The sequence below is a fragment of the Lactuca sativa genome, chromosome 6 (genome assembly GCF_002870075.4).
Source record: "Lactuca sativa cultivar Salinas chromosome 6, Lsat_Salinas_v11, whole genome shotgun sequence".
Taxonomy (NCBI): Eukaryota; Viridiplantae; Streptophyta; class Magnoliopsida; order Asterales; family Asteraceae; genus Lactuca; species Lactuca sativa.
The window spans coordinates 74,237,927-74,310,015 of NC_056628.2; the positions used below are offsets into that span (position 1 = coordinate 74,237,927).

The 72,089-nt window shown below is 34.2% G+C and overlaps 4 protein-coding genes and 2 long non-coding RNA genes across 7 annotated transcripts in view; 1 reads left to right on the forward strand and 5 right to left on the reverse strand.

The window, feature by feature from the left end:
- The first annotated feature begins 26,369 nt into the window (after positions 1-26,369).
- LOC122194590 (uncharacterized) lies at positions 26,370-27,092 on the forward strand. The gene is made up of 3 exons (XR_006183912.2): positions 26,370-26,570; positions 26,714-26,750; positions 26,828-27,092. It is a non-coding gene; the product is annotated as an uncharacterized LOC122194590 (long non-coding RNA).
- A 947-nt stretch (positions 27,093-28,039) lies between these two features.
- Positions 28,040-30,650, reverse strand: LOC111890138 (receptor-like protein EIX2). Its single transcript, XM_023886290.2, has 2 exons — positions 28,675-30,650; positions 28,040-28,388 (listed from the first exon to the last, which is right to left on the reverse strand). Exons 1-2 carry the CDS (start codon positions 30,648-30,650, stop codon positions 28,040-28,042), a joined length of 2,325 nt encoding a protein of 774 aa, XP_023742058.2.
- An 8,434-nt stretch (positions 30,651-39,084) lies between these two features.
- Positions 39,085-45,691, reverse strand: LOC122194412 (uncharacterized). The gene is made up of 3 exons (XR_002849759.3): positions 45,465-45,691; positions 40,420-40,484; positions 39,085-40,233 (listed from the first exon to the last, which is right to left on the reverse strand). It is a non-coding gene; the product is annotated as an uncharacterized LOC122194412 (long non-coding RNA).
- LOC111890179 (receptor-like protein EIX2) lies at positions 40,990-45,458 on the reverse strand. The gene has a single exon (XM_042895787.1). The coding sequence runs from the start codon at positions 44,015-44,017 to the stop codon at positions 41,198-41,200; it is 2,820 nt and encodes a 939-aa protein (XP_042751721.1). The 5' UTR covers positions 44,018-45,458; the 3' UTR covers positions 40,990-41,197.
- Positions 45,692-54,069: 8,378 nt separating the features above from the next.
- On the reverse strand, positions 54,070-56,598 carry LOC111899720 (uncharacterized). Its single transcript, XM_023895573.2, has one exon. It carries the CDS (start codon positions 56,596-56,598, stop codon positions 54,070-54,072), a length of 2,529 nt encoding a protein of 842 aa, XP_023751341.2.
- A 10,356-nt stretch (positions 56,599-66,954) lies between these two features.
- LOC111890257 (receptor-like protein EIX2) overlaps positions 66,955-72,089 on the reverse strand; it is an 8,398-nt gene continuing 3,263 nt past the window's right edge. Inside the window, exons 2-3 of one of the 2 annotated variants that reach the window (XR_008224772.1) lie at positions 67,369-67,438; positions 66,955-67,258 (exon numbers count right to left, since the gene is read on the reverse strand). Coding sequence is in view for 1 of the 2 variants with exons in the window: in XM_023886411.3 (XP_023742179.1) it covers positions 68,128-68,783 (656 nt within the window). In the remaining variant the exon portion in view is untranslated. Of the gene's footprint in view, positions 67,259-67,368; positions 67,439-67,775; positions 68,784-72,089 lie in introns of those variants that run through there. The other variant, XM_023886411.3, reaches the window with a different exon arrangement.

Genomic DNA, 72,089 nt, shown 5'->3' on the forward strand with positions numbered 1-72,089 from the left:
AAATGTTTTGTCAGAGGGTTTTTGGTCCCCTTTGCATTTATAGTTTGTATATCGTATGTGGTTTGATATACTTAGTTCACTATAAACAATGCTCTGATACCAATCTGTCACACCCCCAAACCAGAATGGCGGAAACATTCGGGGGTGGATGACTTCACGTAGTATCACAACCATTGAATATTGTAAAGAAAGTAACACAACCATCACATATATAATGAAAACGTATGTTGTTGCGTTATACATATTAGCAAAAGAATATTACAATGAGATGATAAATGTTCAATAATAAAACATCCTTAGTGTTCCCTTCTCCAAAAGCTGGTGTATCATTCTTGTGTGATACAGGACGTGGTACAGGACGTGGGGTAAAGCCCACCATTTGTGATGCGAAATCCACGAATCTGGTCGGTCCACCTTGACTGATCCTGAACCTATTAAAAATAAAATCTCCACAGCTCCCATCGACCAATGCATCTTGCCAAGTCCCAAGTGCGCCTACATCGTGCCATTTTATGCGTTTGCGGACAGTTAGGCTAGACACCTGTGTAGGCTTGGACAATCTCTTGATCCACTTAAATCCTTTGAAGGCTTATTAAGAGAAAATCATTATAAACCCATTTAATGTTTCTTCCCCACCTATGTGGGATAAATAAAAACTAGCCGACTTGCATTTCCCACTACAATTTTCAACACACCCCCCATCTGTCACACCCCCAAACCAGAATGGCGGAATCATTCGGGGGTGGATGACTTCACGTAGTATCACAACCATTGAATATTGTAAAGAAAGTAACACAACCATCACATATATAATGAAAACGTATGTTGTTGCGTTATACATATTAGCAAAAGAATATTACAATGAGATGATAAATGTTCAATAATAAAACATCCTTAGTGTTCCCTTCTCCAAAAGCTGGTGGTTACCTGTATTACTGATTCCCTGAGAAATACAAGTGGTTTCGAAAAAGTGTCAACAATTAAGTTGGTGAGTTCATAAGTGTTTTGCATTGAAAAGTATGTCCTTTTTTATAGTAAATCGATGAACGAGGTTTTCAGAAAATCCAATATTTTCTATAAATGATTTGAAAAGTTTCCCGCGTTGGAGTGCGTTAGTGTTTTTCATACTTGAGTAATAGTGATAAAATCTGTGTTAACAATAAAATGGAAAACTGAAATGCATATATGAATCTCGTAAATCAAACTTGTTTTTATACCTTTATGTGAGTTTTATAACCATACTATTGACACTGACGTCCTGTAACAACATTCTTCAGGTGTTGTAGTGTTATGACATTTGTCACCCCAGACCTGCCGGTCTAACTATAGCTAATAGTTTAGGTGCGGGATTGTCAATCCCGTATAGATCTATACACAAGTATCACGCTCTCTCTCCAAGAGATTACGGTATATAATACAGGGCTTGAAATGCATACATACGAGTACGTTGAAGTTTAAATGCCTCACATTACTTGGTATAAACAGATTTACGATAAAGACTTTACTTCTTCTGAAAGCATTTCATTTGTCGAAATGTATATGTAAATGTATGAATAACTGAATCCAATGCTCATTATAGTTTCTCAAAAGTATGTTCCCATTTGGTAATAACAACTTGGTGATATAATAGCCCTTTAAACATAAAGTTATTTTTGTATCGAAACCCTATAAGAACGATAATATAATTATGTTTATAAAATGATACTTTGATTCGTAATGTACTTGTATTCCCCCCTAAAACGTGAAACGAATTGAAAAGTAGGGGTATGAACTCACTCGTTAAGTTTGAAGAGAGAGGCTAGGGTTGAGCAGAACTTCGACCGCGGATGGTTGCGTCGTCGGGCTCCTCGGGGATCTCTGCAGCGTAAATCTTTCGTCGGGGGCTCGAGTGCGGAAACCGAGGTGAGGGAATGGTCTCTGGTGCTTGGAAAGGTGTGAGAGTATCTGGAGATTTGAGAATGTGTGCCTAAACTCACAGCTGATGCCATCTATTTATAGTGCTGGGAGAGTGAGTACGCGGGGCGTACTCACGTACGCAGCGCGTACGTCGTTACGCTGGGCGTAAAAATGCGTCATGGCTTACGACTCCTGGCTAGCTAAGCGTAGCTTGGGCGGGCCGATGGGACTCGACTCTGGGTCTAGTACGCGGGGCGTACTCCCAGAGAACGCGGGGCGTAATCCGGCCTGTCCTCTTCTAAATTCCGTAACTTTCGCGTACGAGCTCCATTTTTCGTGTTCTTTATATCCACGCGTAGGTGAGATTATGCTCTACAACTTTCATTTAGACTCCGTCGGCTAGTTTTGAATTTATTTTTAATGATATAATTTTAATAGGCCGGGCCTCCTAAAGTTCGTTAAAAATTCATAGGTTCTTTATTCGACGTCGGTTTTCGTTTGTCTTTTTATCGTTTTATTACTACTAAGGAGATCTTCAACTTCCGTTTAGGTGGCGACAGCTAAATAACACTCGATCTTAAATCCGAGTTTTTAGCTCTCTACTACTGTTGCGAAACTTTGAAAATTCGTAACTTCTTCATACGAGGTCCAATTTGGGCGATCGTTTTATGCACGCTCACCTTTCAACGAGATCTACGACTTTTGTTTAGATACTTAAGGCTAAAATGCATTTTATTGAGATTTTACTTTTTATGTCAAATAATGTTTTAACGTCGTGTCGTAAATATACGAGTGGTTATAATTTCTTCAATATAACCCGGTTTTGAGCGTTCTTTATGTTTTTGGAAACCTTGGCATGATATCTAATATTTGATGCACTCCAACTTAGATACTTGAACACTTTATTTTTCGAGGTTAATTTCGTTGTTTTTGGCTTTCGAGTGTTTACAATGCTTTTGGGAAATATAGGGTTGTCACACCATCAAGTTGTAAAGTTTCATTTTGCTGTTACGGATGATGTCACTTGGGTGTCATAAAGATTAGACACTTGTTTAAGTGGAAAAATAAGAGGATACTGAATATATGGTATCCTTATAAGTTTAAACCAAGAATATTGTAACCTCCTCGGTTTACCCCCAGACATCATTTGCCATCTTTAACTTCTTACAGAGCGCTAATATGGACTTGCATTAAAATCATTATCATGAGCCTTTAGAAGATAACCTACTCCTCTGCACTTGAAGCGGCACCACATCTACATCATATAATCAAAGTTTTACAATATCTTCATTGCTTAATTGTCTCGAAAACTTTTTTAAGAGACTTACTCAACCTCAATCTCAAAAACGACATACTATGCTACCTCAAATGGTGAGACATCCCTAAATTTACGGCCATTTTAAAACCTTTTGTTTATACTTTATTTAAAATAGAGTATTTCTTTTATTGCAAAATTGGTCCCAAAAATATCTTTGACATGATATAATATCAAATAAAGGCATTTCATAAGAAATGTTTTCATTGATTTATAAAAGCTTGTAATGTCATAACTAATACAAAACATAAGCATAAATTAGCCTTACGTTATCTTATACTAACAGTCTACATCTCCTTGAATCTCTCATCATGCATGTAACTTTGTATCACTACCTGTGATACTAGAAGCTGAGTGGTTCAGGTTGGGTAACCGAATGAACACATAGAGTTTTCAATTCAAAATAATACAATTAATATGTTTAATTACCAAACAATTAACCCGATTATCCATCCCCGTTATCTTATTTATTCTTTCTTAAGGGTTTATCCAAACGGTCATCGTTGCTGATAGTATTGTTAGAGGGATTTCCCTACAATACGTGTTAGTAGGTTTCTTTCTATTTTTATTCATAAGGATCTGGCCTAAGGATCATCTTAATCATCATTACTCATAGTATTGTTACAAGGATTTCTCCACAGTATGGGTCAGTAAGGTAGAGTACATCAAATGACCATGAAGTCCATCACTTACAGGTTATAAACCTGCCTATGCTTAACATGATGATCATGAATAGTCTGTTAGTTATCACATGTACTCTGCTAAGTGACTACATCATTGGTACACTCGTACAATTTCTACATTGTTGGCATACTAATACCATTTCTACATCATTGGCATATAAATGCTATTTCTACATGGTAGCATCCTATCTTTTCCTACATAGAAGCTGGTAGAGTCCTTCATTGCTATAGTGGTTTCAACACACACATCGAGGTGAGTTTCGCCTCACTGTACCCATTGGTCAAAGACACCAATGTCGGCCCACTAGTATTGATTATCTGCTAGTAGAGGGATGCTCTAAGGATTGTATATAGTCATGTAGGATAGACTAAGGACTCTTGATCTAAGCTTTCTTACATGTTCCTTGTTTGGTTGTGGTTTTAGAGTAGGATCACCTATATGGGTGACTATCTCACCTCTGAGTATATATCGTTATGCATTCTTTGGATTGTTGATATTTAGTATGTTGTTATGATGTAGTGATCTATTAGATTTGTGTTCTGGTATTGAGTATGCTATTATGCAGTAGTGATGTGCTAGATCTACGTTCTCGTATTGAGTATGCTGATATGTTGTAGTGATCAGTTAGACCTGTCTCCTAGTATGGAGTCTGTTGCTTTGTCGTAATAACATCTAGAACTGTATGTTAGATGTGCTTGTTGGTTATCATTTATGTAGTGCCCTTAGGGACTATCGGTGGTCATGTAGGATAGGCTGAGAACTCTTGGTCTAGGCTCTCTTGTTTGTTCCATGTTTGGTTATGGCTGTAGAGTATGACTATCTATTTCGGTTGGCTACCTCACCTCTTGTTACTTATGGTTACACAAACTATGCGGGTTAGCTGGTAGTGAGACTGTATATTGTGAGAGGATTAGTAGGCAGTAGTGAGCTGTATGATTGTTGTTTGCTTGTATTATATGCCCACTTGATCATGACTGTTTATATGTTGAAATATTGTGTTTGGTTGGGTTGAGGCGGTCCTGCTTTGTGTTGAAGGCTAACAAACCCAAGGCAGACCGGACAGACTGTAGACCCATTAGGGCATATCAGTTAGATCGAAGGCCCAGAGAATCGTTCAGACAGGCTAAAGGCCCAAGAGGGAGGACCAGACATGCTTAAGGTTCTGAGAGTGGGCCAGATAAACTGCAGGCCCGGTGAGGGCGGATCAATCAAACTGTAGAATCTATATGCATGTTGTTTTTTTGTTGGTATATGTTATCTATTGTGTGGTTGTATTTTGGGGGAAACTCACTAAGCTTTACACTTACATTTTAGTTTATTGTTTTAGGTGCTCCTGATGATTTTGGCAAGGCGAAGGCGTGACCGTACACATCATTGGTTTTACAACAGATTGGGTCTTGGGAGACTCTAATTTTCAAATAATGTTTGAGAACACTATTTTTGTAAACATTTTATTAGTAAAAGGATCGCTTTGAAAAGTTTCAATTTGTTAAAATTTTTGGGACGTTACATGTATCTCACACACAACACACTGTTTTTTCTCTGAGATTACTTTACGAAATCATTCAATTGTTCTCACTAAAGTATTCTATGTAACCGTTATTTTACATTAATAAAATCATCATGGCAGGTGACCATTGTCACCTCCCAAGGTTTTGTGCCGAAGATCCTAGCAAGGATCAAGGGATTTCCTTGTAAACCATTGTGTCACTCTCTTTTATCATTTGCTATTGCACAATTCGAACATCACAACCTCTCATTCAATTTGGTTTATTAGTATGTTATTCATTTCTACGACATCCAATGAAGCATTGTAGGGAGTACTTTAATCACATAGCTAGGTTATAGGACTTGCTATAAACATTAACTCTCTCTCTCTCTCTCTCTCTCTCTCTCTCTCTCAACAAACGATGGACTTGGTTTCTCTTACTTCAGAACAGTTATAAGTATGGTTTTACTTATCGAAAAACACCTTTTGGTTTTCAAAGTCATTTAAAGGATCTTCACAAACACTTTTTAAGTATGGTTTTACTTACAAAGAAAATGCTTTTTGAACATTTTAAAAGTATCATTACTGTTGCTAGTAGAAAAAACTTGTAACTCTCACCAACCTTTTGTTGACCTTATAAACTACCTGTATTCTCAGGAAAACTCTAAACCAACATTTCAGATGAAGGAATTGTCATGGATTTCAGGTGACCTAATTTTCTAGTTTTTGTAATATCTGCCTATCTGGTTAAGGCAATCCAGATAGTGTGACATCCTCGGCCGGGGTGTGATAGTGACTTAGTAATGCACGGGCATTGCTTTTGGATTTGTGACGGACCAACGGGTGGGTGTCTACCTTTCGGGTTAGTGATGGGCCTATGTGAGGTAATAATGATAATTAATATTTAATAAATAATAATAAAATGAATAATAAAGGTAGTATGACATCCTCATTTTCACGACCAGAAAATACCGATTTGTTTATGCTTTGTTTGAAAATCAGAGTAACATTTTAAATAAAAGTGTTGCGGACTTTGTTCACAAAATAAAATACGATAAAGATTTATTAAAGCATTTCCGAAGAAATGTGTTTCATTATATTAAAACATCAGGATGTCATATTCGATACAGATCAAAAGCATAAATAGTACAATATAAGCCTTATAACATTTATCCGTATCTACAGGGGTATAATCCCTTATCCCTCATCAAATCATCCAACTATGCTCTCGTTCCACTACCTATAATACATGAAACTGAGTGGGCCAGGCTTGGGAACCTGGTGAGCACACAGGGTTTTCAACCCACAATAAATAAGTTTATTATTTTCATCAACCAAACAAACCTGATTACCCGTTCCCGTTATCCTCACTTTACGTCCCTAAAACATCTAGTACAAGGGACCTAGCCTAAGGATTTTCAGCGGGGTGACAACACTACTTCGGGGGTTCCTCAACAATTTATGTCAAATAAGGCAACCATGTGGGGGTTGGAGTACTGCTGGCGAACACTGAGTTCTAATAAACACCTACAGGTTGCGAGCTTGCCAGCGTTCTATTAGACTGTCTAGAGATGTCCGTAGTCGTCATCTATACTCCGCTGGATGACTGGATCAACAAGAACATCGAGGCCTCTCATTATTTTATTTTATCACACAACAACTATTACATTTACCCATGTTTTACCCAACACATTTTGTAGATATAAAATACATATACAGTTTAAATCATTTAAAACATGTATAAAATTGTTCATCCAACATAGATAGAAAGTATACAGATAATATGCACACATAGCACGTAATTTATATAAAATGTTTCATATCTATGTGTAAGATGAAAGTAACTATGCACTTACCTGTAAAGGTGGTGATTCTAAGGTGGTGATTCTGAACTCAGACAACGCTTCTCTTTCTCAAAAACAATTTTCATTCGACAAAACCTAGTATTATTACCACTAGATTTTAGTATAATGTTCATCGTGACTAATTAATAGTCTTAGTATTATTATTATTATTATATAAGCGTTTAAACAATACTTTTCAACCACTATATACAGACAAGGGCCAGACATGAAACACCGAAGGGCAGGACCATTTTAGCGTTTAAGCTATTCTGAAATCCAACAACCTAGGTGGGCCTTCAAACCGGATTCCCTGTACCGCGAGTAGTTGAAAAGATATTATAACGACACTTATATAAGCCACAATAATAGCCCAAATACTTATTATAAGTTCATAATAACAATACAAATATTAAATATAAGCTATACTTAAAGTAGGGTAAGCATATCTTACCTATGAGGGGGTTTGGCTAGGAACCGGGCTCTGCATGGGTAGAACTTTTGAGCTGAAAGCTCTTAATCTCAGAGCCTTCTTGCTCTCCGGGACTCGCCTCTAGCACCTAGGAGGTGCTAGGGAAAGGAAAAGAGGTATGGGGGTAATGGGAGAGAAAGAATGGTTTTGAGGGTGATTTACGCCTCTATTTTTAGGTTGTCTGGAGCCTCTCATGTCGTGAGAAACGGTGCTCACATTGTGATCCTTGCGTAGGCACTAATGCGAAGCCTAGTGCAAACATGTGGCACATGATGCAAGTAAAACAACCAATCTTGAAAAATTCATAACTTTCGCATACAAACTCTGTTTTTGACGTTCTTTATATCCACGCATAGGTAAAGACAGGATCTACAACTTTCCTTTTGACTCCATTGGCTAATTCTCGACCGATTTTAAATTTAACAGTGTGAGAAATTACACTGTTAAATGACTGCGTCAAATTCATAACTTCTGCATACAGACTCAGTTTTCGTCTGACTTTTTATCGTTGAGCTCCTATTAATGAGATATTAAATCCTCATTTAGGTTGCGTTGGCTAAAAATGGATCGATCTAAAATTCGAATTCTGGGTTGTACGTAGCTATGCCAAATCTTAGGAAATCATAACTTCCTCATACGAAGTCAGATTTGGGCGTTCTTTTTTTGCACGTTCTCGGTTTAATGTATACTACAACTTTCATTTAGATCTCTAAGGCTAAAAAGTAGTTTATCAAAAATTCAGTTTTTACGTTACGCGGTGTCGTGTCAGTTTTGCCGTAAAACTTCGACAGTCCATAACTTCTTCGTTATAACTCGGATTTCGGCGTTCTTTATATGTGCGGAACCCTTGTGACATATTCTATAACTTGGTTAAGATTATTCATTTTAAATAATCTTCCATCAAAAAGTCATATTTTCACATTTAGTATCTGTAAATTGACTAGCCCGAATCTACGGGCATTACAAGTAGGCCATAATGATAGTTCATATGATCAAATTCCGAAGTGTGTGACGATGTGAAATGTGATTTATTGTATTCATGTTATGTGATGATTATTGACCCACCCCGGGATATGCATGTTTGTTAGCATTGTACTTCTAGTCGACTCACTTAGGACCTGCTGACAATATAGTATGAATTAGATTTGATAGTTCGAGCCCTTGGCTTAATGGTTTAAGTCAAAATAAAATTTAGATATAAAGGGAGGTGAACTTATGAAGTTTGTGGAGTGTCTCTGAGTTTTTCTAAATCACGTCAGACTTAAGTTGAAGTTAACTACTTTGTCATTTTGTAAATTATGGCCATCCAAGAAAGCCCCCCCCCCCCCCCCCCCGGGGGGGGGGTGATATTTTCTATTCACTTTTGGGTTGTTGAATTTGACCATTAACGATTGGCTTTTGACCAGCTTGACTTTTGGGTCAAACCTTGATGGACTTAAGTATTTGACTAAGGATTGGTATTAGGTAGTTTTTGCTTGTTACTTCATCTCATAGGATGATGTTGAGTTCCATCTGGGGCTCAAGTGAGTTTACTCAGGATACTATATGCTACATTATGTATCATTTGTATGTTAGGTTGTAGATATGATGTAGTATGTTGTTATGTAAGTCTAGTAACTTAGTCATTTGCCTATTGTTGTTGAATTTTTATCTTTATGTTTGTATATGTTCACATATTATATTTGGAGGTTGAGGGCAGACCAACTATCAGTTGAAGGCCAAGGGGCGGACCAATTATATGTTGAAGGCCAAGGGGTTGACCAACTATATATTGAAGGCCAATTGTGGACCAACCATGTGATAAAGGCCATTACTTGCATGCAATGTATGTGTATTATGACATGAGGTATTTTTGGGAACTCACTATAGTTGTGAATTAAATGTTTTTCAGGTATATACTTTGAAAGGGGGGGCAGGAGGCAAAGACGTGACTGTACCTAAACATCAATAACTTTTATGTTTTGAGACTTCTGCAATGATTTTTATTTATACTCTGATCTTGAATTTTGGATTATGGTTTTATGAACAAGTGGTTTAATCTTGATTATGATTTTCTGAAATGGTATTTATCTTATTAAAAATAAAAAATTTATTGTAAAAATTAGGATGTTACAATTTCTAAGGTGTTGTTTATTTTTTGTAAAAAAAATCTATTCAAACCAATTATTGTTGCGCGGGGCAGTACACACACAACACTTTTCATTTCACACTGTGTTAGGTTTTAAATGTTGTAATAGTCGAAGAGTCAGTTAGATTGTTATAAAGTATATTTTGTCTTCGTAAGAAGGAGTCTTCGGATGTAATGTTATTTGTACTAAGGCATTATAAAGAGTAGTCTTAATGTCTAGTCCTTAGTATTGTTATGCTTTTGTTCTCCTATAAATAGGGGTCTATACTAAGTGATTAAAAAAAGAACTTTTCACTCAGTCTTTACAGTTTATTCATTGTAATCTGTAAACTCAAAAGCATAATACGAGCTGAACAAATATTCTATTTACTCTCGTATTCATCGTTATTACTTTTCCTGAATTCATATTTGAATTTGATTAAAACTCGATTACAAATCTCATTAATTGGTATCAGAGCAGGAATACTTTCTGTGATCTGATTTTCATACGTTCAAAAAGATTTTTGAATCTACTATTTGATTCAAAAAGTTTCCGTTCTTTTTGAGTGTGAAAAATTCTTCTTGATCTAAATCTAGGATTTGATTCTGCGAACATATTTGTGAATCGAGTGTTCGTTGTGTGATTCTGATTTGAAATATACAATTTGATTTTAAAATTCTCAAAGTTTTCGTATCATCTTGAAGTTTTTTTCTGTACAACAATGGCATCATTCAATCTAAATTCCATGACATCATTTTCTCATTTGCTTGGGTCATCCACAAAAATTCCGATGCTTATTCCAGAATATTACGATCAGTGGGCAGATCGTATGCAAGATTACTTGAACGGATTGGATGAAGAATTATGGAAATGCATTTCAGGAGAAATCAATCAACCTGCAATAGTTCAGCCAATCGGTGTGTCTTCAAGCAGTTCAGAATTCGACAATCAATCCAATCGTTTAAAACAATTGGAGAAGAAATGCATGAGGGAATTAAGAGGTGCCTTGCCTCCTGTTGTGTACAATTATGTCAGAACATGCACAACAGCTAAAGAAATCTAGAACAATCTCAAAGACAAATTTCAAGGAAGTGAAAAGACGAAGATCACATCTGTGAAACAATGCCTGGTGGAACTCAAAGATTTCAAACAGAAAGAATCTGAATCCATTGAAGTATACTATGATCGGTTCAACGAGTTAATCTATCGTTGTAATCATTATGGTATTACAAGGTCATCAATGGAGTACAACTTGATATTTGTAATGGGACTTCAAAAGGAGTGGAGGAGTGTGAGTATGATGGTGAAACATCAACAGAGTTTTGATACTTCGACTTTGAATGACTTGTACAATCAATTGAAATCTCATGAAAATGAGGTTAATGAAATAGCTGAGGAAGCGATAGCAAGTCTTGGTGGACCATTGGCACTCGTTTCGAAGGTTTCAGAAAGAGAGAATGAAAAATCGAAGTCTGATGAAGAAGAAGGTTTTCTGATGAATTCTGATGATGAGGCTGTTGCATTTTACTCAAACAATCGAGTAAAGAAATTTTTTAAGAAACCTTTTAATCCAAAGAACAAGTCATCAGATTCGAAGGGTAGTTTTGAGAACAAAAATAGAGTGGATGAAAAGAAGAAAGAAGTGAAGACGGATTCGAAGAGTGAAATGGAGCAAATGAAGAAGATGTTGAAAGGTGATACAGGGATTAATTGCCATTATTGTTATGGAGCAAATCACTTGACAGTAGATTGCTTGTTGAGGAAGAAGGAGGAAAAGAAAAATAAAGCAAAGGATGAAGCGTATTACACTGAGAAACTGGAGGAAGTAAATTCGAAGGCAAAGAATTTGTCGTTGGTGGCTCATGGAGAAACTGAATCGGATGGAACATATCAAATATGGTCTTCAGGTTCTGATGATGAAGAGATGAAAAATCCATCACATGGAGCTATGTATGCAAAGATGGAAGAGGATTCAGATGAAGAACAGACTTACGAAGTGCGTGGGCAATGCTTCGTATCGAAGTCTACCGACAGGCCACCCATGACTACCAAGGTACGTAAACTTCTTGAATCTTTTAATATTCCAGTTTCTGCATATAATTCTGAGTTAGTATCTTTTGATGAAACTGTTACTTACTTTGATTCAATTGTTGTGTCTGCTAGCAATGAAGCGAAAAAGTTAAGTGATCAATTACTAGAGACAAGAAAAAAGTTAGATTCAAAAGTCACTAGGATTGATTACTTAGAATTGCAAGTGTCGAATATTATGAGGATAGGGAGAGTTTAGCAAAGGAAATAAACTTGTTGTTAGCTCAAAGAAATATTTTTTGTAATTCTGCGAAAAGATTGTATGGAAAATTAACTGAATTACATCATTCGAGTGAGATAAGTAAGGAACAACATAGAAAATTACTACCATTTTTAGCTTATGACAAAGCTAAGGTAGATAGTATTTCATATGATTGTGAAAAAGAAATTTCTGATTTTAACAAAGTTCCAGATGATAGGTTTAGATATGGAATTGCTAAAGTCGCAGATTATCTTGATGCTAATGATTTAGTAAAAATTGTAAATGAGATATTATCTAAATCAGAACAACTTTGAATTTTGAAAAAGACTAAGAATTCTACATCTAATTGTCAAACTAATTTTTCTGATATTGAAGATAATTCTGATAATATTAGTGAAATTAGTGATTTAGAGGATGTAGATTGTTCTCAATTGTCTGTCATAAATGTAGCAAATTCTTTTAAAGGGAAAGAAAAATGTAAAGATTTATTCATAAAAATTGACACTGATGAACCCTCAACTTCGAAAGTTTGTGATATGGAGTTTGTGGAAATACATAATAGTCAAACCGATGATAGTGATAATGAGGAAGAAAACACAAACTCGAAGCCAATTCAAAGGTCGAAAGAAATTGAAATTCCTCGAGTGGTTGTTGATCAAGTTTATTTGGATACACAAGAATTTGAGAAAATTCTTAGTTAAAAAGGTGCTCATTATCTTGAATCTAATACTGTTGTTTATCCAATCTTCAAATGCACTGATGATATTGTGTTTCCAAACCAAGTCTTCGTAACAACAGGAAATGTTGAAAATATAAAGCCTGAATTCAAAAAGTTGGTTGAGGAAGACAATAAATAAACTTCAAATGAAGGTTCTTTTCGAATCAAAACACAGTTGAAAACAATCTCACAAAGAATTCATATATATTTCAACGTCAAAAACCAAAAAGAATATGGGTTGAAAAGTCGAAAGTTGAAAAGAAGATAGTTAACACAACTGCAAATGTGTTCACGAAGCAAGAAGATATTAAAACAGAGGTTAAAGCAGTCAACAAAGAAATAAAATTGAATTCAAAAGAGTTTAAAGTTCAAGTTGAAAAATTTTCAAAGGAAAATAATATTTCGAAACGTCAAGCGAGAAAAACAATTTTTTGGCAAACTATTGAGTCATTAAATATGACATCAATAAATTTTTCAAAAGGAAGAAAAGTTTTTAGAGAAAAAACAAAGCCTGAAATTTTTGAAAAGAAAAATGCTTCATTTTCAAATATTAAAACAAACGTTTCAAATGGAACAAAAACAACACTTCCAAGAAAAAGTTTTCAGAAAAAGGTTGAAAAACAGATTTCAAAATCACAAATCAATACGTCTTATCATGAATCATATCTTTCATAACCAAAAGTGGATTATGTTTCAAGTTCAGCAAAATGTTATAATCCTTTGAAGAAACAAGCTGACAAAGTATCATATGCGAAGGGTATAACAACGAAAAGAAATATCGATCATTGGTTGGAAGGAAAGGGAAAAATGTATCAATCAAGTAAGTTTTCGAAAGAACAGATACATGAGGCATATGACAAGTATGCTAATCCTTCAACGAATGGTAGTTCGTCATCCAAAGAATCAAACATTTCAGTTAAAGTTTGGCAGCCAATCACGAAAGTGAAAAGTGAAACATCACAAACTCAAAATGCGAAGGGTATAATCAGTGAAAATTTGAAAATAATAAAAACTCATATATCTGGCCCTTCGAATGAAAATGTTAAATTTATTGACAGTTTCAAAACAAAATTTTGTGATTGGGTTAATGGTTGTACTTTGCAATTGAAAAACAAACCTAATATGAATGGACCCAACAAGTCTTGGGTACCTAAATTTTTTCAATAATCGCAGGTACTTTGTGACGAGCAATATGATAACAAGTGGTATATCGATAGTGGTTGCTCATGTCACATGACTGGGAAGAAGGAAAACTTGCGTGATTTTCGAAGCTTAGAAAATGGAGGAGTGGTTAAGTTTGGCAATAATCACAAATGGAAAGTTAAGGGTTGTGGAAAGATAACGAATGGAACATTCACTGTCAATCAAGTTGCATTTGTCGAAGGCTTAAAACATAATTTGATAAGTGTTTCACAACTTGTTGTGGGCACTGGAAATCAAGTTCTTTTTAATGAAGAAGGTAGTGTCATTTCGAATGTTGAGACAAATGAAGTTTTACTCAAGTCAAAACGAAAAGGTGATATGTTTACATTGGATATTGTTCCTATTGTTGGCAAACCTGCTGTGTGTTTACTTTCGAAGGCTGCTGCCAATGTTAGCTGGTTATGGCACAGGAGATTATCACATCTCAATTTTCGAAACATCAACAAACTTGTCGTACAAGATCTGGTAAGAGGTTTACCCATTCTTAAATATGATAATGACAGTTTGTGTGCAGCTTGCGAAGTAGGAAAACAACACAAACAAGGTCATCCGATCACAATAGATTCGAAGATTGTTGAACCCCTCGAACTCTTGCATATTGATTTATGTGGTCCTTCAACAATTGCTACTCTTAACAAGAGAAGGTACATTCTAGTAATTGTAGATGATTTTTCAAGATTTACGTGGGTTTATTTTCTCAGGTTAAAATCCGAAGTTTCACAAATGATGATTGATTTTATCAAGAAAATGGAAATTTCGTTGAAGACGTCAGTTCGAAAAATTAAAAGTGATCATGGAACTGAATTCAAAAATCGGGTTTTAGATTTGTTTTTGGTGGAAAAAGGTATTTCGCATAATTTTTCATCTCCATATACGCCACAACAAAATGGTGTAGTTGAACGAAGAAATCGATCATTATGCGAAGCAGCAAGAACAATGTTGGCATATTCGAATTTACCTCAATATCTTTGGGTCAAAGTCGTTTCGACTGCTTGCTTTACTCAAAATCGATCATTCATTCATAGACGGTTTAATGTTACTCCTTATGAAATCATCAATAATCGAAAACCTAATGTCAAAATTTTCCATGTTTTTGGATGCAGGTGTTTCATAATGAATCTTAAGGATAATCTTTCGAAGTTTCAAACAAAAGCTGATGAAGGAATTTTCTTGGGATATTCACACAATTCTGTTGCTTATAGAGTGTTAAATAAGCGAAATCGCAAAGTGGAAGAAACTTTTAATTTGACATTTGATGATCATTACATTAAAAAGTCTAATCATCAATTTGCAAATTATCCTATTTTGCAAAATCCTTTGAATGAAAATGAATCAATTGAAATGGATGATGCTAATTATGAATCGATTTTTGGTATTTCAGATCAAGCAATTGAAGTAGAGAATAATGCACTGGATAATCAACAATCAGAAAATTCGAAGCATGACAATGATTCAATTTTGGTTTCGAATCTAAACACAAATGAACTAACTAGTCGTCCAGTGGAGGGGGAGCACTTGGATTCGAACAGTTTTGTTGAGGGGGAGCATTCTTGCGAATTATCGAAGAAGAGCCAAGTATCGAAGAGGAGATAAATATCAAAGCAGAGCCAATACACGAAGAGGAGCCAATACTTGATCAGGATCTCATTCTTGAAGAAGAACATTTCAATGATGTTGAGGATGCATGTTCCATAAATGGATCAGAAAATGATGCTATGTTTGAAGATGCACCTTTGGATTTTGATCCTGATTATCCACCATTAGATAAATGGACAAGAAATCATCCAAAAGAACAAATTCTTGGTGATCCAAAAGCAGGAGTATTAACAAGGGCTCAACTTCATGCAAGAAATGAGGTATTAAATACTCACCAAGAGTTGTGCATGTTTAATGTTTTTATTTCCAAAATCAAACCAAAGACAGTTAAGGTTGCAATGGAACACTCTGATTGGGTTGTTGCTATGCAAGCTGAATTGTCTGAATTTGAAAGAAACAAGGTTTGGAGATTAATTCCAAAACCTGTTGATGTGTCAATTGTTGGACTCAAATGGATTTATAAAAACAAAACTGACAAAGATGGAAACATTATTCGAAATAAGGCTAGACTTGTTGTTAAAGGATATTCTCAACAAGAAGGAATTGATTACGAAGAAACATTTGCCCCTGTCGCAAGACTCGAGGCTGTTCGTATTTTTCTGGCTTATGCAGTTCATAAAGATTTCGACGTTTATCAAATGGATGTAAAATGTGCATTCTTAAATGGAGAACTCGAAGAAACGGTATATATTGAACAACCACCAGGTTTTATAAATACCGAACATCTTGATCATGTTTATATTTTAGATAAAGTTGTATATGGGTTAAAACAAGCACCAAGAGCATGGTATGCAACTTTAACATCATTTTTGAAACAATCTAAATTTAAACAAGGATCAGTTGATCCCACTTTATTTTGAAAGAAAATTGGAAATCACCTGATGCTTGTTCAAATTTATGTTGATGATATAATTTTTGGCTCAACTGACCCTGCTTTATCCAAAGAATTCGAAGACTTGATGAAAAGCAAATTCGAAATGAGTATGATGGGCAAAATTAATAACTTTTTGGGTTTGAATATTCGTCAAAACAGGGAAGGCATCTTCATTAATCAGGAGAAATATACGAAGAATTTGTTAGAAAAGTTTGGAATGACGAATAACACAAGGTTACGAATACCAATGGCAACGGGCATAAAGCTAACTCCTTCGTTAGATAAATCTGCTGTTGATATCACTATGTATCGAAGCATGATTGGGTCTTTATTGTATTTAACTGCAAGTCGACCTGATATTATGTTTTCTGTTTGTAATTGTGCAAGGTATCAATCAAATCCACGTGAACCACATTTAACAGCGGTGAAGAATATTTTTTGATATTTGAAAGGCACTACTTCGTTAGGTTTGTGGTATCCTTCGAAAATAGGGTTCTTTGTACAATCTTATTCGGATGCGGATCTTGGAGGATGCAGTCTTGATCGCAAAAGCACAACTGGTGGGTGTCAATTACTAGATGGAAAATTGGTCAGTTGGCAATCGAAGAAGCAAACATGTGTTTTGATATCTACGGCTGAGGCTGAATATGTTGCTGCAGCTGTGTGTACATCACAAATTATTTGGATTCAAAGTCAATTACGTGATTATGCTATCAATATGAAAAAGATTCCTTTATATTGTGATTCATAAAGTGCAATAAGAATTTGTCATAATCCTGTGCAACATTCGAAGACTAAGCACATTGCTCTCAGATATCATTTCATCAAAGATCATGTCAAAGAAGGAAATATTGAAGTTCATTTTGTGAAAACAACGGAACAATTGGCAGATATTTTCACAAAGGCATTGGATGAAAAATCTTTTCTTCGTATATTGGAAGGATTGGGTATGGTTGATGGAAATTCACTTACATGTGATAAAAGTGAAGGTTGATGGATTCGAATGTTTTGGTGAACTGAAGGACAAATTGCTTACAAAGAGAAGTGTTCAAAGGTTACTGTTCATGGTCAACGCTTCGAATGCTTCGCATTCGGAAGATTTATTCCTTGTTGAAGTACATAATCAGAGATTACTGTTCAAGTCAACGGTTCGAATGCTTCGTGTTCGTATGATTTGAAGATCTTTCTAATTCACTTCTTCGCATTCGTACACATTTCAACTAAGGTTAGAATTTTAGTTTGTTTATTTTTTTTCTTTCGAAAAACCTGAAAAATCAAAAATATTTTCTTTTATTGAAAAATTAAAAATCCAAAAAGATTTTATTTTGGTTTGTTATTATTTTTTTTTGAAAAATTCAAAAATACCAAAAATATTTTTTTGTTCTCTTCGGTTTTAACATGTGTATTATGAGTTTTGTCAAGCTTTAAATGCGAAGGATTCATGTGTATGTCTTCTATGGGAAGGTATGATTTCGATACACTTTGGATTAGTTAGGATGTCCCTAGAAGATGTTGTTGCATGTTGTCTCAAGCCTCATATGACTCTATGTGTGGGAAATGAAAGTCTTGATGAAATTATCTCATGAAAATTTCTTCCCAACAAGGCTTGTATTCGCATAAGTCAACAAGAGCTACCTTACTCTTCTCAAATGAGTTAAGAGTTTTCTGTTTTGTCCATTATAACAGAGGTACATTTCGATTCTTATCCAATCTTTTTATACCAAACAATTCTTTTAATCAAATTTTTTTTTGAAGAGATTTGTCCTTGAGGTCTTTGATCAAACCAATCAAAACTTAGACAAATCACAAGTCTGTGTTGATGATCTAACATCATGAGTCTGTGATGGTGGTGAAACCCAACTATCATAAACCTTAAGGAATTGACAGGGAACTATGTTCCAGAACTTACGAAACATTTGTTTCTGTACCTTCTATACTCAAAATCATATTCATTTTGTTTAGTGGTCTTAATCAAACATTCGAAACCCACGATGTTTGTTCCCAATAAGATCCAGCATAAATTTTTTTTATGAATATGATTTCTGTGTGAGTATATTTCGAAAATCCTAGTCACTTTCAATATCATTCGAAACCAAGTTGTCACTGACTACACTGGTCATACAACTAATTTTGCTTACAATTTATCACCTTATGTTAAGGTCGAAATGTAACGAAATTTTCGAAGCCACCCATTTGACTTATAAAAGAAACCCTCCGAAACATCTCTACAAGTTATCGATTGTAATTCACGGGAAACCAAGCAAGCTGTTAATTATCTCTCTTGATAATTTTCGAAGAAATCTTTGCCCGGGATTAAACTGTTTTTGTGTCAAAATAAATTTTTGACATCACAAGTTTTCAAATTTTTTTTTCATTTGTTTCTCATCTAAATTTTTTTTGGAACACAGCACACACGAAATCCTTGAGGTTTGAGTAAAACCAACTTAAACTGATGATTTCGAAACTCTGGCATATGACTTCGCTTTTTAAACCTCAAAGTGAAAGAGCCTGACCTCTATTCCGAAGGAATCCGACGGTTACAATTCTCTTGGGGAATATCAAACAGTTTTGTCCCTTGGTGACGTATGGTATACGATAAGCGTATAAGGCGTGCTGACAGTTACGTTTGTTACTTTTTGATGAGTGAAGTCCGTATTTCAAGGTGCCATGTCAGCAAGCATTTAATGCAGATTCAAATTACAAATTCTAGGGTTACATATAAAAGGGGAACTCAGGAGTCAATAATACTTTATGCGATCACACATTATTTTTCATACAAAATTCTCTCTGCAACTCATCTCTTCAAATAGCCATCTTCTTCAAACATTCTCTGTTCTTATCTTCAACAATGGCGACTACATCATCACCAACCACAGACGAAGTTGTTAGTGTTCCGAGTCTGAAAATCCAGGGTTCAAACTACCAAGTGGAATCTGATTTGTCAAAATATCCGGAGGAACTCCAAATGCTAGTGGTTGCTTTACAGAATTCAGTTCTGTCTAAAGCAATGTTCGATTCTTTTGCTGCTCCAATGTCTTGGTTATCAAAGGCGGGTTCCACTGCATCATACAACAAGGAGACAGGTTGTGTGGAATTCACTATGGTGAATGATACGCGTATTAGGGTGTCCAAGCGTTTGTTTTGCAAAATTTTGGGGATTCCAAATTCTGGTCCTTATGATGAAGTTTCTTCTTCTCAAGTAGTATTCATGTTCAACGAGATGGGCCATCAACCTCCTTTGACGCGTATCAGTGACTTCAAGAAGTCTGGATTACCTACGGTATGGAATTTTTTATTTGGCATTTTTCTTCGATGTCTTACTGGAAGAACCGTGGGTCTTGATAAGGATGGAGGTATATGCAATGGTTGCTGATTGTATTATGATCTGCAAGTGGATTACTCTAAACAATTGTGGACAGAGTTCTTAACTAGCATTTCAAAGACGAGTGCCAAGCAGGGGATTTCTTGTGCTCGTTATTAGAGTCTGATAGTACAGTATGTTTACAACAAGGAGAAAATCAAAGTTCCGGAGTTCGAAGAAAAGGCGGTGTTTCACATGTATGGTAGTCCGAAGGAGGTAAATGATGATCCGGCTATCTTTACATCAATAGCTCGCATTCCGGATGCGATGCTTAAGAAGGTGGATCCAACGAATGAAGTTTTGGTGTCATATTTGCAATCCATTGACACAACTGTCGTTACAGGGATGTTACATGACGAAGAGAAGAAAAAGCCTAAGAAATCGAAGAAGATAGATGGTGGGTCTTCGGAAAAAGTGGTGAAGGCAGAAAAGAAGAAGAAAATTCCAGTGGTTACAGCTGATACTATCGAAGAGGTATCTCCAATTTTAACCTCAGTGGTTGATACACCAATAATCGAAGCGTCTCCATCGACAGAAACGATTCCTTCGAAGACGGGTGTTTTTCGACGTATCAAAATAAAGAGAAAGTCTCAGCTGGTGAAGAAAACACAAGTCACACATCAAGGGGTCACAGTTCGGGAAATTCCAGCTCCGGTGTCTCCATCATCTAAGAAACGAAGGGCTGAAGATCTTGCAAAGTTTCTAAAGAAGACTCGAAGAATAGAAGATGTAGAGCAAGTTCCTGAAACACCGGAGATTCGAATTCATGAAGAAGCAAAGACCAGTGTGTCTGTTGGTTTTTCGAAGCCTATTCAACAAAGTCCTGTTGTTTCATTACCTCAGGTTACATCGACTACTGATTCTCCTACTTTTCAATCTATCATGGATCAACCATTCACTACCATATTTTCAACACAATCAACTGATCCACCGAACCCATCATCCCCAATTGCTGAAACTATGGCTGCTGATGATGAAACTGATAACGAAGGCTTTGGAGGAACGTTCGAAACTCTTTATTTTGATCAAGCCGAAGAAGATTTTCCTGACCACATGCTGATGACCATGAAGCAGTTTAAGATTTTGAATTTGAAATTGAATTCTATCTTGCAATCCCAAGAAGATGTGGGTAGTGGTGGAGTTACAAGCATGGAGGTTGATTCATTAATGAAGGTGATGGAAGGAAGGGTGATTTCGAAGGCATCAGGGTTGATTAGGGATTCGGAGAGTCGAGTTCTTGAGAAGCTTGATCAGAATGATATTTCTACAGAGAATCGAATCAATTCTTTGAGATCTAATTTTGTGACGGAATTAAAGGATCTAAAGATTGTGATGAAGGAGCGTCATGTGCTCTTCGTACAAGAAGTCAAGAAGGTACGTGAAAATGTTAACTTGTAGATCCGAGAACTTCGTGAAGATATGAAGAAGGAGGTTCAGACTGTTCAACAAGGTTATGAGTCAGCAAATCAGAAGATTGACATTATTTGTGACGTTGTTGTACAATGTGTAAAATTGTTTGAGCAGATGAATCCTCAACTGACCTCTCTTTCTGCCAAAGAAGAACAAAATTTTGGAGAGTTGGTCAGGTTGTTGAAAGAACTCCAAGACTTGTCTTCGAAATCTGTCTCTCCAATTGTTTCTCAAAAATTTCTTTCTCAAAAATTTTCTCATTTCGAAGCCATCCTACACAAAAACTTAGCTCCACTTCTTCGCATTTCCAGCCTTCTGCCGAATGTTACAAATGCCCCACCTGCTTTCACAGGGGTGCAAGGGGGAGAAAAGATTGATCAATCGAAGGTTGGGGAACAAATGAAGACAACTGAAGATGCGAAGGTAGTTGGAAAACTTTACCCTTCGAAAGTGGTAGTAAAGCCAACTGTTGTTTCAGGTGATCCAGTCATTTCGACTGTGACTACAACAGTTCCAATTTCAAAACCTATATCAAAAGGTATTGTAATTGAGAAACAAAGTGATGTCTCTTCTTCAAAGAATATGGCTTCGTCAAACATTAAAGACAAGGGAAAAGGAATTATAATTGAGAAGACAAATAAAGAGAAGAAAGCTGAGGTGGCAGCTGAGGCTGAAAGAATGAGACATGTTCAAAGTATAATGAGACAAAGAGCTTTGCATAATTCGAAAGTTGACAAGGGTGATCCTTCGAAAGTTTACAACTACGAAACAATAGAATCCAGGGTGATGTTTGATCACATGTATTCTTTTGAGAAGGTCCCTAAAAAGAGCTATGTGGTTACAAACACATATTTTGGTCAACTTGATTTTCCTGTCAATGAAATGATGTTTGTTATGCCACAATTCAAAGCTGAAATAAAGTCATTGGAAACTGAAGAGAGAAAGAAGATGAAAATAAGATTTCATGTAGTATTGGCGAAGGCTCAAGAGGAAGTATGGTTTTTGGAGAAAATTAAGAAGGTGATATCTATAAAAAAGGGATGTCATATTTGAAGGGAAGTTTGAAAATTTGAAGTACACTGTAGCAAGAGCAAGTGGGAAGTTACAAGAATTCACAGTGGCAGATTTTCCTTTGATGAACACATATGATCTAATCAACATTGCCTTGATGCTCAAAGACAAATCATTTTCTTTTCTCCAAGACACAGAACCAGAAGTTTTTAGCCTTGGGTGCAAGCACATTAAGATATTTTTGGAGAATTATTTTGAGTGCTTAGCTCAGACTGATGATGAACTAGCAATTGTCAAAGGCATCGACATTACTGCACCAATGGCACCATCGAAGAAGCAGAATGAGTTGAAAAATTACGAAGATGGAGAAATTTGTTTAAAGCCATTAGGAATCGTTTTTGCAGGAAAAGACAAAGCTGGAAGAGCTAAGCGGTTCTTATTTCAAACTTGTGATGTGGAGAGATACACCAACTCACAATATACGAACTTAATTGTTCGTATGAACCACTGCAAGAAGAACTCGGAAGGAGATAAGAAAGAGATAAAGAAAGTTATCTCTTGGTACATGGAGATCTGAAGAGTGCTGATGTATGCCGTTCAATCACTGACAACTTGAAGACTTCGACCTTGATTCCAAAGGGGGAGATTGTTAGGGCTTAAATGTTGTAATAGTCGAAGAGTCAGTTAGATTGTTACGAAGTATATTTTGTCTTCGTAAGAAGGAGTCTTCGGATGTAATGTTATTTGTACTAAGACATTATAAAGAGTAGTCTTAATGTCTAGTCCTTAGTATTGTTATGCTTTTGTTCTCCTATAAATAGGGGTCTGTACTAAGTGATTAAAAAAAAGAACTTTTCACTCAGTCTTTACAGTTTATTCATTGTAATCTGTAAACTCAAAAGCATAATACGAGCTGAACAAATATTCTATTTACTCTCGTATTCATCGTTATTACTTTTCCTGAATTCATATTTGAATTTGATTAAAACTCGATTACAAATCTCATCACACTGTTTGTTTTTTAGAAGTCTTCGGAGTAAAAAACTTTTGCACGTGTTCAGCTTGAGGCATCACTTGTATTGTCTCTTCCAACATCTTCTTTTTTTCTTGTTGAAATCTTGATGGATTTTTATTATATGTTGTTGAAATCTTGTTTCATCTTCTTTTTTTTCGTTTTTTTGTTTATTCTTGCTAACTGATTTTTTTTTGGTTTTTTTATATTGAATAATGATAATTTCCTATTGAAATATCATTATTTTTTTGTTGAAATGTCATTTTTTTTGTTGACATTTCATACATTGTTAAATTTTTGGTATTAAAAAATTATTTTCATTATATAAAATCGATTTATTTTATTTTTTTAATATCTGTAGCAGCATACCGATGTTAAAAAACAAACACGCTTCTTGTTAAAATTTGCAGCCATTTGATCTACCTCTTCTATATAGTTGCAGAGGTAATCCGCAGACTTTATGAATTTTTGCTTAAAAAAACAAAACACCTAAATGAAGTTGTAGAAGTGTTTATCTTTTTTGTGATTTTTTTGGACTTGTGTCCGGCCCATGGAGTATTTTAGGCCGTCTAAATTATTAATTCCTACTAAGGTGGTGATGTTGTAATTTGGATGCTCATTCATCAATTTTATGAAAGTTGACGTTTATTTCCAAATTTTGTGAATCCCAAATCCAAAGTAACTGTTGAATCAACATGACCTTAGAAGAGATTGTCAAGTGTATTATGAGAGCATGAGCTGTACGCTACATCATGATTCGATATCATACTTGTTCAAGAAAATAACAAATGGTCAATATTTGTTCACGAAACTGCTAAAAAGCCTGATAGTCATGAAACATTTCCTTTGTTAGTTTTCATTGTCTCAAATAATATAATTTATATCTCCACTTCAATAAATTAGTAAAGCACTAAAATATAAGATCTAAAGATGTAATACTTTAGTGTGTGTGTGTGTATATATATATATATATATATATATATATATATATATATATATATATATATATAGAGAGAGAGAGAGAGAGAGAGAGGTTCAAATGTGGATTAACAAATATTGTGTGGATACAAGGATTAATTTGGGTCAAGTATTTTTTTTTAATTTTAATAAATAATTAATTAAATCATTTACCCTTTAATTTAGGGAAATTACTTTATTTAAAACCCTACCGTCTGTTTCATCCACACCCACAAAATCGCCTCCCGCTTCCATCGAAGATGTCAAGATCGTCGGAGTGAATGGATTCAAAATCGAAAATCAGAATCAGGAACTAACCCTCCAGAGCTCGTTCAATTGATATGTGTTCGAAGATGACAAGATCGAAGATGACAAGATCGTCGTAAGGAACAACTTCAAAATCGAAATCTAAATCGGGAACCAACCCTCCAGGGCTCGTTGAATTGACGTGTGTCTCCAACAAGGCTTTAGCCTTCATCAGTATCACGAGTTCCTCTGCCATTGTCGATGATATCGATTTTCTTTTTTCTCAAAACATGACTTTACTTTCATAAATTGATTTTCTCCATCTCTGAAATCAATTTCTTTCTTCTTAAAAATTGATTTTTTGAAATCGATTTTATTGCTTTTCTTATCATTTGTGAAATCCGTTTATTATTTGAAATTGACTTTTGTAAGTGATATTCTCTAATCGATTTGAAATGAGTATGTACGATATAAATTTGATACAAGCATTTATCTATTTCTTTTTTTTAGTCATAAGTTCTGAAGGGTTGATTTAGTATTCACAGATGAGAATTCAATAGTGATAATCAATTCAAAATATCTACAAACAAGGTTGGTCCCTTATTCTCTACTTAAACTCTACAAGCATTTCTCTATTTTTTTTAATCCTAAGTTTAATGTATGTGATTTAGTCTTTTTCTGTCTCTTTAATTTTCAAATATCTTAATTCCTTTTGCTTCAACATATTTGGTTTTAAGCACATCATAATATAATAGTCATGTTATTTGTATAATCATATTCTCATGCTTATTTCTGTTTTCTAATACAGGGCTTTGTTTTACTTGTTACTTGAAGATCTAAAGTCAAAGGAAATAAATTCCCTTCTAAGAAGAATGAGAATGAAGAATCTTTCATGAATGATTGTATTCTTATAGAATGAATATTTTTTTAAGAACGACTTACTATATAGCTTGTATTCTTATAGAACGTGGCAAAAATTCAAAAGATGACATTGTATTTTTATAGAATGTAACAATAAAATCTATTTTTTGTTTATTTTTGGACCCTAGATTCTTCAATAATATTAACAATAGATGATTATTCTTTAAGAATGTTGTTATTTTTCAACTCATATTTCAAAATTTTGTAGTCTTCAAAATGTTCATTTAATCAGAATATGTATTCTGTCAGAATTTGTATTCAATCAAAATATGTATTCTATTAGAATGTGTATTTTAAACTCTTGGTCCACATTCATCCCTAAATCCGCACAATACTTACCATCCATATTATAACCTAGCCCTATATATATATATATATATATATATATATATATATATATATATATATATATATATATATATATATATATATATATATATATATATATATATATATATATATATATATGCATGGCACATTTTTAAAACATAATATTGTTTTAATTATATAACCAAAAATATTAGAAATATAATTCATTTAACCAACATAGAACTTTAACTGATGTATGCACAAACAATTCGTTAACATTTCTATATATTAGTTAATAAGATCAGGGCAAGTTGTTCAAGCGAAAGACAAAATGAAAATGAGAAACATGTTTTATATTATCAACAACTCAATACAAAAATTATATTCACCATCAAAGTTACAAACTCTAATTAGCACAAGTAATTAGATAAACAAAGAATACCATATGAAAAATTACAAAGTAAAACTCATAAAGGTAGGCATAGGAATTAATCAAGATTACAAAACCTAGTTAAATGAATTAATGAACAAAAATAGAATTAGGTTAAGTTCGCACTAGCTAAACAAACACCAAACATACACATAGGTCACAATCACACACCCTATTTTATTATTCGTAAATAGTTATTGGTGCTTTAGTCCTTCTAGGCCTAAACTCTTATCAAATTATTTAAAAATGCCTAGCACACACTTCTCTTTGGTTGCTAATAAATTGTTTTTTCAATTATTTAGACGCATTCTGGATTTGTTGCATGATTGGAAACGATTTTACAATGAATGGAAAGGCTGAGGAAATGAAGCTGGATGGATGTTATATATCACCTTACTGCATCCCCAACACAAAGAACCAAAAATGTGTAAGCACTAATAATCTCTATGTCGTTCTTACTTATGGATTGCTTCTTCATTTACCAGTGAGTTATTTATTGCAATTGGTTATTGTTAGTATCACTAATACATGTTGATGCTGCTAGTTCTAACCTTTATAATCTGCTTTTAGGTCGTTTCAAAGAAGTGCCTATTGATTTGGCATGCCGGTAGTTCTTCCTTTTGTTCTTGTTTTCCTCCAAAAGGTTTCAATGTTTCATGTTTAATATTCCTCACACGTTCACAGATGAGAAGTGACTGAGAAGTACACAATCTGTTGCATATTTGCGATTTTAGAAGGTACACAGTCTTTCTTTTTTTCTTTTTTTAAGACAAAATTAACTAAGTAAATATGTTCTCGATACATTTTTGTGGCAATTGTATGAATAACACTTTAGGTCTTGTGGAACTTTGATAAGCATACAATGTGTTTGTAGAAATGCCCGAGTGAAAGTTAGTTAAAATAAATGATTGTATGCTTGATAAGTTGATATGGTGATTTATGTATGTATGTAAGCAAGTGTTAACTAGTGTATATGATTACATTTACATGTCATTGAATTAATAATGGTTATGTTTCTTGAATCAATAGAAGTTTTCGTTTAGTTCCTTTTGATTAGGATGTTGTGGCATGATTTTAGAGTTTTTAATTGACCATGCTGACTATTATCAAGATCTCTATTTGTAGGCATCAAAACTTCTTATGTGTTTCTATTATGCACTATAAATTACTGTGGAAATGAATAAAGATGAAGAGAAAATGAAATTTATTAGCTCTGGCACAACTTAATGGCAGAAAGATGTGGCAACAATAGCCGGTAAGTCACGAAGAACACAATGCCAAATAGGCTTTGCTTTTTTGATTTATCACAAATCAATGTAACTATAAAAACAATCTCCATAAATTTCTAATCTAGAAAACATAAATATTTATGGAAACTATATCTAATCTTAGCTCTTATCTAGGAGATAATTCGTAAAGATCATCTTCAATCAAGACATAATAATCAACTAGATCATAATCCAACTAGCAACCCATTCCAGAAGTTTATTGGGTTAGATTGAAGAGGTAGATTGGTCAAATTATTCCCTTTTAAAGAACTTTAGTCAGCTGTTATTTTGTCACCTTCCCTCTTTATTTTGGCCATTTTTTTATATAACCTACAAACAAAAGCATCATAGTAACAAGTAAAAATGTATGTATCTCTTTTAAGCACTAATTCTGCAAATAATCTACATCGAGAATTGTTATAGAAAAATAGTTTATTAAAAGATACAATATTAACTACATTTTGATCTCGTACTTATATGCTGCATAAATATGAATTATTTCACACAACCCAAAAAAATATCCACCCATTGTGCTGGTGGCAATTTTATTGATATTTGGGATTTAAAAACCCTTGTCAATTGTTCAAGACAGCGTACATACTAGAAAAGAAGAAGCCAAAAAGAAAATTTAAACGAGAAATGCATGTCTAAGCTTTTGCAAATTTGCGATGCACACCACCACCTTCACATAAACCCAATCTTTGAAGCTATCATAAAATTGAAAAAAAGCATGTCTCCCTCGACGGTTTAGAAGTAGAGCACCACATGCTATCCAGAATCCAGTAACAAAACCAGTTCCTCCGCCAATATAGAACCACCCCCAAAGTTCATATGTGTCTTCCCCATCACCATCACTTTCACTTTTGAGGGATTGTACTTCCGATTCTTCATCTCCCAGACATTTTGTGGTAAGGGGAGGTCCACATAGACCTAAGTTTCCATCATATCTTGATGGTGCAAAGGTCTGGAGCTGTGTCCTGAGAAATTATTTTTAGATAAATCCAAAGTTAAAAGTTCTTTCATCTGACCAATATTCCAAGGAATCTCTCCAAGTAGAGCATTCTTTGACAAATTAAGTGTAATCAGTTCAAGAAGATTGGTAATCTCATGTGGGATTTGTCCTGTTAAGTTGTTTCTTGACATGTCAATGCTCCTCAACAAATCCAGATTACTTACAACAAATTCACGTTCAGATCCTTGCCACTGGATCATCACACCTTCCTTATTATATGAATATATCACTGATGAATAGTCTTTATATACACTCTGTACAAGTGGCAATTCTTCCCGACCATGCTTGTAAGATTATTCAAGCATGAGGGAATGTTTCCATGGAGATTGTTCCTTGACAAGTCCAGAATTTGAAGATTTGCTAATTGACATAATTCCAAAGGGATGGTTCCGTAGAAGTTGTTTGATTTCAGGATAAGAACATGCAACCCGGATAAGTTTTCCCCAATCCAAGTAGGCACATTACCAGAAAACTTGTTGGCCCCCAAATTCAATGAGTTTAATCTCGTGCAGGTCTTTAAAGACACAGGCAATTCTCCGGACAAATTGTTCTTGTATAACATCAATGACTCGAGTTTAATCAAAGATCCAACAGAGGTAGGAAGCTCTCCAGCATGATTGTTGTGTTCTAGATTAAGAACAATTAGTTCTTTGAAACGCCACAAACAGTCTGGAAGTTGTCCACTTAGAAAATTATGGGAGAGGTCAAGAACAGCTAAAAACCCATGGACAATTTGGCATAAGAAGGAGATTCCACCATAGAATTTGTTTCTAGAAAGATTGAGTAATGCCACAGTGGAAGAGATCTTTGTTATTGGACCATAAAATCTGTTGGAACTCAAATCTATGCTAGAATTGTTGCCAAAATTTGATGATAAATCTGGTACTTTCCCGCTGATGTTGTTGGAAGAGAGATTGAGATATGTTAATTGAGAAGGCCACATGTCCCAAAACCCCAGAGGAATCGTGTCTGAAATTCCATTGTTGGCAATATCAAGATATGAAAGATTTTTCAGAGTTTGAATCCATCTGGGGAAGTGAGGCCCTAGATTGCAAGATCTCATACCAAGAATGGAGAGATTTTTAAATGTTAGGATCTCATTGGAGAGTGTCCCTATAAATTGGCTTCCATAAGCAGAGAATTCTTTTAATGAAAGCGATGTGCATCCAGACAAGTTGTTGAGAAAATCAGGAAAATTGACAACAGCAGAGTTGTTATCAAATGCAAAATATTCCAAACTACAGAGGTTACCAAGATATTTGGGTATCCCATCTAACATGTTCCCAGAGAGAGAAAGAATATGAAGGCTATTGCTGGTTAATGAGAACATCCAATGATACATGGAAGAGGTGAGATTGTTGTTTCTGAGATTTAGGAAATATAAAGATGAAGAAGAGTTGAGAAATGAAGAAGAATATGGATACATGACCTGCGAGAGCTCACATCCCCCTAAGCTTAAAAATGAGAGATTTGGGAGACTCAGAATCACATCTACCCAATAATTTTGTTTGGCTAGAGAAATCCCATCCATTTCAAGTGACTCCAAATGAGAGAGATGAGATAACCACTGTAGGTTCTCAACTCTACATCTGCCAACAACTCCAAGGTAAAGGTATTGCAAGTTGGTGAGATTTCCAAACTCTGGAGGAATGATTCCATAAAAAGAGTTATAGGAAAGATCAAGGTACATCAATTTGGTCAAGGAACCAATGCATCTGGGAATGGTTCCGTTAAGATCATTATTGCCAAGGTTGAGGTACCTTAATTTGGTCATGGAGCAAATGAACCTGGGAATGGTTCCATTAAAATGATTCCAACCAAGGTCAAGGTGCCTTAAACGAGTCATGGAACCAATGAACGTGGGAATAATTCCATGAAAAGAATTAGAGAGAAGATCAAGATGAGTCAGGTGGGTTAAGTTAAGCAAAGAATTGCTAATCTCACCTTTAAGGCCACCGAATCTAATACTTAGCTCGATGACACGACCTGTTTGGTTGTTGCATGTGACTCCACTCCATTTACAACATTCTTCTTCTTCAGCTCTCCATGTAGAAAGAGTTTCATCAGGGTCTTGGAGGCGAGCTTTGAAATCAAGAAGAGCACGTCCCTCCTTATCAGAACACTTTTTCATAACAACATTGTCATCTCCTCCACCCACTTGGTTGGAAGTTGTAGTCTCAAGGCGTAGCAAGAGAAGTGGGAAAATTATAAAAACACAAGGATTCATTATTATGTATTAATGTTAAGAAAATCTTGATGATTTTTTTTTTCAGTAGTGATGCATACACAAGCTGCCCCTCATGAGGGTTTTATATAGTCTCAATTGTGAAGTTGAAAAATTCAAATGAACAACCTCAAACTGGTGGTCTATTTGTGTGGGGCCTACCATACGTAATTTCTATGAAACATCAATGAAAATGTAAGACAGATTAAAGATGAATTGAAACAGCTTCCCCCAAATTAGACATTTAAAGACTTACAAGTCTTGGGAATTTGTATTTATGATATATATCTTTTCCCATCTTGTGATAGATTTCAATCCTCAAGTTATATGAAACGAGTCCCTAAAAATGAACTGATGGAATCAAATATAGTAGATCTCAATGAGTCCAATGATATGATATCATTTGGGTCCAAGAATTTAATGACTATGAAATGAACTTATCTCGCTTCAATTAATTAAGTCGTAAACTAGTTAGAAACAATCCAAGTTGGTCCGTTTCTTCTTTGATCCATGGTCTCCTACATTGTTAAAAATAACGTCTTTTTTTTTTTTTGTAAAAAGTCCTACACTGGTAGTGACTCTAAAACAAGAGGGTAGCACTAACAAACTTGCATTTTATATATTTTGAAAAACAATCGAACGCAATTCTTTTTATTAATCAGTCTATACTAAAATGTTTTACATCTAAAAAATTAAAGAATGGACAACCACACTTTCTAGACCTCCCTAGCATTGGTACTATGTTAAACAAATTAATTTTTTCTTTTCACACATAAACCAATATAAAAGAGGCAACAGAACTAGTACACCTTTAATTGTTATATATATAAATGAATGAATAGTTAAGAAACATGGGACCATAAAAGATGTTTGGTCATATCATTGTCTTTGCACAATATAATGTAACGTACTTGGTATAAAAAAAATGAAGTGTTTGACTAAATATGTAAAAAGAACAAAATGTTGATTCGACAATATGATGAGAAGAACAAGACTTTTAATGAATTGTGTAGCTGGTTGCCATGCTAGAGTAAAATCTAAGAGAGGCGTTCAGAAAAAACAGCTAGATTAGATACATTCTCTTACAGCTAAATGAACATGATCATGAGATCCATAAGCGCTGTAGAGTGGAATATACAACAATAAATCAAACTAAGAGTCTCACAGTTACCGAATTTTAGGAAAAACATAAAATTTGAGAAAGATAATCCCGGATTTTCGACGAGAAACTTGCTATCAACGCTTAAATTTGGGGCTTTTAGTGTTGATTCCTCTTTGATTGCTTCTGCTTCTGTGAATGTTTCAAAGTTACCGGAACCTGTGTACTATAGTCGGAATTCAGAGCGTTTTTGGAGTAAATTTCGAGGCAGAGCTCAGCTAGACGCCCGACCCACAAAAAGCATAACATGGGCTATTTAGGCAAGCGTCTTGGCCCATCAAAAGCAAGCCGTAAATATACTAGTATACTGTAATAGTATAGGCCTATTTAGAAAACATTTATTTGTGGACAAAAAAAATGGTGTATATCTATTTTCACTTTCATTTTAATTCAGAAATATTTTTATTCATTCAAACGAAGTAACATATGTTGGTGTTTATATAATTTTGTCAAAGTTTCTTATCCCACATAGGAAGGAACATCAAACTTTTGGATGTTTAAAAGGTTTGTTCTCTTAATATTACTATAATGGACTAAGAGCTTAAGATGGGCTAGTGTGAGGTTGTGGGCTTTGAATTCTTAGTAAAATAATTATATATTAAATGGTCAAAAGACGGTCTTGAGCCTAGGGGTCTTATGAGATAAATCCAAAATTATTTTTATTTATTATTATTTGTTTAATTTTGGTTTTATTGGGATAAAATTAGTTTTGAGAAGTTATCAAAACTGAATTTTGACAGTTTCATGTCGATCCTATTATAAGGCGTCAAATCTGATTCGCGGATGAACGACTAAAAAAATCAAACGTTTCCCTCTCTAAATAATTCCATGGACGCATACAGTAAATTCGCCAAAGATCAAGTTCTAGTGCAAGAACTTGATTGAAGATAGTTGTATCCTCTATTCAGGCGTTCATATACTATTGTACTAATAGGGACAAATTTCTATTTTAGGACATTGCTTTGCAAGCCTCTATCTTGTATTCAATATGTAATGTTCATCTGTAAGTTTCTTGTTTATGTTTATTGATAGTGTTTAAATTTGATTTCTGTAATATATATTCATATTTATACTGTTGGTTTACACAAGTTCTAACATAAACAGTAATGAAAAAGTGACTTAAACATAATTATTAGAATTAAATCAAGGTAAAACCAAGAGAAAGGTAATTACATCTCAGCCGTTATTATTTTCTGAGCAAGACATTAAGAAGATGAAATCCATTAGCTAAACAACAATGAAGACAAAGAAATAGAAAATGGGTTTAACGTTTATGAAATTTTGGGGGAATAAACTTGGTTGGTGTATGTGTCTATTAAAAGAAGGAAACATTGGGGGTAATTAAACAAAGTGACAAAATAACTTAGGGATTGTTTGGTAGAAACTTAATGATTCAATGTTAAGAGGTCTAATCATTAAAAGGCCTGAACCACTGTTGTTTAGTATGGTTGGTGAATGGATGTGAGAAAAATTAAACCATATTTTGACTTCTTGTTTATTTTTAAATTATGTAGTAACCTCTATTTATATCAGTAACATTAAAACACACACACACAAAAAAAATTATTAGAACACTACAACTCAAAGCAACAATTTTTTTTTTTATCATTGATTAACTTTTTTTTTTTTTTTTTAATTCTTATATCCATCTATAATGTTATGAAACCCATTTGCAAACTATAGATGTGAGTGGAATGTCAAGATTTTATCCGTGAAATGGCCAATAAAATGCCTAAGAACCTTAAGCCAAACATAACTCATTATCTCCATAAAAATTTAGATAGCAACTTACCAAAATTAAGGGAATTAGAAAGAAGTATTCTAGAAAGCCAAATAATATGTTCTTCCTTTTTCTATTCATATTTTTCATTAAAACTACAGCATATAGGGAATTTTGACTACCCCAACTACACCAAGACATCATTGAGGATTCAAAAACAATTACAATTAGAAACAACACCAAGCCATTAACTATCATCCTGCAAAAGCTTCTAATACAATGAAACAATAAATACCATGAGATTCCAAACTAAAAGTGTAATATAGCCACAAAATCATAGATTGTTATCACAAATACACAAAGGTGATTGTCATATGTATGCATAACTGCAGTTAGTCTTTCAAATGTCACAATGACTGGAATTTGTTTGTTTCTTACTCAGTCTTGTGAGATAAAAAAAAAAAAAAAAAAAAAAAACATTGATTTCATTCAAGCATTATATCAAACACTTCATATGCATGTAAAAGTACAAAACATAACTGAAAAAATTAATCATTTTAAAACATCCTCTTACTTCCTAAATCCAAACATAACATGGATAGCATCAGAAACTTGACATCCTCATATTTTAAATCATAGAAGAATTTGTTAATTTTCAACATCAATCAAGAAATACACAAAAAAGGAAGGAATTTAAGATGAATTAGGATGCAGTAGCCAACGAAAATATCACGAATGCTTGACCTTTTGGTTCACTTTCATGTTTTTTTGCAAGTATTACATCATAAAATCATTCAAAGATAACACGAATGCCTCCCAATATCACTACAATTAAAGCTTAACACAAAATAACACAAATCAAAAATTGATGTCGAAGTCGAATTGGTACCACAGAGATGCAGAGACGAGATGGCAACGAATGAAGAGGCGCTATTCAGAAATACGAGGAGGAAGGGGAGCGATTGTTGTGCCGCCGGAGAGGAACTCCGATGGGAAGGTCGGTGCAGGAGGAGGGGCTCCGATGGAAGGAACAGTCGCCAGGAGATGGGTGTCGCTCAGATGGTAAAAGAAGGAAGCAGGCGTCAAATGTTTCATTCAGCGATCAGCTAAATCTGATCGATTGAAATATTAAAAATAACGAACCAAACGACCTGTTTACAAAATACCAATAATAGCTGTTTTTTTTAGACAAAATTATATAAATGATCCATATAGTTTACCAAGAGTGACAAATTTAGTCATTCTTGATTTTTTTGAAAAATATAGTTCCTCTGGTGTTCCAAAACTTGCATGAATGATCATTTTTACTAATACCATTAGTTTTAATCAGTGAGGGTAATTTGGTCATTCAGTGATTGAGTTTGTGATACATGTAATTTTTTGTGGCTTTTCCATCCTTTACTTTTTTTTAAATGTCACTTTGATGATTTCATTTTGATCTTTATAAAATGTTATTTTGGTTTATTTATTTTTTAAACTTTCGTTTTTACCCTTAAACTTTATATAATTTAATTTTTTTAATAATTTTGGTTCATTAACTTAAAAAAACCTATTTTTTACATGTTTATTTTTATATATGTTTCAGTTTAAATTCATGATGATCTATGTTTCAATGGGAATTTAAACCTTCCGTTTCATTAATTTCTTTTTCAAAAATTTACTTGTTTTTTAATTTACATGTCGTTTAAATTCGAATTTGTCTACGTTTTGATGTATTTTTTTTTTTACATTTTCGTGCTTAAATTTATGTAGATTTCATATATATATATATATATATATATATATATATATATATATATATATATATATATATATATATATATATATATATATATATATATATAAATTAAAAATCACATGGGCACTCTTCATTTCATTTTCCATTTGCACCTCCTAAATTTCACTTCTTAAACATTTTTATCCCTAAACCATTTTTGGTTTAATCGTTTTTATTCTTCATAATTCCAAAGTTAAATTATTGGTACTTTATAAGTTGCAATTTTGATCATTTATTATATTTTAAAGTTAAGCATTTGGTCAGTTATATAATTTGTTTTTTTATAGTTTTCATTTTTATTATTTATTATTATTATAACTTTTTAAATAATTGTCATGTGTGTATCTATTCTTAATAAAAGAGTACTTTGCAAGCCACGTGTCCCTCTTTTGCACCTCCCACTTGCCACGTGTCCTTACCCGGATGTCTTTTTACTCAAATTCCCGCTCAATTGTTGTTTAGGGTAATATATCACATCCCTTAATATCAGCAATTCAGTTTTACATATTATCTGATACCAAAAATAACTCTAATAAACATAATTGAAACGCATTTCCTCACTGTAATTCTGCCATCGATTTTGAGAGTTGATTATCATGAATCTTCCATACAAGAGAAAGGATGCCTATAACCACCCTTCTTCTCTTCTAAATCACTCTTGATTCTTAATTTTCTTTGGTATTTTGAATTTTCTAGGGTTTTTAATCGAACCATAATCCTCACCGTGAATAACATCAAATTGACGACATCATTATTATTGATATGGGGTTAAAGATTTGGATGTAGTTTGCTGGAAAGGGAGGTACATTGTCTTTTTTTTTATCCTTGAGTAAATTGGATTTGATGAAGAACACCAAAAACATCCCAAATTTGAAGTCTCATTTTCATTTTTTTTATGAATTCCAAACCTTCATATTACTCTTATCTTAGGAAAGTTCTACTTTGAACTTTGAAATGTACAAGGTCTGCCATCAAGATTCAAGGTGCGTATTTTCTATACAACTGTCGGTGTATATACTAAACATTATACTAAGACACAAAGTTTGTGGCTTTTTGAGATTGCAATGAGAAAAGCTAAGATGTCGATCATAAGTGTGGTAGATAGCCCACAGTAGGGGAACTTTATGCATTTGTATATGGAAATTTGTGGTAGTTAGAGATGTGCACTTTCAATATCCCTTTCGAGTATATAAAAGCACTGCAAAAAAAAATTAGGAAAAATGGTATTTGAGTTCACAAGGAAAGTTATCTTTTAATCTATGATTGGTATGATTCAAGCACAGAAGCACTTATAGGAGAATTACAACAACTAATGTGATATATGTATATATATATACACAACTAATGTGATATATATATATATATATATATATATATATATATATAAAAGCACTTATAGGAGAATTACAACAACTAATGTGATATATATATATATATATATGTATATATATACACACACACACAAAGATTCTCCAAATGCATCATTATTTCCATGGTGCTTAGGTTTATTCAGTTTCTTAATTGCATCTTATCTTCTCATGTGACTATAATATTATAAACAACCATGCGCATTCGGTTGTGGTTCTCTAAGTGTGGCTTAAGTAAAGATGGTGGGGGCAATAAGGTCTTTTAGTCAATTAGGATATGTCGATGTTGTTTATCTTTAAGTGGGAGTTTAGATTCAGTCGGTCATCCTCTTGGATCTATTTTTGTTAAAGTTAAAGCTCAAGGAGAGAACTAGCCTCTTGAAAGCTAGGATTCCAATTTGTAATCACTCTATATATATATATATATATATATATATATATATATATATATATATATATATATATAAGTGTACAACAGAAGTATACTTTGCTTCTTTACTTTAAAAGTAGATAGTGTTGTAATTGGTGTTATTATTTATATCCCTTTTAATTTGATAATTGAACTTGATTTGTGTGGAATGCAGTGGTGATGGTGATGAGATAGAAAAAGAGGAGATCAATAGACCAAGATTCTCTCTTGGGAGCCTACAACCTTTTTCTATCATAGTTTCTTGGGGGTATGATAAGACCTGTTATTCAAGAAACATGGAACACAATCGGTGAATCAACCTCGATTTGTCGAGGTAATGCAACGCTCATTTGATAATTCTTCAATTTACAAATGTTTTTCCTTACTGCATAAAGTTTAAAGATGATAAAAAAATATAAAGGTGATTTACTATTTCATATAATTTGCTTTCTCCTGTCAATCATTAAGTTGGATTTGGAGTTGTGAAGAAAAAGTAGAAATAATTAGTGATAATTACAAACTTCTACCTATTTATTTAAGGTATGCACAAAGCTTAAATGAGCTCATATTGGGGTATGTGCTAAAGCATCATTACTGAAAAGAATAAGGTAGTGTTTAGTATAATGGATCAGAGAAGGAAGCAATGGAATAAACTACTGCCGAAGGAAGGTGATTCACTCCATTTGTTAATTTCCGTTCCTTTTTTTCTTCATTTATCATGTAATGGAACAGAAAAAATGCATTCTAACCCAATTTTGTTTGTGGAATTTTAACATCACAAAATTATCTTTTTATCACTTAATTGGGTTTTAATGAGCCTCTATTGTCTTTTAATTTTTTTACATGTGAATATAAAAATTCTTAAATTACAATTAAAATGGTGTAAAGAATAAGACTTAGAATTATGCATTGTACATACATTTTTCATATATATGTTTTTATATGTTATCATTTTATTTTCCTACAAAACAGATTCTTCCTGGTGATGTTTTTGGGTAGTAAATGATCAGAAATTTAGAGGTTGAATTACTCTCTTTCAAAGTTGGTATTTACTTATTTAGTTGACCTTTTTGAAGTATAAATATAAATGTCTAATAATTTTTCAGATGTCATTAAGATAAATGCTTAAAATATTGTCAAAAATACATTCAATACTTCAAGCAATCATTACCCTTCTGGACCTAACACACAATTTATTTTTGGCAAAATTAGGAATATGGTCTCATGAAAAGCCTCATCTTGGTAAATTCTGCATCTAAACTTGCAAGATATCCATATTTAGTCAATTGGCATGTCATTTGCTTCCGCATAAACTTGAACAACCTTTAAATTACAGAAATTTAAACAACCTTTAAATTACTTATTACTACTTTTGATTTAATATGTATGTTAATAACCACTTTCTTTCTTTCTTTTTGAATCTAGGAGGGTATAATTGGTAAGTTGACCATTAACTGTACTCAAATTTTATATTGTATCATGCAACTTTGCGATTTTATCAAATATCTAAATATACAAAAAGTAAATCAGATATTCATAATAGTGTATGTATTTATTTTAAAAGACAATTATAAGTAAATTGGATATTTATAACATTGTATATATTAATTTAAAAATAAAATTATAAAATTACTGACAAAGCTTTAATCTTTGTAAATTAATAAATTAATAAATCTTTGTAAATTAATAGTTTTAATCTTACACAACCATAATTTCTATGGGTTTAAACTAACAATTTTATAGTTACGGACAAAACCTTTAAGCTTCTAAAAAATATTTGTTTGCAAATGTATTATTAATTATAACGTCTATTAACTTCTAAAATGATTTTACGTTGGTTCCGTGTAGTACACAGGTTATAACCTAGTTGTACATATTCAAACCTCTCTCTCTCTCTCTCTCTCTCTCTCTCTCTCTCAAACACACACACACATGAAATCAAAACAACCCCTTCATTCACAAACTCACTTGTTATATCCAGATCTGAAGAACCCAAAACAACCCCTTCATTCACAAACTCACTTGTTTAATTTTGATTTTGTTCCTAAAGAGAGGAAAGAGAAGAAAGAGATCTCAGATCCACCCAAGAATACCTTGGCATAAACATGTTCTTGAAATGCAAACCTATATGTTTGTTTTCCATAATCGACTTCACACACCCATACATGTTTAGGGTTTCAGATTCAAACACACACACACACACATGAAATCAGATGAGCACACACACTCTCACGCGCATAAGAAATCATATGGAATACCTCTAGCCTTGGCTTGACTATCTTTCACCTCCATCAAATATATCCTCACAGCTCTCACACCAAACGAGTTTGACTCTGATGGCCGCCGTTCTCCTCGTACGCTGTCGTTAGCCAGCTGATGGGTGCTTCGAGGCTCCCCCTAGCTTGTTTTAGTAGACAAGAACACGACGCCATTGGGTTTGGGTAGCTCAAATGCACCACCACGCTACAATGGACCTGCAGGTTCTCCAGGATCATATGAATCGGATCCTTACGCCAAATCCGTAGTTGGGAAGATTCAAAATTTCTGTTTTGGGGGGTGGATTGATTGATTGATTTTGGAGAGAGAGAGAGAGAGAGAGAGAGAGAGAGAGAGAGAGGATGTGTGTGGGCCCCCTTCTATTGTTTTAACTATTAAAATATTAAAATAGATATTAAAAATATGTAAAAATAAGAATAGAAGGGTATAATAGTCATTTAAATTTTCAGAGGGACCATTTCCACATAAAAACATGGCTAAGAGGACTATGAAGTCAAAAAATTCGAAGTTTGGATGAAAACCAGGAAAAAATGCATACCACAGGATCATTTTTGCAGTTTTGTCACAAATTAATCATAATTTTAAAAGATGGGTGGGGGGTTTTTAATTTATAATACAAATACTATTGCCAAATGGACCAACAACTATGCTCTAGGCTATAATAATAATTCGATATCAAATTCTAACGGGGCCTTTTTTTTCGGGTTTGGACGAAAACCCGGAAAAATGCACACCACAGGACCATGTTAATTTTTTTATAAATAAATGCAAATAAAGCAATTTTTAATTAAAGAGAAACCAAGGAACCTGATTCCATTGGTATGTTGAAGTATACATGCCTCACATTTGCCTAGCAGAGCACCTGATCACTAATCAACTGAGATTAAAAGACAAAAGATAACATCATTTTCAATAAAGAAGGGCTTCGACGAAATAATAACATAATTCCATTAGTCTATGAATGCATAGTATTAAACAGACTGATATAATACAAAGCATGAATGGTCAACCAATCGGTTGTACTCAAAGAAATAAGATTGCACGTACAACTTAAATTTATTACCTTTCGAAATGAAAGTTGCAGCCAAGGCCACAAGCTCAAGAATCGCATACAATATATTTGAAAATCTGCAAAAAAGAAAAAAAAAGATAGGAGTTGATTTTCTGATTTATTCATAATCAGAAAATAGAAGTCACAAACAATATCTACGCTAATGACTATTGCAATTGATCCAAATCGATAAATAGGTCTATGACAGCCTACTATAATTATAAAAGGGTTTTTGTAAGATAGAACAAACAGAGGGCACTACAAACACGTTATCACTCAACTTTTGAACTGTGTTTATATAAATCTAATTTAGAGTCAGGTTATTGTAGTTTGCAGTTTGCGCAAACAGAAATCTCAGTTGAAACCCCCAAATTTAGAGCTCATAGATTGCATCTTATCCTTAGTCTACATAATGTGTCAATGGAAATTCTCCAATTTTGTTGTAAATAACCTATAAAAAGACGCCTGAATATAAGGATTGATTATCTTTCGAGTGCTAATTTTGCGAATAACTTACATTGAGAATCAGTTAAAAGATAAAATAAATTAATAAAATAATAGGTAGATACTGAAATAATGAACTTTACAAAATATCGCATTCCACACAACGGGAAATTGCCACCCATGGTGTTGATGGTAATTTTATTCATAAATGGGACTTAAAAACCCCTGCCAAGTATAAGTGAAACATGGTCTAACATTACTATATACCTCTAGTCCTAAAATAAGAACAGTAATAGGTTTTGTGAAGCAACATACATAACGGGAAAGAAGAATTAAATATAGACAACTACATATGTGCAATCCACCACAATTTTGCAATGAACACCACCACCTTCACATAAACCCAATCTTTGAAGTTATCATAAAACTGAAAAAATGCATGCCTCCCACGACGGTTGAGAAGTAGAGCCCCACATGCTATCCAAAATCCAGTAGCAAAACCAGTTCCCCCTCCAATATAGAACCACCCCCAATCTTCATCTATGTCTTCCTCATCACCCTCACTTTTACCAAATTGTGATTCTTCATCTCCTGGACATTTTCTGGAAAGGGGAGGTCCACAGAGTCCTGCATTTCCATCGTATCTTGAAGGTTGAAAGGATTGGAGTTGAGTGCTGGATGGGATTCTCCCTGACAAGTTATTACACGACACGTCTAGGTAACACAATGACGTCATCTGAGACATGCTGGTTGGTATCCCTCCTGATAAACTATTTCTAGATAAATCCAAAGCTAAAAGATTTTTCATCTCACCAAGTTGCTGTGGAATCTCTCCAAGTAGAGCGTTCTTTGACAAGTTCAAGGCAAGCAGTTCATGAAGATTGGTGAGTTCATGTGGGATGTTTCCTGTTAAATTGTTGCTTGACAGGTCAATGCTCTTCAACAATCCCAGATTACGGGTGAATTCACGCTCGTCTCCTTGCCACTCGATCATCGCATGGTCAACATACTCCTCTTCATCATACTCCTCTCTAGTGCCATTGTACATTTTAGGTGTATATGAAAGATATCGATGTGAATATGATGGAGCTGTATAGGGATGCACGTTTGGTGGCGGTAAGAGTCCTTCTTGAGCCATTCTTGTAAGATTACTCAAACACGAGGGGATGCTTCCATGGAGATTGTTCCTCGAAAAGTCTAAAATTTGAAGGTTCGGTAATTGACATACTTGTAAAGGGATGGTTCCAAAGAAGTTGTTTGATCTTAGGATAAGAGCATACAACCCCGATAAGTTTTCCCCAATCCAAGCAGGCAAGTTGCCAGAGAATCTGTTGGCCCCCAAATCCAAGAAGTTTAAGTTGGTGCAATTCTTTAGAGACAAAGGCAATTGTCCAGAGAAGCTGTTCTTGTATAAATACAACACCTCGAGTTCTATTAAAGATCCAATAGAGGGAGGAAGCCTTCCGGATAGACTGTTGTGACCTAGATTGAGAACTTTTAGTTCTTTGAAATGCCACAAACAGTCTGGAATTTGTCCGATTAGAGAATTATGGGAGAGGTCAAGAAATTGTAAAAGCCCATCGACAAATTGGCATATGAAGGAGATTCCTCCAGAGAATTTGTTTCTTGAAAGATTTAATGATGCCAAACAGGGAGGAAGATGCGGTATTGGACCGTAAAAGCTGTTAGAACTCAAATCTATCGTTTTGGCAAAATCTCTTGATGATAAATCTGATACTTGCCCACTGATGTTGTTGAAAGAGATATTCAAATATCTAAATTGCATGTTCCAAAATTCTGGAGGAACTGTGTCTGAAATTCTAGTATTAGAAATATCAAGACGGGTTAGTTTTTCCAGTTTTTGAATCCATCTGCGGAAGTGAGGCCCTAGGTTGCAAGAGCTCAGATCAAGCTGCTTTACATAAGAAAGGTTTGACATATGATCTGTGGAAGGAACTCCTTGGAGTGGGTTTTTTGAAAGATTTATAATAGAAGCCATCGAGTTTCCAATGTTTTCAAAGATGGCACCACTAAGATGATTTTGAGAAAGGTCAATATGTTTAAGGTTGGATAGTTCCCAAAATTTCTTGCTTATGGTTCCATTTATGTGATTATCTGCTAGGAGCAATCTTATAAGGGAACTAAACTTTTGGATGTCATCAGAGAAAGACCCTGTAAATTGGCTTCTTTCAGCATACAAGCTTTGTAATGTAAGTGATGTGCATCCAGACAAGTTGTACAGAAAAGAAGGAAAGTTGACAACATCAGAGTTATAATTGAAGTACAAACCTTCCAAACTACAGAGGTTACCAAGATATTTGGGTAACCCATCTAACATGTTCCCAGAGAGAGAAAGAAAACGAAGCTTATTACTTGTTAAGGGAAACAACCAACGATACATGGATGAGGTGAGATTATTGTTTCTGAGAGAAAGGGTATGAATAGATGAAGAAGAAGAGTTGAGAAATGAAGAAGAATATGGATGCACGACCAGTGAGAGCTCACATCCATCTAAACTTAAAAATGATAGTTTTGGGAGAGTCGAAATCATATTTACCAACTGGTTTGCTTTGGCAAGGGAAATCCCACCCATAGCAAGTTCCTCCAAATGAGATAGATGGGACAACCATTCTAGGCTTTCACTTCTACATATTCCAACATCTTCAAGGGAAAGCCGCTGCAAGTTGGTGAGGTTTCCAAACTCTGGAGGAATGGTTCCATAAAAGGAGTTGTAGGAAAGGTCAAGGTACCTTAATTCGGTCATGAAACCAATGGACCTGGGAATGGTTCCATGAAAAGAATTGAAGGAAAGATGAAGACGATTCAAGTAGGTTAAGTTAACCAACGAATGGCTAATCTCACCTTCAAGACCAGCGGAGGGAATATGAAGCCCTGTGACATGATGACCTGTTTGGTCGTCACATATGACTCCTTCCCATGCACAGCAGTCATCATCTTCAGGTCTCCACGTAGAGAGACTACCATCAGGGTCTTGAAGGTTTGCTTTGAATTGAAGGAGAGCATCCCTCTCCTTATCCAAACACTTTTTTGCAGCACATTTATCATCTCCTCCTCCTCCTTCCACTGCTAACAATTGGTTGGCAGTTGTATTCTGAAGGCGTAGCAAGACAAGTGAAAAAATTATAAAAACACAAGGATGCATCATGGTAATACAGATTTTTGTTTGTGTTGATGTATGTACCAAGATGTCCCTATGAAGATTAAGGTTTATATAGTGATAACTGTGAATGAATTGTTAAAGTGGATGTACTCAAATTGGTGGCCTATTTGCATGGGGCATACAACACTTACTTTCCATGAAATTTAAATTGGCCCAAAGTAAACCTTCAAAGACTTGCAAGTATTGAAAATTTGTATTTAATATTAATATCTTTTCCAATATTCTGATATTTTTTGGTCATCAAATTATGTGATATAATTCTAAAAAAGAACAAAATGATGGAATCAGATAGAGTAGCCATCCATGAAATACACGGATATGACGATTTGGGTCTAAGAATGTAATGACTATGTAAAGCATTTTGCAACCAACACCAATTTCTCATCCACACCCTCTTTAAGTCATTTGCATTATAACAAAATCAAATCCATCAAAATAACCATCCCGAAAAATACAAATTTGAGAAGAAAATATTTCATCTAAGCCTAATAAATTTATTTTTCGAAACCTCTTTTGTATAATTATAGTTCATGTACATTAATGCTTATGATTACGATCAACACACACACAAACATGTAACTGATGCGATAATAATAAAGAACACAAGGGTTACATGCTTCATACAATCAGGTCGTCTTACATTCAAGGCTCTCCATCCCTCCAAGTCCTTCCATCAACCATCACACCCCAACTCAAGAGCCAGGAAAAAATATTCCACAACTCAACAATTACAATAATTATATTTTACTTACTAACCAAAAATAGAGTTCTATTATTTAATAAAAATATCTGTACAAGGGTTTTTTTTTTTAGTTTCACATTTAGATAGTTCATAAAATTACAACAAAAAAATAACATTTAATTATAATATTATCATTTTAGAATACTGAAATCCCATGGGAAGTGAAGAAGGCATTATGGAGAATTGAAGAGAATGCACTGATTGAAACAATAATGTAAAAAGAAAGCAATGTGACTCATGTAAAAAGAATGCACTGATTGACTCAATAATGTAAAAAGAATTCAATGCTGACTCAATAAGATAAAAAGAAAGACGTCTTTCTTTTTTATAAAGTAAGAAATGCTCTAGACCGATTTAGACAGCAGTACAACTTTTTTTTATGTCATAAGAATCTTCCTTCTCGATTTTTGGATCTGATATCAGAATCTAAGAGAAACATAAGGACAAAACAACAACTACTTTTGATTCATTCATTAATTTATAGCTAACTGAATACTATCAGAAACGATGAGATCTATTAAAATTACACTACGGAAAATAAAATATAAAGAGAAATATTAAACTAAGAGTCTCACATAGCAATTAGCATCAATCAACCAATGTACACAGGCTAAACTTCGTAGAATTTCGGAAAAACGGACTTATAAGCTTACAAGAAAAAAATTAGTGTAAGTTTAAGAAAGAGGTTACCGGATCTCTCGGAGACGGAGTTTGATATCCTCGGCTTGAATTGGGGATTTTTATTGCTGATTTCTTTTTTGCCCTGCTACTGCTTCACCATCACCATCACCGGCTGAATTAATAGTTGTTCAGTCATCTGTGTAGTTTTCATCTTCCGATCGGTTTGCTGGACAGTAAGAAAGTCACCAATGTTTTTGCTATTGGCAAACAGGCTACAGGCCTACGGCCATACAATATAAGGCCCATGCCCCATGCTCCATGTTTGCTCAAAAAAAAAAAAAATGTAGGCCCAATGATACCATGAAACATGGTTTTTTGTTTACCATTTTATTTTCTCAAAATGCATAAGTATTTGTTTATATTATAAAAGAGAACTAAGAGTGCAATAATTCAACTAGCTATAAGTTAGGTTTTTTGTATAAATTATTAGTAAGATCTACATTTTATTTTAAATAAAACAGTAAAAATATATAACAATAGGAAGTGGGCAAGATGCATTATTATATACAAAATAAATTCAAGTACACATTTGAGATATGTCATAAACATATTTAAGAAAAAAATTATAAGATATAAATTATGTAACCAAAAAAATGTGAACGCAATTCATTTAGTCATCATAAAACTTTAATTAAATGATAGATAATGAACTCGTGTTTAACATTTTCATAATAATAACTTGAAATTTTAGCAAATTATAACAAGACGACATGCTATAAGCTCGTCTTTGTTTATAGATTACATATTTCATGATACAGATTTTAATTGATATGTTTGTCGTGTCATTAACTAAGGTAAAATAGGGTTAATCTTGAGGGTTGAAGTTGAGATCATCATAGTGTTGTAGTAGCATTTAGTCGATGTTGTGACAACTTTTAACTCTAGGGTTCTAGTTATTCTATTATTATTTCACTAGTTACTCTATTTTATTAAATATTAAATAACATTTCACTTTCTTCAACTTCAACTATTAAATATACAATGATTATACAATATATTCATGATTTTTATTTGAAAAACCATTGTTGCAAAAACCGCTAATCGTTAGATAGTCGGTGGACTGTTGATTAGGGATTAATTGTTTGGGCGGGAATTAATCAGGGACCATTAATTATTAAGAAAATTATTCAACAATGTATAAATCTAACTTTAATCTTACGAATATAAGTAAATAAGCATAAAAGTTTAATAGTAACTTAATAAGTTTAACAAACACACAAAATCATCATACAACAAGTCCACAATAAGTTTAAATATGTAACGTCCCAAAAATAAGACCCAAAAATATTGTTTTTAATTTAATAAAATCAATATTCCAAAATATCATCAATACAATCCACATAGAATAAGTGTATCAAACAATATATCAGATCAGAGTGAATAACAAAAAGCGGAACGAGGTGGTGTGTACCTTGCAATCATCCCAAACCTTTTCCTTTAGAAGTGGAAATATCTAAAACATAACTGCAAACCGTAAGCACAAAGCTTAGTGAGTTCCCCAAAATAACACATACCATACATAATAAACACATAAGGGGCCCCGTCCATCATCAGGCCCCGCCCGATAAGCATACAAGAACATAACATATGCAAGAGTGACGCAGACAACTAGCATACTAACATAGCATAATCATGGTTGCATTGGTGTCTTCGACCTGCTAAACCCAGTGAGGAAACTCACCTCGCACTGTTGAATCACACTCATAAATCCCTGGCTGCTAGTCCGACAAATCCCCGAGCTATCAATATCAAATAACACCTAATTAACAATTGGATTCCAATCTATAACTATCAGTCCATACTTAGGGTAAAAAGACCATTTTACCCCTTACATAGTTTGGTCTAAGACTAAGACCCAAACTTACAATCCAAAAGGCCCAAAAACCAACTAACCATCCAAGGCCCAAAATTCTTGCATGAGCCTTATCCCAAGGCCCACCATTTTTTTTAGTCCAAAACACTTGCACTCAGATGACCCAACAAAACCCCAAGCATCTAGGCCCAAAAGATTGGCCCAAACCCAAAGCCGAAAATATGAAGCCCATCAGACTAAGTACACGGGGCGTACTGAGCTGTACGCTAAGCGTACACACTAAATGGCTTGTACACGGCGTATACAGACTTGTACGCCCATCGTACGTACATATTCAACGAAAACTCACTTTTAACCCTTAATCGATTAAGACATTGCTCCAAAACATAGATATGACATCCTTGAGCTAGATTATCATGTAAAGTTGCTAACTTTACATTCATGAATGTCTAAATGAAGCTCTTAAGCATAAAAAAGGACTTAATGCGTAACTTAATGCATGCATGAGACTCAATACCTCATGTTGGCATCTTTATGCTCAAAGAACTCCTAATAAGCTTAGATCTAAAAGAATAAGTCCTTCAAATGTCTTAGCTCAACAACCAACTCAAAAGGGACCAAAAACATAACAAATCAAGCCATAAATAGATCTAAACATCTACAAGCCAAGGTATGAACTTCATACCTCAAAAGTCTTGTAAAGAGAGTGATGATTCTAGATCTATAGACTCCTCACCAGGCAAAGCACATTCAGTCTTCTTTACTTCCTTCACAAAGGCAAAAATAACCACCAAAAATTTCTCAAGAGCTCAAGAATACCACCAAGAAGGTTTAAGGGTCGATTTAGGGTTTTAGGAGGTTTAGGGGCTGGTAAAAAGGCTAGCCCTAGGGACTTAAGGTCCTTAAATAGGGTGCAATACCCTAAAATTAGGGTTTCATATCCTCTTCGTACACTAAGTGTAACCGTCGTACGCCCAACATACGAGGCCTCGCAATCCCATCTGCATCTGCTTAATACACTAAGTGTACCATGTGGTACGCCTCGCGTACTACCCCAAAGGATAAAATGTAACTTTTAAATAATAAAGGACAATAATGAAACATACCAGGATCCATGTGTTACAATTCTCCTCCACTTGAATCAGACATCGTCCTCGAAGTTCGCTGCCCCGAAAAACTCCGGATAGTGCTCCCTCATATCATCCTCAGGCTCGTAAGTCCACTCCGAACCCTTGTGTGTGCTGCCGTTGCACCTTCACCAGCCCGACAACCTTGTTCCTTGTTTGGTTGTCAAACCAACAAGTGATGGGATAAAATAATATTAATATAACTCAAATCACTGTTATTTCTAATACTAAAGATAGTATAGAGTAAGCAGGGTCGATCCACAGAGATACGGGACTTTTTATCTTGCCATATTTTCACACATAATACAAGTAATATTAAAATGGGGGTTTGTATTTAAACTTGAATTAAACTTCATAAATAAGAAAGATTGAAAACAAACGTAGTAAAAGAAGTACATTTCCGATTCTGACTCTTATATATGTATTATGTTGAAAGATGTAATATGATTATAACTCATGTTCAATCTAGGTTGGTAAGTTGGATATTAATAAACTCTAATATCCAAATTAGCAAAAGTATTTTATTCAAAATAAGCTCTTTAAATAAAACTTCATTTAATTGATTCAACCCAAATAAGCTCTTGCATTAAATCATTAAATGACATTAAGTTCTTGCACTAATTACCAACAATGTTTAACATTCCTCTTAAGCTTGGGAATATAAACATTTAATCTTTGATTGCACTAATTTTGATCTAATTACAACCAAGTAAGTGAGTGTTACTAACATCAAATCATAAAACATATACGAATTTCATGATTTGATTAACTAGATTGAATAGAACCCTAGTTCATTGATCAAGTGAAAAAGAGAACTAACCAAACACATGATTAAGATCAAATCAAAGATTACTAGATGTTAAACATAAGTCAAATTCAAGTTACAACCTAACAACACATACTTAAGAGTTCAGATTCGGAAATGATAATAAAATCAACCATACATATCTAGGTTGGACTACAAATCAAACAAGTTTAAACTTCAAATTAACTTACAAAAAAAGAAATTAAAGTGTTTCCAAGTGTTAATCTACTTGCCAAAGTTCTGAAAATCGCCTTCCTTTCTCCCAGAATCCGACCTAACTCCCATCAAAACTGATTGTCTGAATTATAAGAAGACAAAATCACTTTAAAAACTGCCGATACGTTTACACGGCCCGTGTAAACCAAAGGGTTCCATTTACACGACCGTGTAAACAAGAAAAGTATAATGCTTAATTCTTCCAGGTCTTCGAAGTAGAATGTCCTTGCATATACGTTTACACGGCCCGTGTAAATTATAGGTATATATTTACACGGCTGTGTAAACTCCTGTGAAGCCAAATTCTTCATTTCTTCATTTCTTCTCTTCAAAGCTCCAAAACTTCTACAACTTTGTCTCCAACTCTTGATAAATTCCTCCAACAAGATCCAACCTTCATAAGTCCCTGAAATATCCTAAAAGCGTGTGAATGGAATTGCATCATGAAAAATCCCGAAAATATACAAAATGCATGAGTTTAAACCAAAATGTAATGCACTTTTATGAACTAAAACTATAAAAATGAATGCATGAAATGCACCTAACAAATCTCCCCAAGCTTGAACCTTTCTTGTCCTCAAGAAAGAACAAGGAATTTAAACCGGAGAAAATAAAATAAAATAGAAGAAAAGAAATTAAAGTTAAAACTATTTGAAACTTAATGAATGAAATTAAAAACAAACATGAAAAGATCCAATCCAATTACCTTGTTTTGTACCATAGTTGAGAATGTACCTGTCATGCCTTGAGTTAACTTGACTTTAATCTCAAAATATTATATGATAATAGAGATAAGACTATAGCCACTCCCTAGTACAACTCAACATAATCAAAGATCACAACACTTATTCCTTTTCAATATCATCAAATCAATTTTTGGAACAAATTATGGTCTTACTCTCGTGAAATTATATGTGACAAAACATGCTCAACCATCTTTGTTTCATAAAATATAACAATGTCTGATTCCAGCTATTTGTTGGTTAACAAAAATCTTTTTCTGAAAAATATTTTCTAAAAATTCCCTAATATTTATCCAGATTGGTTACAAACTTCAAACCACTTACACCAGTCGAAGTAATTAACATTCAGTCTCATGTCATAAATTCAAATCCAAGTCCAAGGAAATCTTTTGACAGCCAAGTATTTTTCCTAAACACAATATCTAATTAAACTATAAACATAACTATATACAAACTTCCTAATTACATTTTTTTTACAAATAAAGCTCATGGCTTTCTTTGAAATCCGTGTAACGGGCTTCCAACCAACACATCCAAATCAAATGACCTTAGTGTGCTAGATTTGAAGAGATCCCTCGGGTTTACTTGCCCGAACCTCAAAGGCCACAGATTAGCTTTATTTGCTATTATTAAGTTCATGACTTTCTATGGAACCCGTGTAGCAAACTTTCAACCAATCAATCCCAAACAATTTAGCTTTAGGTGATTAAGTGTAGAACACCCCTCAGAGTTTACTTGTTCGAATCCCAAAGGTCATAGATTAACTTAATAATAGTTTTTTTTTTTTTTTTTTTTTTTTTTTGATATTATTATTATTATTTAAATACAAATAACTAAGCTAACACATAACACTTAATTAATTTATTTATTCGGCAGATTTCTTTATATTTTCGTCCTTGACTTTTTTTGTTATGGGACATCTCACGGTCTATTACCGTGAGGACTTCTAAGACATTTTTCGGGGGACTAAATGTCAACATGCAAAAACCCGTAAGTATAGTTGAAAGCTATGTCCTCAAGCAGGGTATATAAAAGGGAATAAGTAGAAAGGACTTTTAAGAGCGCTGGAAGGCGGGACATTGAGATTTTGCATTCTTTTTATGAACTTTTGAATTTGGCATTTTAAGTTCAATTGAGCATTACTACTCATAAGACCGGTCATATGTCCCAAAGAATCGACTCATACCTGCTGTTATGCTCCAGTGTTGACAATCTTCTCATTTTTTGCTTTGCACAAGTAGCTTCGGGAGATGTGCTCGTGTGATTAACTTGCTTTTAGATTTTTTTTATAAAAATAGCAAGTAAAATCTCAAGGCACACAACTCACTTACCATCTCAACTGTTTTGAGAAGATTTGGCTGCTTGGAATTGGATCAAAAAATTTTACTTTTTTTTTTTTTTTTTTTTTTTTTTTTTTTTTTTTAAATGACAAAGAAAAATAATGCAATGCAATGCAATATGTACAAAATTTACATGCAACCTACATGCAACGGGATAATGCATGGATGGATGATGCATGGATGGATGCCCCTCACCAAGCTTAAAATAAGCATCGTCCTCGATGCTTGGAGAGAGGCATAGCTGTCCTATTGAGGACCGGGCGGTTGAGATGGAGGGAACTGTGAAGGATAATCTGCAGGATAGTAGGGCGGCCATTGGGGTTGAGATGTTGATGGTGGCTGCGGCTGTGTGGGGAGGACAAGAACTCTATGGATATCGCTTAGCAGGTGATGAATGTTGCGGTTGTGGTGCTCTTGAGCGGCCCATCTTTGATCCTGCTCAGCCCAACGCAACTCTTGTTGGGACCAATGCTCTTCTTGCAAGTTACGGTAGTCTTGAAAATCAGAAGTGATTTCAGCGACACCCGTATAAATTTCTCCGATTTCCTGCTGTATACTTGTGTAACGGTGGTTCAGACGTGCAAACTCACCCATATAAAGATTGTGTTCAGAAGAAGAATTGGGGCGAGATGAACTAGAGGCACCAGCAGTAGGAGCAGGAGGAGGAGAGGGTGGAGGACTATGATCTACTGTAACACCTAAATTGGATTTGAGCTTCCAAGTGGTTGATGGAATGTCATTGGCTAAATTGAGTATCTTCTTGTTTCTGCCGTCGATACGTAGATACTCTTTCCCATCTACTGTCCAATGAACATCCCCAGTGGGAAGGCGGTGGAAAAGATGCATTGTTTCCATAACATCAATGGATAGACGAGTACGACCCATGACTATGTTTGTTGGGTTGTTGGGTAAATGGAGGCCAAGATGCTCAGCAATAACAGAAACCATGCCTCCACAATGTAACTGCCCACCATGGCTCGTAGCATTTCTGAGCATTTTTTGAATAACCCAACAACCAAAATGAGGGACTTCAGCAGGCTTATGAATCATACACCACAAGACTTCTATCTCTTTCTTATTAGCCTTGCTAATCTCTTCTTGAGGGAATAAGAGAGAAGCAATGATCCGGTGGGCGACTTTCAAGACCGGATGGATAATGATAGAAGCTTTGGCTGTTCCTGACTGATAATCATACTCACAAGAAATGCTTCTCCAAAAATTTGTACAGTTTTGCTCAAAAATGATATTTTTTCTGCCCTTTGCTGTGTATACATCTCTTTTTGCTTTGGGAGCACCAATCATATCACAGAGAATGTCAGCATGAAACTGATGGGTTTGATTGAGCAAACGGAAAGTCAAGAGATGAGTTTGATAGTCAAAGGTAATGGAAGACAAAAGTTCCAACATCGGTGTTTGGTAACTAACTGCATGAAGATTCAAAAGACCCTCCCATCCTATGTTTTTAAAGAGCTTGTGGACACCCTTATAGATATGCAAATCTTTGAGGGCTTGGATATCCACAAATTTTTGAGCACCCATGGTTCTTGTAACAAGATTTGCATACAATATCTCTTATCTATTGGTCTCAAAAATTAGACCAAATTCATAAGGGTTGTCCATGGGGTGTGGGTCTTGTTCATCTTGTGAAGTTCCAATTCTAGGTCTTTTACCCCGAGAAGCCATTACCCAAATGAATCAACAAAGAGTTGCACACAATTAAGACAATAGAAGCACAAGAACTAGCAAGTCTCACCAAAAAAAAAATCACCCAAAAAAATGAGGTTCTATCTAAATGCACAAAGTAAGAGTGTGGAACAATTATACCAATTTGTGCTTGATAATGGTGGTAAGATGATATCCAATGCTTCCCCAAGCTATCCCCAAGCTTATCCTACAAGAAATTTCAAGCATTATGTCGAAATTTTGAGGTTCAAAAATTCTAGGGTTTTGCTCAAAAACCCAAAACTCGGCCATGAGAGGTTGAAATAGATGTGAAAGATAAAGAAGATGAAGAAAAGAGAAGAATTTCATACCTTGGAGCTTGATTTTTTATGCAAAATTGAGGAAGATTGAGTATTTGGAAGGTTTTTTTTTCGAAGGGGGCAGTAGGAAGAGAGGAAATCGCAGGTATTGAGTGAAGAATGAGTTAGAAAAATCGAGATTTGACTTTAAAATCGTTCAGCCCTGTTTTTGCGTTTACACGGCCCGTGTAAATCAAAGGAGAGGATTTACACGGCCGTGTAAACACCTGAATCAAAAATACCGTGTTTAATCATTTACACGGCCCGTGGAAATGGAAAGCATAAGTTTACACGGCCGTGTAAACTTCTGAGAAAGCCAAAAAAAACTTGATTTTTTTTTTTCACTTTTTGAAATTGCAACCCGCTAAATCTCTACTACCCGAAAAATTATTTTTAACCCTTTTTAGCATGAAAAACAACTTGGAAGTTTGAAAATAAAGAAAATACAATGAAAATATACGAAATGACAAAAATACCCCCGGGTTGCCTCCCGGTTAGCCGCCCCTTTTTAATGTCGTTGGCTCGACTTGGACCCCAACTATTTGTGCTTCAGTCTCGATACGTGGGACTCTCTAACATATCATAACTCCTCACATGCTTCTTGTCATCAATAAACTCTAAAATCTCCAACACTTCATTATCCATATCAAACTTCTTTGCAAGCTCTTTGGCTTTGTCCCTGTCTAGTTTTCGTGACAAAACTAACTCCAGAAATTCATTGTTAGACAAGTTCAAACCCTTTTTTGTTGAGGGATGGATCAAATTGACAAAATTAACAGATTGAACATCAAAAGAAGTCTTTTTTGCTTCATGCACATTGAAGTTGATAACTTCACCATCAAATTCCATACTCAAGGTTCCATTGTAGACATCGATTTTTGTTTTAGAAGTTTTAAGAAAAGGTCTACCCAAAAGAATGGAACTTGAACTTGGAGAGTCATCGTCTCCCATATCTAAGACATAAAAATCAGCCGGGAAGACAAATTCATCAACTTGCTCTAACACGTCCTCTAATACTCCCTTTGGGTGTACCAAAGACCGATCAGCAAGTTGGATGATCACACCGGTTTTGCTCAATGTTCCTACACCAATTGATTTGAAAAGAGAATATGGTAGGACATTTACAGATGCACCTAGATCAAGCGTAGCTCGGGGTACATAAAGATTTCCCAACTTGCAAGGCACGGTAAAGACACCAGGATCCTTGCACTTTGGGGGCATCCTCTTTTGCAAAACCGCGAATACATGCTCCCCAACCGTTACGACTTGATTTCCTTTTAATTTCTTTTTAGATACACAAAGATCCTTAAGGAACCTTGCGTATCTAGGTACCTGCTTGATGACCTCGAGGAGTGGAATGTTGATTTGAACTCTCTTGAACATTTGCATGATGTCATTCTCCTCCCGTTCTTTCTTCGTGCTCTTTAATCTTTCGGGAAATGGAGCAGGTGTGACTTTGGACTCGGCGATGAAAGGCTTTTTTTCGCTTGTTTTCTCTTCCTCCTTCTCTTCTTTGGTTGCCTCTTCAACCACTATTTCATCTTCTTTTTGATCAACCGAAAATTTTGGACCATCATAGCTTTTCCCGCCTCTCAATGTGATGGCACACACATTGTGCTTTGGGTTTGCTTCAGTTTGGGCAGGCAACTTTCCTTGAGATTCTAGTTTGCTTACGGAAATAGCAAGCTGTGAAACTTGTTTCTCTAAGTTCTTTATGCTTGCTCTTGTCTCTTGTTGGAAAGCTTGTGTACTAGTTGCCAAACTTTTTACTATGTCCTCTAAAGACATACTTGATGAATCCGCTTGTTGAGGAGGGTGTTGTGGTTGCCTTGGCTGAAAGTTTTGTGGTGGAAAAGGTGGTCTTTGTTGGTATTGATGTGGTTGACTTGGTTGATAGTTCCCTTGTTGATTTCCTCCCCAACCTTGATTGTTGTTCCATCTTTGATCACCTAATGGCTGCTCATATCCCCTTTGACTAGACCTAAGAAAACCTCCCATGGTTTTTGCTTCTTCATAATCTTCCTCTTGAAGTTGAGGGCACATGTCGGTTGGATGCCCCACTTGAGTACAAATACCACATGGATGGGGTGTGGGTTGCACACCTTTGTCTTTGGCTAGCATCATAACCACTTTTGTAAGTTCGGACAATTGAGCTTCAATTTGAGGAGTTTGGACCTCCTTTACACCTCGGGGTGCATCCATGTACCATTCTTCTTCTTGGACTGTATGCTTGGACTCTTCTGCCATGTTCTTGATAAGAGCTCTAATTTCTGTTGGAGTCTTATCAGCTATAGATCCACCACTTGATGCATTAAGTAATCTCCTATCCCAAGATGACATTCCTTCACAAAAATACTGCAACAATTGATAATTGGTAATCCCATGTTGTGGACATTTTGAGCACAATTTCTTGAACCGTTCCCAATAAGTATGCAAGGCTTCTCTCTTTTGTTGCTTGATTCCAATTATCTCTCTTCGTAAAGCTGAAGCTCTCATTTCGGGAAAATATTTATCCAGAAACATCCTTGCAAGTTCATTCCATGTTGTGACTGACCCCGGTGGTAAGTCATACAACCACTCCTTAGCTGAATCTTGTAAAGCAAAGGGGAATGCCCTTAACTTGATTTGATCTTCTGTGACTTCATGTGGCTTCATACCTACACAAACAACATGAAATTCCTTAAGGAATTTATGTGGGTCTTCATTCTCAAGACCACGGAATGAGGGTAACAAATGGATGAGTCCAGACTTGAGTTCAAAGTTGATTGCTGCAGGGTAATTTATGCACAAAGGTTGTTGGGTGACATCTTGAGTGGCCCATTGTCTAAAGGTTTGTTCAGGTGGTGGATGTGGAGGATTTTGATGTCCTCCATGGTTGTCTGCCATGGTAGGAGTAGGTGAAGATGGTGGGGTGATACTTTTGGATGTTGGAGAGGATGTAGTTGATGGATTTGATGAAGAAGCTCTGGATTGTTGTTGTTTCTTTAAAATTCTGGCTTGCTTCCTTCTCTGTTTAGCAGATTTTTCTATCTCCAAATCAACTGGTAATGGTGTACCTGTGCGAAAAGATCTTGGCATAAACAATTAGTACTACCGTATCCCCGGCAACGACTCCAATTTGTTTGGTTGTCAAACCAACAAATGATGGGATAAAATAATATTAATATAACTCAAATCATTTCTATTTCTAATACTAAAGATAGTATAGAGTAAGCAGGGTCGGTCCACAGAGATACGAGACTTTTTATCTTGCCATATTTTCACACATAATACAAGTAATATTAAAATGGGGGTTTGTATTTAAACTTGAATTAAACTTCATAAATAAGAAAGATTGAAAACAAACGTAGTAAAAGAAATACATTTCCGATTCTGACTCTTATATATGTATTATGTTGAAAGATGTAATATGATTATAACTCATGTTCAATCTAGGTTGGTAAGTTGGATATTAATAAACTCTAATATCCAAATTAGCAAAAGTATTTTATTCAAAATAAGCTCTTTAAATAAAACTTCATTTAATTGATTCAACCCAAATAAGCTCTTGCATTAAATCATTAAATGAAATTAAGTTCTTGCACTAATTACCAACAATGTTTAACATTCCTCTTAAGCTTGGGAATATAAACATTTAATCTTTGATTGCACTAATTTTGATCTAATTACAACCAAGTAAGTGAGTGTTACTAACATCAAATCATAAAACATATACGAATTTCATGATTTGATTAACTAGATTGAATAGAACCCTAGTTCATTGATCAAGTGAAAAAGAGAACTAACCAAACACATGATTAAGATCAAATCAAAGATTACTAGATGTTAAACATAAGTCAAATTCAAGTTACAACCTAACAACACATACTTAAGAGTTCAGATTCGGAAATGATAATAAAATCAACCACACATATCTAGGTTGGACTACAAATCAAACAAGTTTAAACTTCAAATTGACTTACAAAAAAAGAAATTAAAGTGTTTCCAAGTGTTAATCTACTTGCCAAAGTTCTGAAAATCGCCTTCCTTTCTCCCAGAATCCGACCTAACTCCCATCAAAACTGATTGTCTGAATTATAAGAAGACAAAACCACTTTAAAAACTGCCGAGACGTTTACACGGCCCGTGTAAACCAAAGGGTTCCATTTACACGGCCGTGTAAACAAGAAAAGTAGAATGCTTAATTCTTCCAGGTCTTCGAAGTAGAATGTCCTTGCATATACGTTTACACGGCCCGTGTAAATTATAGGTATACATTTACACGGCCGTGTAAACTCCTGTGAAGCCAAATTCTTCATTTCTTCATTTCTTCTCTTCAAAGCTCCAAAACTTCTACAACTTTGTCTCCAACTCTTGATAACTTCCTCCAACAAGATCCAACCTTCATAAGTCCCTAAAATATCCTAAAAGCGTGTGAATGGAATTGCATCATGAAAAATCCCGAAAATATACAAAATGCATGAGTTTAAACCTAAATGTAATGCACTTTTATGAACTAAAACTATAAAAATGAATGCATGAAATGCACCTAACATTCCTCAAGGTTTTCGTCTTCCGATCCAGAATCGCCACCAGTTTATCAATATAATTCAAGCGGTCATCCACCGAAATATCCTCCAATGGTACTACTGCGGAATCATCCACTAAGCACTTCCGCAACTGAGAGATGTGGAATGTGCTATGAATTATCCGGAAGAAAGCGATATTTATTGTATGTTTGTATGTTTGTTTGTTTTTGCTAGAAACCTATTACACTTTTAATTTTTGGTTGTGTAAGTTGGATTTGTTTACAAGGAGTTGTAATCTATAACTTCTATTGGGTTTAACTATTAAATCTCACTTTTGTTTATGTGTTTTTCATTGCGCATCTGATTAAATTGAAATATAACAGTTGTATATATTTTGAATTTGTTAATTTTCAGGCACCGAAAATTGTAGAGAGATAGAGGTAGTTAGTGGTAGGGATGAAAGTAGGTCCAAACCCGGACCGGATGGACCCGGACCCAGAAAACCTGGAACCGTTTAACGGAATTTTATCAAACCGGAAACCGGACCGATATATAGGAATTGGTTCTGGTTCGGTTCCTGGTACGCTACCGGGTAGAGTGGGTCTAGAACCGGAAAACGCAGAAACATAAAAGTGGGTATGTTGGAACCGGATAAAGTGGGTTTAGAACCGGAAGGCCCGAAAAAACCGGAATTTTTTGGCAATTACTTACTACTTAGTGGGTTAAACTTTGAAAATTTTCATATTGATATCCCGATTTCAGGGGAGTGTAAGTAATTGAATATGAATCCAAAATTGACAAAATTATAGTCTAAGCTCATGTACAAACTCTAAACTATACTCCAGAGAAAAAACGTATGTCAACTCGACTTTAAAAGAATGATATATGCATGTGTTAATGGTTTCACATAATACAAAGTACAAAACGAATAGCTAAAAAGTTAAAAAAAAAATCAGCTTTGATATCTCGACTTGGGAGGACTGTAAGTCATTGAATATTAAACCAAAAATGACAAAATTATAGTCTAAAATAATGTACAAACTTTAAGCTATAAGTTGGAAAAAACCGCATATCAATCCGACTTCAAACGAATAAGATATGAACGTTTTAAAACTTTCACAAAATACAAAAAAGTTGAAAAAGTAAAAACTTCCAACTTTGATATCTCAACTTTGGGGGACTGTAAATCAATGAATATAAAACTAAAAATAACAAATTTATAGTCTAAAATCATCTACAAACTCTAAACTACACATTGGAAAAAACCGTATCTCAATCTGACTTAAAACAGATGAGATATGCATGTTTTAATCGTTTCACAAAAACCGGTTCCGGTCCCTAAAAGTGGTTCCGGTTCTTAACACCGGTTCCAATTCTTAGACGCGGTTTACCCGGACCCGATGGACCCAAACTAGATTACCCAGAACCCGGATAAAGTCAATTTTTAAACCCGGAACCGGAATCGGTTCTATATATTCCGGTTCTAACGGTTCCGGTTCCGGTCCGGGTTCAAGTTTTAAATCTCATCCTTAGTTAGTGGTTAAATGAGCGATAAATTACCACCAGTGAAGTAAGAGAGAAGGACATCTTGAACTTAAAGCTTGTTATATGATTTCTTTTAATGGGTATGGACATCGCATGTTTGATAAAAAGTGTAGGAGAACATTCTTTTTTCTTTTTTTGTCTTTTTATTTGCTAGCTCTAAGCTAACCTTTTAACATGTAAAATCATTTGTTGTTAAAAAAAGATTGATTTTATAATTTTTAAAGGGCTTCTTTTTTGTATTTGCTTTGGGCCTCAAACTTGCTTTGGGCCGACCTTGTTTACTAGGTGGTTAGATATTTCCGTCGGGGTAGAAAGGGATCATTTTTTATACATTACATATTCTACAAAGAAGTTATGACAGACCCTCAAAGTTCGGTACAAGAAATGCTTTTTGAGATCTTTTGGCTTGAAATCAATATGCAATTTGGTGAATATTTTGTAGTCATGCCTTCTGATCAGGCGTCTTTCCTAAGGTTAAGACAACCGAGTACGTAAAACTGCAACATGTTATTGATGTATTCCAAACATTGCTTCATAAGTTATCGAACGGTGATACGGTTTGTGTGTCTATTAAATTTGTTGGAGACGGATTCCAATGGTCGGTTGTCTCGTCAACCTATCTTATTTGAGTTTGGTATCGTGATTTGATGATTTCAACATATATCATGTCATTAATTTATAATTATCATTAGTAATTGTGCACTTTTTAGTGTCGAAGATATAAGTGGGGGAGTATAATTTAGGATCAATATTTCTCTCAACTAGAGAAAGTATTTGAGATAAATAAGACAACCATTCTATATTTTGCAACTCTACACCTTCTACTGGAGTCAAGGGAAAGCCTTTGCATGTTTGTGACGTTTCCAAACTCTAGAGGAATGGTTACATAAAAAGGGTTATAGGAAAGGTGTTACACCCCCAAACTGAAAGGGAGGAAACGTCGGGGGTGGAGGACTTCATGTGTAGTATCACAACAATTGCATCATAGTAATCATAGTAAAGACAATCATTATGAAAAGGTATTTACATCTGTTTGATTCTTGTTCTTATACATCAAAAGTATAATAAAAAAAAAGACGTGACTCTATACGCTTCGTCTTCTCAAAACTCCTGGAGGTACCTGTCTACTAATTTCCTGATAATACAAGCAGTTTTGAAAGAGTATCAGCATAAAGCTGGTGAGTTCATAAGCATGTTTTGTAGTGAAAACATGTTAATAAATCTGAAAAATGTACGCATGTTTCCCAAGAAAATCCAATATTTTCTAACATGTTTGTTCGTTACTATATGTATAGTATGTTCTGTTTGAAAACCCTAGCTACCACCAGTATGTATAGTATGTTCTGTTTGAAAACCCTGGCTACCACCAGTATGTATAGTAGTTTTATTACTTAAAATAAAACCATGTATTGTATCCCTGGAAACCCTCTAGTGTCATGTGTAGTAGTTATATTATTTAAAATAAAACTAGTAAAGAATGAAATCCCGTAAACAAAGGTTAGTTTATACTATTGTGAGTTCGTATAACCATGCTTGATATGACTAATGACCTTAGCGACGTTTCTTCAGGCATCGTATGTTATGATATTTGTCACCCCAAGCATGCATGTCTAACTGTAACTAGTAGTTTAGGTGTGGGATTGTCAGTCCCGAATAGATCTATTCAAAAATCTCACGCTCTACCTCCAGGAGACTTTGGCTATACTAAATGTTGAGGATTTAACCAGTACCCTGAAGGGTACAAATGAAGAGATGTCTCACAATTATGTATTAACTAGTTTAGATGTTGTTATGTATCGTGTTCTCAAATATGAAATCCTTTGTATACTTGGTAGAGTATAAATAATTATATGTAAAATAATTATTTAGTGTTATACTCTTGTTATCTGAACGTAGTAATGAATAACATAAACTAAATTTGTCATTGTTTATATATTTGACCAAGTAAGTAGTTCGTATTGGAAAACTGGTAATGTATTCCCCAAACTATACCTATTATAGTTTGTCTGAAAAGTTATGTTCTTAGTTCGTGATTTGTTCTGAAAATTATGCAATTATGATTTGAAAGAGTCCCTTATGCTCCGCATAATACAAAAGAGAATAAAATATATGTATATTTTATGAAAATCGTTGGACTGAATCAATTGCATAAGTTTTAAACTGGTTGAAAACCTTTTTGTTTCCGTTCACAAAATCATTTGTGTTTGGCTTGTATTCCCCCCTAAAAACATATAAAAACCATAAAAGCGTAGGGGTATGAACTCACTGTTTGTTGTGGGAAAGCGTCGAACTGGAAACGAAGATCCTTGAGTTGTTGTATGTGGCACTTAACGGAATCCGAATATCAAATAAATACATACATGTATCTAAATTAGTGGTTTCGATAGATAAAGTGTTATAAAAACACTTGCCTTTGGTTAAGGAATGTTACCGGGAGTTGATTGAATCGAGGAAACGAGTTTTTTACTACTTAGGAGATGTGTACGGAATGGGGGGTTTATGGCCATAAACAAGGTTTACGGCCGTGTACTGTTTTCGAAGGGTTTACGGCCTTTGAAGGTTTGAAGGGTGTACAGCCGTAAACTCAAGAACAAAGGTGTTTGATTTCGAGGAAAACGTGTGCCAAATGTTAACAATCGACCGCAAAGGATGATTTTCGGAAGAAAATAGGTGTTTTTGTGAGTTTACGGTCAAGAGTTTAGAGAGAGAAGGAGAGAGTTTCCGGCCAGAAAAGTCTAAATGAAGGGTGGGGACTCGTATTTATAGGGGATTTTCATGGTCGGTGGTGGGGTCCACCTGGCACCAACTATACATGAGTTTACGGCCGTAAACTCGTTCTGGCCGCAAACATGTTGATTTTTGATAAGAATTCGAGTTTTCGCGTGATTTCTGGTTTCGACTCGTATGTAATCTAATAATATATATATATATATATATATATATATATATATATATATATATATATATATATATATATATATATATATATATATATATATAACGTAATAATTTTTCCAAACCAACGAATTTGACAGACACCCAATAAAACTCAATTTTTACTAATGAAAATCGATTAAAGATGACGGAAAAAGTTTCGGGTTGTCACAAAAGGTCAAGTTTCCTTAATTCACTCAACAAACGAATAAACTTTGGAATAGTTCCATTAAGATTATTATAGCCAAGGGGAAGGTGTAGTTATTTGATTAAGGAATAAATAGATCTAGGAATGGTTGCATTGAGATTATTGCAACAGAGCCTGAGTCACCGAGGTGCCTTAATCGAGTCATAGAACCAATAAAGGTGGGAATGGTTCCATGAAAATAATTTTCTGAAAGATCAAGATGATTCAAGTAGTTTAGGTTAGCCAATGAATAACTAATCTCACCGACAAGATCTGTCATATTATATATTCAGGAAATTATCAAGCTTTATGATTTGTTTGGTTGTTGCACTAGACATCGAACCAACTAAATCAATCATCATCTTCAACTCTCCAAGACGAGAGATGACTATAGGATCTTGAAGGTGGGATTTAAAATGAATGAGAGCATATCTCTCCTCATCGAAACACTTGTTAATAACATCATTATTATCCCCCCCCAATCATCCCACTACTACCAAATGGTTGGCAGTTGTAGTCTCAAGAAATAGCAAGAGAAATGAGAAAGTTATAAAAACACAAGGATTCATTACGTAAATGAAAATATTAGCCGATGATTTTTGGATTGTATTGATGCATATACAAACTGCGCCCATCAGGATTTATATAGTCTTGAGTGTAAATATGAAAGATTCTAAGTGGATGGCGCTAAATTCATGTGGCCTACTTGTGTGGATCATAAAATACTTTCTTTCTATGAATTTAAGATTTAACAATTATTACACATGGACACAGTACATTGGAATTACATCAAACATGTGGTGGGCATAAAGAAAATAATGTAACTACAACTTATGTTCAACTCAAAACAAAACAAAAATCATTATGTACACATAAAAGATACTAGAATTACTAACCTTCTGTAGCTGTTGTAATCGCTGATGATGATTTCGTAGAGTAAACACTTTCAACTTCAACCAAAGTAATGGTGGTAATGCAATAAAGAATGAAATGAACAACGAAGTCATGTATACATTAAATTGAAATTATTTTTGGAAGGGATTTGTAAGATTGAAACATGCCAGAAATCTAGTGATTGATACCGTTTCCGAATGATATCAATATAAGAAATGTGAATATTTTAGAAATGATAGCACAGTATCAATGATATTGGCCTTAAAATAAGGACTTAGAATAGGAAGGAAGAATGTAATAATTGGAATTAACCAGCACATTCATATCATGTAAAACATTTAATACATTACAAATAGAAGTATTATGTGGATTTTAATTAAAAATTTGAAAATTTCCAGAATTTGACATGTGGATTTTATTAATCTAAAAAAACCACAAAATTACAAGTGTCAAAATTAATGAGAACATGTGACCAATTTGATCTTTATTTATTAGTATAGATTTCTCATATATACTAACTTTTTTACATCTTCATCAACAAGAAAAATTAAAGAGTGGATGATCGCACTTTCTAGACCCTCCCTAGTTTTGATACTATGTTAAACAAATTACTTTTTTCACACATAAAACAATGCAAAAAAGCCATCAGTATTGAGTGTGGTGTTTTGCTATATACTATGTACTACACGGATTGATTAAAAAAAATCAAATATCAAGGTATAAATATTAAACATTTTCTAAAATAAAATTTTGAAATAAATAGACATATTCAACTATCGAATCAACAGGATCAATAGAATCACTAATGAGAAAATCATCCAGAAAATCAATAATTGTCTTGTCATTATTTAAACCACTAATATTTCCTTCTCCTATATCTAATAGCTAGTTTGCAAATATTGTTATTTCTTCAATATCTGATGTTTGAACACTTAACCTCATGTTTTTTTTTTTGTTAATCTTAGAACTTTGCATTTTGACAAGACATGGAAGAACTTCATGAAGCATTCACAATATCTTGTCTACTTCCGTTAAAACCCATGTATTACATTGGTTGATTTAAAAAAGAAATGTTAAAAACTACGGATTAAACATCAACAGATCTTAAAACATTATATTTCAATAGGATTTAACTAATGAGAAAATCATCCAGAAAATCAATAATTGTCTTGTCATCATTTAAACCACTAATATTTCCTTCTTTTATATCTAATAGCTAGTTTGCAAATATTGTTGTTTCTTCAATATCTAATGTTTGAACACGTAACCTCATGTTTTTTTTGTTAATCTTAGAACTTTGCATTTTGACAAGACATGGAAGAACTTCATGAAGTATTCATAATATCTTGTCTACTTCCGTTAAAACCCATGTATTACATGTGTTGATTTAAAAAAGAAATGTTAAAAACTAAGGATTAAACATCAACAGATCTTAAAACAATATATTTCAATAGGATTTAACTGAAATATGGAATTATTATGGATTTCAGTAAAAAAGAAAATGTTGAAGAGTTAACCATGGTTTTCAATAACTTCAACCAAATCACTCTATTTTTTTAACGGTCGGTTAGCAGTCAGAAGTTAGTAGAATTCATCAACGTCTAGATTACAGGACCTCCAATCTAAGATGTAAAACATCTAATAATTGGGCTAGTCCCACATTGGCAACCAATTCACTCTAGTAATCATGAAATGAGGAATTAGAAAGTACTTTTAGTAAAAACAAATTGTTGAAGCATCAGCGATAGTTTGTTATAACTTAAACTAAATCACTCTATTAATCATGAAATTGCAAGTGGTCATTTCACACTATGCTTATGTATTTACATCATCTATGAAATGATTTATTTGCATTATCATATTCAAATAAATATTCAACTTTTTTTACCTTATAAATGAAATTGACACTAATTGTAAAAATAAAAATTAAATGATCATTATTGGTTATTATGAACAAAATGATAATATTACATATAGAAATATTAGTATGATGTGACATATTAATTGAATTTAATTCAACAAACCACAAAATGACATTTAGATTTAAATTTATTAAAAAAAATCAAAAAATTATATGTGGCAAATTCAATAAGAAGATGACATTTGGCAAAAAAATGATCATTATTTATTATGGTAGATTTTTTCTAAGATTCTTTGCTTTTATTGTCATATTCAATGTATTTAATACGTTACATATATAAATATAAATATTAGTATGATATGGCATATTAATGGTATTTAATTCAAAAAAACAACAAAATGATATTTGGATTTAAATTTATTCAAAAAAAAAAAAAACTCACAAATTACATGTGGCAAACACAATGAGAATATGACATTTGTCAAAAATAATCTTATTTATTAGGGTAGATTGAGACGATAACAATATCAAAATGTTTTTCTGTTACCAAGAAAATATTATTATGAGAACCAACTTAGACGCTTTTCTGAGCCATAGGCTAAAGAAGAAAACTGCACGACAATTTTTAGTCTCACATTTGTATTCTTCTAAAAATAAGTAGCTGATACAATTACAACCATATAAAATATTTAGTCATATCATTGTGGTGATAGAATATGGAAAGCCCATGACAAATGACAATGTGTATTTCATAAAAGGAATGGTGTTAGACTTATAATGTAACATAAAAACACTATTGACCCAATAATGCATAATGAGCGATTTCTAATTAATCGTCATCGATAGTTCTAAATTAAAAGAGGTAATAGGTGGACGTCAGCTACACCTATTTAAAACAACACACTTTGATAATGTCTTTTTAAATAACAACCAACATCTGTGTCTTTAAATTTGAAGAAGTATCGGCTTGAAAGATGCAAAAAAGGGAATCCTGATTTACCATTCAACATCTGTGTCTTTTTAAATATTACTAACAAAAAAAATGCACCTATATTTCAGGAACTTCATGATTAGGTTCCAACTTATCTGGAATGTCAACATCTACTGATACCGAATTACCATCAACCAAATGGACATGCATGAAACCCTATCAGCATTCCACTTTCATTCCATTTCTTTTTCTTATTCTTATTAAGTCGTTGTATTTTGAAAAAAAAAAAAGAAAAAAGTTACATGCTTAGGTAGATTTTCACAAAGTTTTTGTGAAGGTTCCTGCCCATCGAGACTTTTTTTTTGCTATCTATCATGGTTGAAAATGGCATCTATATTTGTATCCTATGCACTATTGATGAAACTTGGTTCAGATTGTTCGTCATCCAATTGTGTAACAGTTTCCTATACTAATTTCATATTAATATTGATCAGACTCGGAAAGATGATGGGAAAATACAAGTATATAATATAAATAGCAATGTATTTCAATGTAGCTACCAATATTGGCTGTGTACTTTAACTCTTATGCACTTTTCATAAAACTTGGTAAAGATTGTCCATCATCTAATTCAGCAAAAGTTGCCTGTATAGCATAATACATAATAACATGAAAACAACACATCTATACCAAAAAATCATTATAGTTTGAAATCAACACCACTGTACCTGTGGTATAAATGAAACATTAGAAATCCAGAACCAAAATTAAGCATGTGATCTTGATTCGTGGCCTAAAAGAATGGCATTTATGGAAAAGGGAATTGTGAATTTGATACAGGGGCTTCAAGAAATTGAGATTCCAGATGCGTAGGCGACCTAGCAATCACAAATTGAATATTCAATTGACAAAGAAAACCATGAAATTACCAGAAAACTGTAGCCGATTGGAACAAAGATTTGGGCGAGAAGGCATAAAGAAGACGCACGCAGAAGGACTAGAAACAATGATCATCTGTCAATCGATCATCGCAGCAGCCAACAGGTAAAAGGAGATTCCTGCGATTTAGAGGTTAAGGGTATTATAGTCCATTTAGATATTTTTTCAATTTTAATGACTTTAAAATGCAAAAAAAAAAAAAAAAAAAAAAAAAAAAAAAAAAAAAAAGATTATTAAATAATAAAAAAAAACTAATTAAAAACTAGATTGGGGAAAATCCGATATTTTAAAATATTAGGAAAGACAAATATAATATTTAGATTTTTGATCGGCTAAATATGATATTTAGACGTCTAATAAAGGTATATACAAAATTCTTTCCTTTTTAATAAGCATTCTTACCTTATAACATAGAATATAATTTGAGAAAATAGTCAAATACATAGAAAGACGTCTAGACCACAGAATCTGTATGAAAAATACTCTAATTAGAGGAGTTCCTTATTAAACCTAATGCATGCCAATTAAATGCAATCGAAAAGACATAATTATAATTATTCTATTATATAGCCAAATCCCGCTTTCATAGAAACTCTAAACTGAAAATCCCAAATTTAGATTTCATGTTCTTTGTTTATTGGTCTATTAGTCCAGTTTAGCAAGCCAATTTTTGTAAATAACCCACAAATTAAAGCATGTTAGTAACGAGTATATATGAATGGACCATCTTCAAGCATCAATTCCACAGATAACCTACATTGAGAATTGGCCCATAAAATTCTTTATTAAAAAAAAAATACAACCTTAACTACATTTCAACCCTTTGCAGATTTGCAAAGAACACCATCACCTTCACATAAACCAAATCTTTGCATCTATCATAAAAATGAAAAAAAGCATGTCTCCCACGACGATTGAGAAGTAGAGCACCACATGCAATCCAGAATCCAGTAGCAAAACCAGTGCCTCCACCAATATAGAACCACCCCCAAAATTCATCCGTGTCTTCCCCACCATCCTCACTCTCAGCAATGACATGTGGTACTTTTGATTCATCATCTCCATGACATTTTTTAGTAAGGGGAGGTCCACATAGTCTCGGGTTTCCAATGTATCTTGAAGGATCAATAGACTGCAGTTGAGTGCTGGATGGAATTCTCCCTGACAAGCTATTATATGACACGTCTAGATGATTTAAAAAATTCATACCAGACATGCTTAATGGCATCTCTCCAGACAAGTTGTTTCTAGATAAATCCAATGTTTCAAGTTGTTTCAGTTGACCAATTTTTTCTGGAATCTCTCCATGTAGACCATTCTTTGACAAGTTGAGTGCACGCAGTCCATAGAGCTTGGTAACTTCATATGGGATTTGTCCTGTTAAGTTGTTGCTTGACAAGTCAATGCTCTTCAACAACCCCAGATTTTTAATGAATTCACGTTCATATCCTTTCCACTCAATCACTGCATGGTCAATATACTTATCATCACGTTCATCATAGAGATAACCTCCAGAATAAAAAAATTTAACTGAATAGGAATGCACATTATGTGTTGGTAGAAATCCTTCTTGAATCATGCTTGTAAGATTACCCAAACACAAGGGGATTGTTCCATGGAGATTGTTCACTGACAAGTCTAGAATTCGAATACCTTCAAGTTGACATAATTGTAAAGGGATGGTTCCGAAGAAGTTGTTTGATCTTAGGATAAGAACATACAATTTCAGTAAGTTCTCCCCAATCCAAAGAGGCACATTACCACAAAACTTGTTGGCCCCCAAATTCAATGAGTTTAAGCTCGTGCAACTCTTTAAAGACAGAGGCAATTCTCCAGAGAAATTGTTCTTGTATAGATCCAATGACTCGAGTTTAATCAAAGATCCAACAGAGGTAGGAAGCCTTCCAGATAGATTGTTGTGCTCTAGATTAAGAATTTTTAGTTCTTTGAAATGCCACAAACAGTCTGGAATTTGTCCGCTTAGAAAATTATGGGAGAGGTCAAGAATAACTAAAAACCCCTGGTTAATTTGGCATAAGAAGGAGATTCCACCATAGAATTTGTTTCTAGAAAGATGTAGTGATGTCAGAGTGGAAGAGACATTAGTTATTGGGCCATAAAATCTGTTGGAACTCAAATCTATCATTGAAATGTAGCCACTCTTTGATGATAAATCTGGTGCTTTCCCGCTGATGTTGTTGGAAGAGAGATTGAGATATGTTAATTGAGAAGGCCACATGTCCCAAAACCCTAGAGGAATTGTGTCTGAAATTCTATTATTGGCAATATCAAGATATGAAAGATTTTTCAGAGTTTGAATCCATCTGGGGAAGTGAGGCCCTAGATTGCAAGATTTCATACCAAGAATGGAAAGATTTTTAAATCTTAAGGTCTCATTGGAGAGTGTCCCTATCAATCGGTTATGTCCAACATACAACCCTTGTAATGTGAGAGATGTGCATCCAGACAAGTTGTTGAGAAAATCAGGAAATTCGACAACAGCGAAGTTGTTATAGAAATACAAACGTTCCAAATTACAGAGGTTACCAAGATATTTGGGTATCCCATCTAACATGTTTCTAGAGATATCAAGACGACGAAGCTTATTGCTGGTTAATGGGAACAGCCAACGATACATGGATGAGGTGAGATTGTTGTTTCCAAGATAAAGGGATTGAATAGATGAAGAAGAAGAGTTGAGAAATGAAAAAGAATATGGATACATGACCTGTGAGAGCTCACATCCCCCTAAGCTTAAAAAAGATAGTTTCCGGAGACTCAAAATCACATCCACCCAATAATTTTGTTTGGCTAAAGAAAGCCCATCCATTTCAAGTGCCTCTAAATGAGAAAGATGAGATAACCACTCTAGGTTCCCAGCTCTACACTTTCCAAGGGATCCAAGATTAAGCACTTGCAAGTTTGTGAGGTTTCCAAGCTCTAGAGGGATGATTCCATAAAGAGAGTTACCAGAAAGGTAAAGCTCCCTTAATTCTGTCAAACAACCAATAGACCTGGGAATGGTTCCATTCAAATGATTCGAACCAAGGTGAAGGTACCTTAAACGAGTCATGGAACCAATGAACGTGGGAATAATTCCATGAAAAGAATTAGAGAAGAGATCAAGATGAATCAGGTAGCTTAAGTTAAGCAAAGAATTGCTTATCTCACCTTCAAGGCCACCGGAGCTAATATTTAGCTCAATGACACGACCAGTTTGGTTGTTGCATGTGACTCCTCTCCATTTACAACAATCTTCTTCTTCTTCTTCAGATCTCCATGTAGAGAGAGTTTCATCAGGGTCTTGGAGGCGAGCTTTGAAATCAAGAAGAGAACGTCTCTCCTTATCGGAACACTTTCTCATAATAACACCATTTTCATCTCCTCCTCCCAATTGGTTGGAAGTTGTAGTTTCAAGATGTAGCAAGAGAAGTGAGAAAATTACAAAAACACAAGGATTCATTATATTAATGCAAATCTTTGTGATTTTTTTTTCAATTTTTTTGGTAGGGATGCATATTCAAACTGCCCCTCATGAGGGTTTATATAGTCTCAACTGTGAAGACGAAAGATTCAAATGAATAGCCTCAAACTGGTGGCCTATTTGTGTGAGTCCTAGGATACGTAATTTCTATGAAATTTCAATGAAAATGTAAGACAAATTAAAGATGAATGGAAAAACAGATTGCCCCAAATTAGATTACAAGTCTTGGAAATTTGTATTTATGAATTATATATTTTCCCATCTTATGATAGTTTCGATCCTCTAGTTATATGAAACGAGCCCCTAAAAATGAGCTGATGGAATCAAATATAGTAGATATCAGTGAGTCTAGTGATATGATATCATTTGGGTCCAAGAATTTAATGACTATGAAATGAACTTATCTCACTTAAATTAACTAAGTGGTAAACTTGTTAGAAACAATCCAAGTTGGTCCTTTTCAACTATAATCCATGGTCTCCTACATGGTTAAAAATAACAATTTTTTTGTAAAAAGTGCTACACTAGGAGTGACTCTAAAACAAGAGGGTAGCACTAACAAACTTGCAATTTATATATTTTGTCAAATAATTGAATGAATTCTTTTTATTAACCAGTCTATGCTAAAAAGTTGAACATCTTTAAAATTAAAGAATAGACGACCACAGTTTCTAGACCTCCCTAACATTGGTATTAAGTTAAAGAAATTAATTTTTTTCTTTTCACACACAAAACAATATAAAAGAGCCAACAGCACTAGTACACCTTTAATTGTTATATATAAATGAATGAATAGTTCAGAACATGGAACCATAAAAGATGTTTAGTCATATCATTGTCCTTGCACAATATGAACATCCCATAATGTGATGTACTTCATATAAAAGAATGAAGTGTTTGACTAAATATGTAAAAAGAACAAAATGTTGGTTCGACAATGTAATGAAAACAACAAGACTTTTAATGAATTGTGTAGCTGGTTGCCATGGTATCTAATCTAGCTGTTTTTCTGGACGCCTCTCTTAAAGCTAAATGAACATGATCATGAGATCCATAAGCGCTGTAGAGTGTAATATATAACAATAAATCAAACTAAGAGTCTCTCATAGCATCAATTAACCGATGAACATAAGTTATTCTTCATGAATTTCGGAAGACGACCTCTAATTCTAAAAAAAACATAAAATTTGAGAGAGATAATACCGAATTTTCAACGAGAGACTTGCTATTAATATTATCAACGGTATGCTTAAATTTGGGGCTTTTAGTGTTGATTCCTCTTTGGC

Bases quoted from the DNA above. Each gene is read 5' to 3' on its own strand.
- LOC111890138 (XM_023886290.2), bottom strand. From the start codon at position 30,650: ATGAATCCTTGTGTTTTTATAATTTTCCCACTTCTCTTGCTACGCCTT. The intron at 28,389-28,674 runs GTATATAAAGAC...ATAATTTCTCAG, and splicing joins AATTGCCACTTGTACAGAGT to GACACAGCTCCAGACCTTTG.
- LOC111890179 (XM_042895787.1), bottom strand. From the start codon at position 44,017: ATGATGCATCCTTGTGTTTTTATAATTTTTTCACTTGTCTTGCTACGC.
- LOC111899720 (XM_023895573.2), bottom strand. From the start codon at position 56,598: ATGCCAAGATCTTTTCGCACAGGTACACCATTACCAGTTGATTTGGAG.